The sequence below is a fragment of the Rhinatrema bivittatum genome, chromosome 1 (assembly GCF_901001135.1).
Source record: "Rhinatrema bivittatum chromosome 1, aRhiBiv1.1, whole genome shotgun sequence".
NCBI lineage: Eukaryota > Metazoa > Chordata > Amphibia > Gymnophiona > Rhinatrematidae > Rhinatrema > Rhinatrema bivittatum.
Window position 1 is genome coordinate 148,813,424 of NC_042615.1, and position 72,089 is coordinate 148,885,512.

Sequence of the window (72,089 nt, forward strand, 5' to 3'; positions counted from 1 at the left end):
GGGTCTCTGTATGTAGTTGTGGTAGGAGTTGGTTCAGCCCAGAGACAGCAGGTGAGAGATGGTACAATCTAACTCTGGACTGGGTAATGTCCTGGAAACTCGGGCACCAATGGAACAAAGGCAGACAGGGGGCGCTCAAGCAAAAGCAGGACGAAGCCTGAGAAATCAGATCCAGGGAGTAAGCTGAAGAGGTGTCCAATGGTAGGCTTGAGTCAAGGCTGGCAGCAATCCAAAGGCAGTGGCAAGCAAGGCAGAGTTCTGATCATGGAGATGGTCAAAGCATAGTCAAGCAAAGCGGAGTTCTGAGTCTGGAGATAAGCAATGCATAGTCGGACAAAGCAGAGGTCTGGGTCTGGAGATAGACAGTAGTGTAGTCGGGCAAAGCAGAAGTCTGGGACTGGTGATAGGCAGTAGCATAGTCAGGTGAAGCAGAGGTCTGAGTCTGGAGATAGACAGTAGTGTAGTCGGACAAAGCAGAGGTCTGGGTCTGGAGATAGACAGTGGAGAAGTCAGGCAAAGCAAAGTCAAAGTCCGTGTAGTCAATCCAAAGCATGAAGCAGGGTAGGAATGAAGAGACAGGCACCAGGAACAATGAGGAACAGGAACGCAGGGATGAGACAAATCTCTAGGAAGCAGCGAGTACTTGACCATCGAGGAGACCTTTGCAAAGGCAACACTAGGGAGTGGAGCCTGAGCTTAAATACTGTAGTTAGGTTGACGTCATCATCCAGGGCCGCGGCTAGGTTCCCGCCACGGTCCGTATTTAAGGATCAGTGGTGCGCGCGTGTGCGCCTAGGGAGGGGAGCAGCGTGAGTAGCAGAGACTCTCTGCGGGCCACTCAGAGAAACCCGACGAGAAGTAGTAGCAGGACCAGGAATGCCGGGGACTGTGGCAGAGCAGGAGGCACCGGGGGAGGCCTGATGATGGAGCTGATGGCCTACTGCCACCAGCGAGGAGGAACCAGAGGCTGGAGTCACCGTAGAAAGGTGAGGGAGCTGTGCTGCGGATCTGCCACGGATGGCACGTGTAACACTTTTTAGGTATTTAAAAATCTGTATTATATCATCCCTGTCTCTTCTCTCCTCCAGGGTTTATGTATTTATGTATTTAGAATAAATATAAATTTCAAGAAGTAATTGTAAATAAAGTTCTACAAAATTTAAATTGCAAATTAAAAAAAAAACTTTTAATGATTGCAACCAAATTAACTTCCAAAGAAAACATCCTATTGAGATACCAATTATCAAATACCACTCTCAATTTAAATGACTTTTGTATTATAAGGTAAGGCCTAGCAAAAGTGGTAATTAAAGATGCTTTACCATTTATATTTTAAGGCAATCTAAGCACAATTTTTCATAGATTGGGATATGATATACAACTTGTGTGAAAAAAGGAGGAAGCATAAGTAGACCATGGTGTATTTTTCGATGCTCAGTTCATTAAAATTGAAAGAGTTTTGTTCATGTACTTCTCTGAAATGCAAATGACAGTTCGTCTCAATCTCCCATATGTTGACTTTTCTACTGCATGACATCTGTTTGCTGAAACCTTTTCAGCAGAATAATTATGATATGCAATTACAGGGAGAAAATGAAAAAAATATATATATACTTGCTGTAAAGAATCTCACACCTCTAGTTGTGAATTGATCCAGATATTACTTATTGGAAGAATTTAGTGGTATATGTTTGTTTATTTCTGGAATTCTTGATTGTATCATTATTTGTAAATGTTATAATTGAATAAATGATAAATAAAAAAATATATATACTTGCTAGCCACTTCTATATTAATAAAATTCACATCTCTTACTATAAGTAAACATTCATTAAATCAGTTTCTTCTTCTTCTTTCTTTGTTTCTTTCTGTATTAACTGTGTCTGTGTCTGTGTCTGTGCTGACTCTGTTGCTAATTAGACTAGCAATCAAGTTAGTTTGATCAGAAGGGCTGCTGGTAAGTAGAGTTTCGTAAAAATATCCCTTTTCAGAATGTTCCTGCCTTCTGACTGCTGGCTCTTAAACAGATAGGAAGCTTGGTACATTAATTTTTTCTGTTTGGTGAAAAAGCTGTACATTAAAAATGGTGCTGAAACGCGGCCAAAACCGGTTGAAGAAACACATCAGCGGAAAACGGGGAGAAATATGCTGAAACATAGATTAACTGTTAGTATCCTGTTGGTGCAGATTGGTGAGAATTTGAAGTTTTTAATATTGTTTATATGACTGGCCTATGTGACTATACTTCTGCATGAAACGGACTTGGCCCCCCACGAATACGTATCACGAATGCAACGAAAACTTTTTGGCTGCACATCCCTAATAACTGCTGCTGCATGCTGGTTACTCCCAAAGTCTTATGTTAAGAATAGTAATATTTACATAAATTTAAGTAACTAACAAACCCATAACAAAATTACTGCTTGCTAGGGATGTGACGATTTAAATATCGTCCGATATATTTTAAATCGTCAAAAATCGTTAGAGGCGATATTTAATAGGAATTCCCCCCGATTTATCATCAAAAATCGTAAATCGGGGGAAGGGGGAGGGGAAGGGGGAGGGCGGGAAAACCGGCGCCGGCCATATTGCCATACAGCAAAATGGCGCCGGCCGTACGGCAACACGATTTGAGTTCAGGAGGTCGTTCCCAGACCCCCGCTGGACTTTTGGCAAGTCTTGTGGGGGTCAGGAGGACCCCCCAAGCTGGCCAAAAGTCCCTGGGGGTCCAGCGGGGGTCCGGCAGCGATCTCCTACGCTCGTGACGTCAGGGAACAGGAACCAAAATGGCACCGGCGCTACCTTTGCCCTGTCATATGACAGGGCAAAGGTAGCGCCGGCGCCATTTTCTATCACGCGCTCGACGCCCGAGAGTGGAAGATCACAACGGGACCCCCCCACTGGACCCCAGGTAATTTAAGACATTTGGGGGGGGTTCGGGAGGGTGGGGGATTTATTTTAAAGGGGTCGGGGGTGGTTTTAGGGATGTTTAGTGTGCCGGTTTTCCCGCCCTCCCCCAATTTACGATTTACACGATATTTAAAAACCACAAAACCACGACGATTCGATTCCCTCCCCCCCCCCCAGCCGAAATCGTTAAGACGATCGATCACACGATACACATCTCTACTGCTTGCAGCATTTTTACAGGGTAAGATGCCTTCTGGATAATTCAGACAATGCTGCTTGAATGTGCTTTGCTTTTGGACTTGGCCATAGAAGCAGTCCTGTGCTTTTTCCCCTAATGTCAGTGTATCAGTACCCTAGACCGTAAAAGTCAGAGCCCAGCATTGGCTGACATCTGATTCCAATTCCCTTTTTTTTCCCCCTCACCATCAAAAGTGGAGAGCAATGTTAAGGTTATATCAAAAGCAAGTGAATTAAGTTTAATAATCCTCATGCCTTATGTGAAGGATAGTAACTGCTGATCTGTGCAGGTTACCCCCATGTACCCTTTTTCTCATTTCCAACCATTAGCCTTTAGAGATCCACAGTGTTTATCCATGCCCGTTTGAATTCCTTTGCTGTTTTTGTCCTCACCACCTTTCCTGGAAGGGCATTCCAGGCATCCATCAACCTCTTTGTGAATAAATATTTCCTGATGGACCTGGTGTAGCCACTAAACTATATGGCATGTACAAACCAATATATTTACGTACACATTACAAGGTATCTTATAGAAAGTGCTCACCTTGTTGCTGATCTGGTTAGGAGTTGTCCAAGTCCACTCTTGCTGCCATATGCTGACTGGGATATTGGTGAGCAGGAATTGCTTCAAAAAAACAGTTTTAAAGGAGAAAACTGACTCAATTCCATGGATCATTTTTGGGAGTCAAAAAATTGAAATTTTACAATCAAAATAAATTATTTAAACTATTGGAACATTAGAGAAGGGATAATAACCCTATTTAAATTGTACTTTGGTTAAAAAATACTATAGATTGGTACTTTGGGAGATTTAATGGGTTTTATGGATGCTTAAATCATCTCAAGGTGACATTAACACCATTGAGCGATCTTTTGTCACTGCAGGAAATAAATTGAGATTGTTTTAAATTTTCAATTGTTATAATTTTTACTAACTCCAATCCAGTGATTTTTGGTGATCTGTTTCAGGGTTTTCTTGGCTAAACCTTTAGAAAATTAGGTCCATGCAGAGCTGAGCACAACTAAAAACTTTCTGAAGCCATACCCAGTCAACGGAAGAGTTTATAGGGAGAGTCAGTTTGTGAGGAGTCTGGCAGACCACACTTAAATTGGGAAAAATACAATTTTCTTTGGGCTATTAAAAACATTTGAGAATTTTAAAAGCTATCAAAAATTCTTAAATGGTATATAAACTGGCAGCTTGGGATAAAGAAAGTTATTCTTAGAATGAATTTTCAAAAGATGCACATGAAAAAAAATAACACACGAGAGTGTAAAATGGCATGTAAACGAGTATACACAATTTAAAAACCGCAGCATACGTGCATAAATTGGCAGCAAATATGCATACTTGCATATGTAAAGAATGGGCAGCCCAGGAGCATTCTGGTGAGTGGCCAACAATTACGCACATAAGTTGCTATTTTACAAACGGCCAATGTGTAGTGGTACCCATAAGTCTTTATGTATGTATATTTATTCCTGTTCCATATCTGGTGTAAGTGACCCTAAACATCTTAAAAGTGAAAAAATGACTGGGTAGGAGATCTGGATGAAATAGGGAGACTTCAGTTTGAAGAGCCAGTATGGTTTTCATGAGCTGAAGATTGTCTAGGCAAACCGGTAGACTAATTAGTAAAACCCATTATTTCATTGCTATCTGCATGATATAAAATCCTTTGATCTACACATTTAAAAGCCGACTTATTGGGGGGGGGAGGGGGGGTTTAAATGTGTCTTTGTAATGTGAGTAAAATCTATTCACGTATCCCCATAAAATGAAAATACAAACACACGGTATATCATTTCCGCACACATATTAGGCTAAATTCTGATTTATCAGGCTAAGAAGTGCCTTTGTTGCTACTTAGACAAATTTTAACTTACCCAGATAAAAAGTGTTTTTGTTTTAGACTTCTCCAGTTATCTTACATACCCAGATAAGTTGGAAAACTGCTAATTAGACAGCCAAGTATTGCTTTTCAAACTTATCTGATTAAATGTCGCTTCTTAGCTGCATAAACCTTGGTTGAAAGAACTCACTCTGAAGGTCATCAAATCTTCACAAGAATGCACTGTTCTGTTCGTACGTCGCACACTGCATGTCAAAGTGGTCCCTAACCCCTACACTAATACCTAAACCTTATCTTGAGTAGCTAGGTGGGCCTACTATAGATGTATAAATACCTACCTAGTATGAGGGCCTTATAGCTAGTCTCTCTCACTCTCTCTCTCTCCCTAGCAACATAAAAACAATATTAAATCCATATCACACGGCTTAATGAAAAAGGTGTAGTTAAAACGTGTGATATAGCTTCGCAAAGCCAGCCCACTTGGCCAGAAATCCCACCCCAAACTCCTCCCCTTTTCCTAATTTGCATCACACCATGCGTTATGGTGTTTTTGCATGCGAAAACGCCATATAACACTTTGATAAATGACCCCCATAGTTTGTTAAAATCATATGAGCTCATAAAAAAACTGGAAAGAAATGAACATTTCTTTTATTACAAATAGTAATCTCTAGAGATGTGAATCGTGTGATCGATCGTCTTAACGATCGATTTTGGCTGGGGGGGGAGGGAATCTGATCGTCGCGGTTTTGTTTTTTTTTTTAAATCGTTTAAATCGTAAATCGGGGGAGGGCGGGAAAACCGGCACACTAAAACAACCCTAAAACCCACCCCGACCCTTTAAAATAAATCCCCCACCCTCCCGAACCCCCCCAAAATGTTTTAAATTACCTGGAATCCAGTGGGGGGGTCCCGGTGTGATCTTCTACTCTCGGGCCACGGCTGCGTTAATAGAAATGGCGCCTGGTGCTACTTTGCCCTGTGACAGGAGCGACCTCCTGCACCCGTTGCCGTATTGCAAAATGGCGCCGGCCGTATGGCCGCATTGCCGTATTGCAAAATGGCAATACGGCCATACGGCCGGCACCATTTTGCAATACAGCAATGAGTGCAGGAGGTCGCTTCCGGACCCCCGCTGGACTTTTGGCAAGTCTTGGGGGGGTCAGGAGGCTCCCCCAAGCTGGCCAAAAGTCCCTGGGGGTCCAGCGGGGGTCCGGGAGCGATCTCCTGCACGCGTGACGTCGGGAGCCAGGAACCAAAATGGCGCCGGCGCTACCTTTGCCCTGTCATATCATAAGGGCAAAGGGCCACCGGCGCCATTTCTATTAACGCAGCCGTGGCCAGAGAGCGGGAGATCGCGCCGGGACCCCCCCACTGGACCCCAGGTAATTTAAAACATTTTGGGGGGGTTTGGGAGGGTGGGGGATTTATTTTAAAGGGTCAGGGTGGGTTTTAGGGTTGTTTTGGTGTGCCGGTTTTCCCGCCCTCTCCCCTCCCCCGATTTACGATTTTTTGACGATAAATCAGGGGAATTGCTATTGTATCGCGGCTCTAATGATTTTTGACGATTTAAAATATATCTGACGATTGTTTTAAATCGTCAAAAAATGATTCACATCCCTACTTTTTAATATTATTGTTACATTGGCTACACTTCGATTTTCTGGTATCATGGCTATTTCAAATGATAGGTTCTAATTTCTAGTAACAGGTTTGAAATTTCATATTTGAGAAATTTTAGGACTCTGGGTAGCTGCCATCTGGTCCTGATGAGTTCTTATTTTTTAGTTGTCAAATGTATCAATTACATCCTTCATTATCACTGATATTTGTTTTAGTTGCTCAGAATATTCACAATCAAAGAATATTTCCAGTATATTCCCTACATCCTCTTCAGTAAAGATCAAGGCAAATAATTCAGTTTTTCTGCTATTTCTTTGTCTTTTTTGAGTACCTCTTGTATCCCTCAGTCATCTAGTGCAGTGGTCCCTAACCCTGTCCTGGGGGCCCACCAGCCAGTCAGGTTTTCAGGATATCCACAATGAATATACATGAGAGAAAATTTGCATGTTGTGGAGGCAGTGCATGCAAATTTTCTCTCATGCATATTCATTGTGGATATCCTGAAAACCCGACTGACTGATGGGCCCCCAGGACAGGGTTGGGGACCACTGATCTAGTGGACCTTTTGTCTCTGTCATAGGTTTTTTGCTTTAAATGTATTTGAAAGATTTTTTTAAATTTGTTTTTGCTTCAGTTTTAAGCTTTTTCTCAAATTCTTTCTTGGCCTATCATACTGCAGTTTTATATCTAACTTGCCATTACTTATGATCTTGCCTATTTTCTTCATTTCAATATTCTTTACATTTTTTGAAAGATGCATTGGATTCATTTTATCAAGGCTTCTAAACCCTATTTTCTAAACCCTTATCACGTGTGTTAGGGCCTTAACGCATGCGATAAGGCCATATCGTATGCGAAAAGGACCTTTTCACATGCGATATGATGCAAATTAGGGGGAGGAAAGGAGTCGGGGTGGGGAGGGGCGGAGCTGGCGGTGTTTTCGCTGCCGGCGATAATGTTTCTAACATTATGGTCGGCAGTAGCGCACCGAACAGCACATGGAGTCATTATTCTTGTTCTCCAAAGTTTTTTATTTTTTTTTTATAAGTATTTTATAGCATTTATGTTTAAGTATTTTATAGCATTTATGTTTAAGTTTTGTGGTTTGCTTTTGCTAGACAGATGCTGCAGAAGAGAAGATGCTAGATAAAAATTCTGCATGAGCTAGAAAGTTACCAAATTCAGCATAAGCTAGAAAGTGTGATTATGGAGTTATGTTTAGAATATTCCAAGGCCATGCTGACAATTCAGCCTAGCTACAAGCTCATACTGTAGATAGTATTTGCATATTGAGCAAGAATGAATTTACATATAACCACTTGGATTACTTGTTTAAACTAAATAGCCAGTCATAGATTTATTTTGACAATTTTGTAACCCAGTTATTGGTTTAGGAGTTGGGGATGCCTTATTATCAATAAAATACTATTTCATAGCACTCTGTCAATCTCTCTTCATAAGGTATACTTTATTATGTTATTTGTAGCATTTGAATAAAAAAAAAGATTTTTCTTCTCAGATGCTGGCTTTAAGTGTTTCTTGAAGCACATTGGTCCCTTTTATCAATTCTAGGACCAGCAGTTGCATGAAACAGTCATTTATGACATCTAATTGTGATAAATTGCAGGAAGACCTTATGAGACTGGAATATTGGACTTTCAAATGGCAGATGAAATTTAATGTGGACAAGTGCAAGGTGATGCACGTTAGGTTCTATCTAAGCAGCTACTACCCAGGAAAGATATCTAGGCATTATAGTGGATAATACATTGAAATTGTTGGCTCAGTGTGCTGTGGTGGTCAAAAAAGCAAACAGAATGTTAAGAATTATTAGGAAGGGATTGTAAATAAAATGGTGCATGTAATAATGCCACTGTATCACTCCCTGTTGAGACTGCACCTTGAATACTGTGTGCAATTCTAGTCGCCTTCTCAAAAATGATATAGTTGCACTGGAGAAAATGCAGAGAAGGGCGATCAAAATGATAAAGCACATGGAATGGCTGCCCTATGAGGAAAGGCTAAAGAGGTTAGGGCTGTTCAGTTTGGAGAAGAGATGACTGAGGAGGATATGATAGAGGTCTATAAAATCACGAAAGGACTTGAACAGGTCAATGTAAATCGGTTATTTACCTCTCAGATAATAGAAGGACTAGGGGGCACTCGATGAAATTAACAAGTAGCTCATTTAAAACAAATTGAAGAAAATTATTTTTCGCTCAGTGCATAGTTAAGCTCTGAAATTCATTGCCAGAGGATGTGGTTATGGCAGTTAGTGTAACTAGGTTTTAAAAAAGATTTGGATAAGTTCCTAGAGGAAAAATCCATAACCTGCTATTAATCAGTAAGGAATAGTAACTTGAGATTTATTTAATGTTTGTTTACTTGCCAGATAGTTGTGACATGGATTGGCCACTGTTGGAAACAGGATGCTGGACTTGGTGGACCCTTGGTCTCACCCAGTATGGCATATCTTATGTTCTTATGTAGAAAATTAACCTCTCTAGCATGTCCCAATTAAACATTGATGCAATCAATACTGGATTAATTGAAATCTCTTATTACTATTATGTTGTAAAATGTATTTTTCTTTTTCAAGCCTGCTAGCATTTCACAGTCTGTTTCTTCATCTGGGCCAAGTGGACAATACAGTATACATCTTCTGCTATGCTCTCACCCATCACACATGGAATTTCTATCCATAAGGATTCCACTGTACATTTTGTTTCCTGCAAGATTTGTATCTTGCTTGAATCATTATTATTCTTCACATATAGAGTTACCCCTCCACCAATTTGATCTGCCCCATCAGAAAGCAAAACTAAACAAAACAAAATGAAAAACAATCAGGTCACACCCTTATTCTATGCAGGCAACTTTAAAGTTATAAGATGATGAGAATCTTACAAATAATTATGAATCTCTCTCCTTCACTCCAGCCTTTAAAAAAATATAATTGTAGTCTAATTTGCAAGGACAAATTGTTCCCACTTGAAAAAAGACTGCAAGATAGTCAGCATAAATATGTTTCAATAAATGTCCTAATAAGTTTTCTAAATACACATCTGAGTTTTGTAGAAGGGTTGTGTTTATTTCAGTCAGTTTGCAGATCTCAGCAAGGTTTAATGAATGGAATCTCAAGAGGCTTATTCTATACTCATGTCTTTTAGGTTCTTCTGGAAACTCTATATACTAAACTATACATGGTACGGATCTGTGTTAATTCAGTGTTTTTTCCTGGATTCTGAACATTCATAAAAATGCAGAATATTACATATATTCAAATTAGGCTATATATTTCAGGAGAAAGGGTTTCATAAAAAAAAGTATAAAGCATGCTTTGAACACATGGGAGCACTCAGAAAACAGATTAATTAGCACAAGTTTGAAACTTACCAGCAAAAATGCCATCATCAAGATTGCAGCTCATTTTCTTGTTTGTTTATTTAGCACCTACATACAGCAGAGCTAAGAAAAATAGGACTTAAAGCAGTAAGAGTTTAATTTACCTAAATTAGTAAAATTACTTTTGGCCTCTGGAGGAAAAGTAGTGGAGGAGAAAAATAAATAGCTACTATAATATTTGGATATTTGAGTTAATAACTTAATACTCGTCAAAAGCCACAATTTTTGACACAACTTGAAAAAAAATATTGAGGAAAGTTTTCATATCAATTTATATGGGTAAATTTCTATTTTTTTATCCTGCTTTTATCTAAAATGGAATCTGTTAAAGTGTCTTACAGCAAGACAAATAAATACATATGCAAAAATAAATATATACAAACAAAAAGCATCAAATAATCACAATTAGCAAATTAAAAAATACAATAGCAAATATTTAAACATGGTGCTAACTTAAAAAATGGCACAAGCCATCCATTGCTCCTACCATGTGACAGGGGCCAGCCAAATGCACCAATAGCCCCTGTCACATGGTAAGGGCAAAGGGCCATTGGCGCCATTTTGATTACTGGCAGCCGACGGCCTGAGAGGGGGCGATCGCACCCGGGACCCCCGATGGACCACTAGGGACTTTAGGCAAGTTTTTTGGGGGTCAGGAGGGTGGAGGATTGTAATTAATTAAATCTGAAGGGTTGGGGTGGGTTTGGGTTTGTTTTTTTTATGTGCCCTTTCTCCCCCCCCCCCAAACCATGATGAAATAGGAAATATCGTCTATATTTCCTATTTCGTCGCAAACGAATGCACATCAATACTGTGCGCACAAATAAAAACTTTTCAAAAGAAGCAGAGCATGGATGTGGTCTGGGTGGGGCATGGGCGTTTTGGAATTTTACCATGAAATTTGCATGTATATACTTATTTGCACTGGAGCGCACTGGGGTCCCCTGTTGCGTAACTTTACTTCTGCTATAGATGACGTGAAAGCAATAAAAAAAAAAAGATCAGTAGGGCTTTAAGGGTCATGGCTAACAGGGGAAAGGAGGCTATTGAACTAGGGAGGTTCGGAAGTCCTATCCCTTAACTGGATGAACTGGGAATGAACTCAGAAAATTAGTAATGGCGTCAGTGCATGTCTCTTTTAAAATGTCCCCACTTACGTGATAGAAGTAGGATTTGCAAGCACATGTGCGCATACACTTAAAATTGAGCGCACATGTATGTGCACCAAGACTATTTTGTAATGTATGCACATATACACATATATTTTATAAAATGGCCACGTCCCTGGGCATGGGCCGATGAACATCTGCACATGTGAGCCTGCGTGCTGTAATGAAAGTTACTGTCTTTGCAAACAGTGCATGCTATTTGCTGAAGTGAATAAAAAAAAAAGCCTCCCTTCAAAACAAAATTTAGGTAGATACTTCTCCCCAGTGAACATTTTGACTTGTACATCACTACTCTAGATTACTACTCAGAGAGAGCTCAGACTATGAATAACAGATACCTTGCATGTCCTTATTCTCTACAAAAATGGAACAACATAGTTGTGGTGCAGGTTTAGTCTGCAAGTGAAAACATGTATAAAATAATGTACATGGAATGATCAGATTTTAGCAAGGAGCTTCAAAAACATGAATGAGGTATCTAAAGGAAAAATATATACATTCTGTGGAAAACACAGCTTCGATACTCTCAACATATATATAAGAGCGATACAGCAGAACTTTTGCAATTTAAACTAACTTTAAACCCTAAAAAGACTGAGATCATTTGTGTTGCGCACCCTGTTCACGCTTGGCCCATGCACGGGCCTGCTCACCTCGCTAGCTACTCTGCAGATCACGGGTCGGCCTCTCCAGCAGCAGCCGCGAGCTCCTCCAGGCCTTGGCGTCCCGTGGCGGCGGTCGCCAGGCCTTCCACTGCACACCAGGCCTCACGCCGGAGTTTGGCGTCCTCCGTGGCATCAGCCACGCCCCTACATATGCCCGTGTGGACCGCCCAGTCTCTTGTAGGGCCAGGGGCGGGTCCTAGCCTGCGGTGCATCCCGATTGAAAGTACTAATTAAGAAAGTTTCTGCCTGCACTTCCTTGCCTTGGCAATCGGGTTGACACTCTATGGGGCGGATTTTCAAGGCCCACGCACGTAAATCCTTCCAGATTTACACGCGCAGGCCCTCGCACACCGGCGCGCCTATTTTGCATAGGCCGCCGGCGCGCGTAAAGCCCCGGGACGCGAGTAAGTCCCGGGGCTTTTGTAAGGGAGCGTGTCGGGGGCATGTCGGGGGCGTGTTGGGGGTGGGGCCTACTGACGCAGCGTTTCGGGGCGGGCCGTGGTGTTTCGGGGGCGTGGCGCCGGCCTGGGGGTGTGGTCAAGGCCTCCGGACCAGCCCCCGGGACCGGAGGACGGAGCGGGGCTGCCGACCGACGCGCGCAAAGTTACGCCTGCTTCCAGCAGGCGTAACTTTGCCGACAAAGGTAAGGGGGGGGTTAGATAGGGCCGGGGGGGTGGGTTAGGTAGGGGAAGGGAGGGGAAGGTGCGGGGAGGGTGAAGGAAAGTTCCCTCCGAGGCCGCTCCAAAATTGGAGCGGCCTTGGAGGGAACGGAGGCAGGCTGCGTGGCTCGGCGCGCGCAGGCTGCCGATTTTGCGCAGCCTTGCGCACGCCGACCCCAGATTTTATAAGATACGCGCGCAGCTACACGCGTATCTTATAAAATCAGGCGTACTTTTGTTCGCGCCCGCGCAACTTTTTAAAATCTGCCCCTATGTGTACTAGTTTGCCTCAGCATTCACAGTCTTGTTCCAGTCTTGTTCGAGCCTTGTTCCAGTGTCCTTCTGTTCCAGTCTTGTTCCAGCATCCTTCCGTTCCAGCATCCTTCTGATCCAGCATCTGTCTATCCCTGTCTCCCCAGGTAGTACCTTCGGACTGACTCTCTGGTACTGATCTTTGCCTGCTTCATTGACCATTCTGATCGCTGCCTGGATTCTGACCTTTGCCTGCCTTCATGACCTCTTCTGACCTCTGGAACCTGACCCCTGCTTCGTTGACTATTCTCGGACTGATTCCTGGTATTGACTCCTGCTTTGGCTGACTTCCCTTGGACTCATTCTCGGAACTTGACCCTGGCTGCCGATGACCACGCTTCTTGATTCTGGCTCTTTCCCTTGCCTTGTCATCGCCTATGCTATATTGGCCTTCTCTGATACTCCAGGCCTATAGTCTAGTGACCAACTGTGCTCCCTTGCTACTGGTGGGCACACCCCTCTACTTCCTCTCTGGGAGACCCTGTGAGGCCCAACTAAATCCAAGCAGCCCGGGTCCCCAAGGGCTCAACCCGGGGGGACCATGGACTTCCAGTGGTGAAGCTCCTCCTAGCCTCTGTCTCCTCCTGTGCTCCGCCCCCTGGGGACAGGTGCTCCCTGGGCCCGACCAGGGAACCGTCCTGCACTGCTCCAGGACAAGGGTCCACCTCCAAGTGCAACAATTTGGCTAAGTAGAAACTCATTGATAGTCAAACTACCTGCTCTCAACTTAGAAAACATTCAAATTAAGTCATCAAATAAAGTACAGAATTTAGGTATACAATTAGATGAGAACATTACAATGAAAATGCTCATCAGTAAATTAATCAAGATAGGATACTCCAAGCTGCGTATGCTACATCAGTTGAAACTTTTATTGACTTTTGCTGACTTCCAAACTGTACTGCAAACATTAATCTTCACAAGCCTAGACTACTGTAATTGTTGCGCGCCCCAATCCATCTGCAGGTCATGGGTCGGCCTCCCCAGCGGCATCTGTGAGCTCCTCTAGGCCTTGGTGTCCCACGGCAGCAGTCACCGGGCCTTCCACTGTGCACCAGGCCTCACGCCGGAGTTCAGCATCTCCAGTGGCATTGGCCACGCCCCTACTCGCATGGGCGTGGACCGCCCAGCCTCTTGTTGGGCCAGGGGCGGGTCCTAGCTCCGTGGCACACCCTGATTGAACAAACAATATAAGGAAGTCCCTGCCTGCACTTCCTTGCCTTGGCAATCGAGTCGGCACTGCAAACGTACTAGTTTGCCTCCACGTTCATAGTCTTGTTCCAGCCTTGTTCCAGCTTTGTCCAGCTTCCTTCTGTTCCAGCGTCCTTCTCTTCCAGCATCTGTCTGTCCTGTCTCTCCAGGTAATACCTCTGGTCTGACTCTCTGGTACTGACCTCTGCCTGTTCCTTGACTATTCTCCTCACTGCCTGGATCTTGACCTCTACCTGCCTCGTGACCTCATCTGACCTCTGGAATCCTGACCCTTGCTTTGTTGAATACTCCTCGAACTGATCCTCAGATTCTGACCTTGGCTGCCATTGACCACGTCTCCTGATTCTGGCTTGCCTTGTCATCACCTACGCTGTATGGGCCTTCCTTGCTCTTCCAGACCTACAGCCTAGAGTCCAACCACACTCCTTTGCTGCTCGTGGGCATGCCTCTCTACTTCCTCTCCAGGAGACCCTGCGAGGCCCACCTAAGTCCAAGCGGCCCGGGTCCCTATGGACTCCAAAGGGGGGGGGGGGGGGGGACTGCGAACTTTCAGTGGTGAAACTCATTCTAGCCTCAGTCTCTTCCTGTACTCCGCCCCCTGGGGGCAAGTGCTTCCTGGTCCCTACCAGGGAGCCATTCTCCACTGCTCCAGGACAAGGGTCCACCTCCAAGTACAATTGTAACTCCTTACATAAGAACATTAAAGTATGCCATACTGGGTCAAAACAAGGGTCCATCAGGCCCAGTATCCTGTTTCCAACAGTGGCCAATCCAAGTCACAAGTACCTGGCAAGTACACAAACATTTGATAGATCACAAGCTACTATTGCTTATTAATTACCATCATAGCAGTTTATGGATTTATCCTCTAGGAACTTATCTAATTCTTTTTTAAACCCAGTTACACTAACTGCTGTAACCACATCCCCTGGCAATGAATTCAAGAGCTTACCTATGTGCTGAATGAAAAATAATTTTCTTCAATTTGTTTTAAATGAGCTACTTACTAACTTCATGGAGTGCCCCCTGGTCCTTCTATTACCTGAGAGAGTAAATAACCAATTTACATTAACTTGTTCAAGTCCTTTCATGATTTTGTAGGCTTCTATCATATCTCCCTTTAGTTGTCTCTTCTTTAGCCTTTCCTCATAGGGCAGCTATTCCATGCCCCTTATCATTTTGGTCGCCCTTCTCTGCACTTTCTCCAGATAAGGGCTCTTATTTCTAGATATACCAGCATGTCACTCAAAGCCTCTACAACTATTACAAAATGCAGCTGCGAGGCTATTACAAGGATCTAGGAAATATGATCATATTACACTCTCACTTTTGTCACTGCATTGGTTACTAGTACAAGTCAGAATATACTTTAAAGTTTTAATGATAATATTGAACATCATTCATTCCAATAACACCAGCTTGCTAGGAGTGACACTACAATCATACAATCCACAGAGATCCCAAAATAAAAGATTATTGTCTATTCTGATAAGAAGGAGCACCCATCTGTTTCAAGTACAAGATCATGTGTTCTCCATAGTGGGTCCAAAGCTCTGGAATTCTATGCCTGAGACGCTACATATTTGACCAGATAGAAAGAAATTTAAATGTGAACTAAAAACATGGCTATTCAAAAACGCTTATGAACTAACCTAAAAACTGCAGAATGTGCTGAACCACGATAATAATCAAATCAAATAATCCAAATGAGAGAATAAAAGATTCTCAAACAACACTCTGACTATAATGCAAACACTAACATTTGATTTAACTTAACATACTCTTTACCTTAAATAGTAGATATTTTATTAAACACTCTAAATTATTTCTTTTGTTAATATTAATGCATGGCTATGTATACCAAAGCAGTAACCAACCATTGTTTGTCTGTTAAGTAATAACTATGAATATCACTTTGTAAACTGTTGTGATCTATACATGGAATGATGGTATATAAAATGTCTAAATAAATAAAAATAAATAAATTTCAGGACTTCCAGCTTAGAATTCCTTTATTAATTATGTAGATAGCTGTTATAAGGTTTAAGACTGCATTGTTTAGCTAGGCAATACAGCAGAAACTGCTTAAGCTAGACATGTGACAAAGTAGGCTAAAGAGCAAGAAAACATACACCAGTAATCAAGAGGGATTCTCTGGTTAAAATCTCACCTGTGTTGGTGCATTGTGGCTGACAAGGCCCTGGATATTCAATTAGAAGAAGAAACTTCCTCATTTACTCACATAAGACAAAAAAAAACCCCAAAGATAACAAAGCTTGTGCCTGCTAGGAAAGATAGTTACTCTTTAAAAGCTTAAGTTTACCATATATAATAATAAATAAGGTTGTTTACTGCAAATAGGATTGTTAGATTACATAGGCAACATGTGAGTTTATGCATAGGTATTAGTTACAGGAATTTAATGAATATTGAAATAGAGTATTGGATATTGACTACTGATTTGTTAATTGCTTATTATCACTATCTAGAGATCATATATATATATATATATACATATATATATACATATATATATATATATATATATATATATATATATGTGTGTGTGTGTGTGTGTGTGTGTGTGTGTGTGTGTGTGTGTGAATTAAAAGCTGCAACACAGTTTATTTAGGTTCCTGGTTTTGATGGTAATCTGTTTCATCAGTTTGCACACAATCTGATAAATAAAAGAGGAAGTGTCTAATTGCTTCTGCCTGTCACTGTTTCTTAAAAATTTTAACTTTTGCATAGAGTTTAACAGAAATCTACAAAGCTAGTGTGGAGCCTTCTGGGGAATCCCAAATGTTTTTTCCATAGGGATTTTCCTCAATTTTGAGGGATATAGAATTGGAAAACCATGGGAGAGAAGCAAGCAAACAAGCCACAGGTTATTAGAAAATTGTGAAACAGACATGAATTGGATATCATTGTGCTCATAAGTACAAATGACCTGACTACTGATTAGTTAGTAAAGTTTCTAAAAATATTTAAGGAAATAAGGAGGGGTCTTGGAGAAATACTAGCTCTATGTTCTTTTCAGAAGTGCCACCTACCAACAAGGAATAAGAATTGTCCTCACAAATATCTTCAAATCACGATTGAAATATTGGTGCAATAAAAGTGGTTTTCAGTGAGATACATGGGGGATAGTAAAGATCAATACAAAAGGGATAGTGTTCATGTTTATATTTTTCCAGAAAAGGTACTGCAGTCTTAACATGCTCCAAATCCTACTTGCTCCTAGCTCTGGCTCTGATGATAAAAATAGCAGTGACTGACTGATGCATTCCTATGTCCCACTGTTACAATCTGGTACGGTTGTGAACCCTGGATCGTAGTGAGAGCTATCTCCACCCACAGGTAGGAGGTCTGTGGGGACTCAACACGATAGGTGTGGCCTCAGCAGAGATGGACACAGATAGTAACGAGAGTTTATTAGATTGGAACATAGGTGAAGTACCCACCGAGTGGAAAAGAAGACACAGTCCAGAATAGAAGGGTAGCTCAGTGATGATATCCCTGGTAGTGGCCCACAGAGTGGGATACTCCGAGGAAATCCTCCTTCAAGGATACACTTCTCAGGGTAGATACGGTAATGGCCCGCAGCATGGGGTACGCTGCAAATCAGTACAGTAGATGGTAAGAGAAATATAGGAGGACAGCAGAGCTAGGTAGATGAAGGTATTCACTCTGAAGTGTAGAAGATGGTTGCTGAGGTGAGCAAAGTAGTGGCCCGAGACACGGGTTACACCGGAGGTTCCATCAGCAAGATGGGATCAAACGTGAAGTGTACTCACAAGGCTGAACGAGGCTGAGTCCCAAACTAGAGTAGATTCTCCAGGCAGGAAGGCCCTTTGAGGAGCGGATAGCCAGAATGCGACAAGGCCCCCGAGGAGCAGGTACCTATAGCGTCCGTCCCGGAGTTCAGGAACAGTTCAGAATAGCGAACAGTTCAGAATAGCAAATAGTGGAGTGGAATTCAGCAGGAAGGAAGTCCTTGCTAATTCGTAGAAAGCAAAGTCCGAATAGCTTAAATACACTAGCAGGGGATGTCATGCGGAGGGATGCCCCTGAGGTTCCCACCATGAAGTGTTTAAGAGAGGGCCTGGCACACGCGCACTTGCCCCTGGTAATCCCCGATTCAAGATGGCAGACAGGATGACCCAAGCCGTCCAGGGGAAGCCGTGGAAGGTGGCGTTTGCAGGCAGAGACTGCCATCCTTCCAAGAATCGCTGGTACAGGGAAAAGAGAGGTGAGCAACAGAGGTCGCAGCCATCTGCGACCAATGGGTGCAGCAGTACCCCCCTTCTTAGGGCCCCTCCCAGGGGGTTTCAGCTTCCTTGGATAAGTTAGGTGAAATTGTCGAAGTAAATCCTTGTCAAGAATGTTATTAGCAGGCTCCCAACTATTTTCTTCTGGCCCATATCCTTCCCAGGATATGAGGTACTCCCATTGCTTTCCATATTTATGTACATCAAGAATGCCATCGACTTGGTGCGTGATGTCCTCTTCGGCAGTAAGAGGTTATGGATCTGGAGTCTTTTTTAAAATCTCAGAGAGGATGGGTGGCTTCAAGAGAGATACGTGGAAGGTATTGTGTATCTTCAATGAAGTGGGTAGTCGCAGGCTGTAAGTTACTGGTCCCAGGCAGCGGAGTATGGGAAAAGGCCCAATGTAGCATGGAGCAAATCGAACAGAAGGCAGCTTGAGATGGATGTACTTGGTACTGAGCCATACTTTGTCTCCTGGTTGCAATTGAGGTGCTGCTCTGTGATGAGCGTCATAACATTTCTTGGCCTGTTGTCCTACCTTTTGTAAAAGGCCTTTGGTTTGTTCCCAAAGCTGATGGAGTTCTTCAGCCGAAGCCTGGGCTGCAGGAAATGAAACTGACAAGGGTATTGGTAATGGAGGTAATGGCTGACAGCCATACACTATTTGGAAAGGTATTGATCCAGTAGCGGCTGATGAGTGTGAATTCAGGGTGAATCCAGCCCAGGGGAGCAACTCTGCCCAGTCACTTTGTCTACTGTGATGTAGGAGCGGAGGAAATGTTTAAGTGTACGGTTCGTTCTTTCGATTTGACTATTTGATTGTGGATCATTAGATCTAAAGAAATATCAAATTTCTTACAAAGGGCTCTCCAGAACTTAGCTGTGAACTGTACACCTCTATCTGAGAGGATATGCTTCAGCATGCCGTGCAAGCGAAATATATGCCGTATAAACAGCTTTGCCAATTCTAGGGCAGATGTTAACCCGGGTAATGCCACAAAGTGCACCATTTTCGAGAAGCGGTCTACTATGACCCATATGGAGTTGTTTCCGCTGGATGCTGGGAGGTCAATGACAAAATCCATCGCGATGTACGTCCAAGGTTCCTCTGGAGCTGGTAAGGACTAGAGAAGGCCCCAAGGGTGACCAGCCGGAGGCTTCTGTCTTGCACAGGTGGCGCAAGATTCAACATATGCCTGTACGTCCTCCTTTATCAAAGGCCACCAATAATATCTCTGTAAGATGGATAGCATACAGAATTGCCCAGGGTGACCAGCTAATCAGGAATCATGAACCAATTTCAGAAGTTTATTTCTCATGGTCCGAGGTACCACCATCTTCCCAGCTGGAACGGAATGGATAGTGGCCAGAATCACCTTCTTGGAATTGATGATATGGCGAGGTGCATCTGGGACATCCTCTGAAGTGAAGGAGCGTGAGAGAGCGTCTGCAAGGGTATTCTTGTCAGCAGGTTGGTACTTGAGCAGAAAGTCAAACCGATTGAAAAAACAAAGACCATCGGGCTTGTCTATGATTCAGTTGCTGTGCATGACACAGATATTCCAAATGTTTGTGGTCTGTGTATACAGTTATCTGATGTTGTGCCCCTTCAAGCCATGGTCGCCACTCTTCGAATGCTAGCTTGATAGCCAACAGCTCTTTATCTCCTATACCATAATTTTTCTTGGCTGGAGAAAAACACCGGGAAAGAAAAGAGCAAAGGTGCAGTGTATGGGAATCACTGTGCTGGTTAAGAACGGCTCCTACTCTGACATCGGAGGCATCAACCTCGACTATAAACGGTCATCAAGGGTTCGGGTGGCGAAGGCAAGGTTTTTTTGAGAAAAGCCTCTTTGAGGGTTTTAAAGGCAGAACTGTTTCTGGAGACCACTGTGAAGGGTTGGCTCCCTTCTTTGTCATGGCAGTAAATGATGCAGTCAAGGTAGAGTAGTGGTGGATGAATGTGCGATAATAATTGGTGAAGCTGAGAAATCGGCGGAATGCTTTGAGACCAGTGGGTTGAGGCCAGTCCTGTATGCTTGTGGTCTTTTGTGGATCCATTTGGAAGCCCATGCTAGACACCACGTAGCACAAAAAGGGAACTGACTCTTGTTGGAAGGCACATTTTTCAAGCTTAGCGTAGAGAAGGTTATCCCATAGTCTCTGCAGGACTCTGACAACATGTACTTGATGACTCTGTAAATCTTGGGAGAAAATTAGTATTTCGTCTAAATACCCAACCACGCATAGGTATAGCATATCTCGCAGGATCTCATTCATCATATTTTGGAATATGGCCGGAGCGTTACACAGGCCAAAGGGCATGACCAAGTACTCAAAATGGCCATTGCGAGTATTAAAGGCCGTCTTCCACTCGTCCCCTTGACGAATGTGAACCAGATTGTATGCCCCTTTTAGGTCCAACTTCGTGATAATTTTGGCTCCCTGGAATCTGTCGAATAACTCTGAAATCAGAGGTAAAGGGTATCAGTCCTTTATGTAGTTTATACATGGGTGAAGGAATCCATCCTTCTTGCCAACGAAAAAGAATCTGGCTCCGGCAGGTAACTTGGAAGGCCGGATAAATGATTTTTGCAAATTTTCTTGAATATAGGCTGACATGGCCTCAGTCTCTGATAGAGAAAGTGGGTACACCCTTCCTCTAGGGGGCTCTGAGTCAGGCTTTAAATTAATAGCACAGTCGAAGGACCAGTGTGGTGACAATATGTCAGCTGCCTTCTTAGAAAACACGTCTTGATAGGATGAGTACTGTGGTGGCAAACCTGGGAGAGAAGTAGTGATAGACATGCAGGACATAGATGTTATTCTTTTCAGACATCTGCAGGACAAGTCGCTCCCCATTGAGATAGTTCCAGAGTGCTCCAGTCAAACTGGGGTATGTGGTCTTGCAGCCATGGGAGGCCAAGTACTACTGGATGAATAGTTTTGTCAAGGACCAAAAATGAGATGGTCTTAGTATGAAGAGAATCAATGTGCGGGCTTATTGGTTGCGTGGCGAAGGAAATCTCTCCTGGTAGTGGCTTGCCGTGTATAGAGGAGAGAAGCAGCTGAGTTGGTGTCGGCACGATAGGAATCCGTAGGTGCTCTACCAGCCTTTAAAGTATAAAATTACCACTGGCTCCGGAATCTACAAGTTCCAGAGTTTGGAATTCAAGAGTCCCGGAAATGATTGAGACTGGGAGAGTCAGTGGAGGAGATGGGGTAGTAAGACCTAGAAAGAGTCCTCCAGCAGATCCTAGGTCTGCATTTTCCCAGTCAGATGGGACAGAATCGAACTGCATGGCCAGGTTGTCCGCAGTACATACAGAGACCTAATCTCTTACGGTAGCACATCTCCTTGGCGGTAAGGTGGCTGCGGCTAATTGCATGGGTTCATCTTCTTCAGTGAAAGGTGAAGGCAGGGTCTGAGTTGCAGGTGTTGCTCATGAGCACAAACTCCCTGATAGATGTTTCTTAGGACTCTTTACCTCCTGTGAACATTCACGGCGGCGATCAATTCTCCCTGCAAGGAAAATGAGCGAGTCCAAGGTGTAAGGTAATTCATGTACTGCTAATTCATCCTTAAAGCGGGAGTTAAGGCCTTCTAGGAAAATCACACGTAGGCACCCCAGGTCCCAGTGCAGTTCTGAAGATAGGGTCTTAAATTCAATAATGTAGTCCGGAAGTGGCTTGGCTCCTTGCTGGAGATGTAAAAGAGCAGATCCAGCGACTGTCTTGCTAGCTGGATCGTCAAATATTTATTTATTTATTTATTTATTTAAAGTCTCTTCTATACCGATAGCCGTTCGCACATTGCATCGGTTTACAACAAGCAAGAACTTTTGGGCGGAGCCCTTACATATAACTGGTAGAAATACAATTAACAGGGAGAGTAGATAATACTGAAGGCAACGCAAATTACTGACTTGAAGAGAGCAGGAACACCTAGCAAGTAGCTGAGGATGGAGTCATTGCGTTCCCAGAGAGGTGAAGCCCAGGCCAGGGCTTTCCCTTCTAAAAGAGACAGGATATACCTAGTCTTGGCTACTACATTAGGGAAGTAAGTTGGTTGTAGTGAGAAGTGCATACAGCACTGGTTGAGAAAACCCCTACACAACAGGGAATCTTCTGAGAAGCGACTGGGGGCTGATAAAGGTACTGCAGCTCGTACAGAAACCACTTGCAGTGAAGCACTTGATCAGGCGTAGAATTCAAGCAGTCGGGAATTCATCTAATTAAAAGCATTAATCAATGTCTCTAAGGTCCTCTGTTGTTCAGCAATATGTTGGGCCAGGCCAGGGATGGCCTGCAGGGCTGAGACCTGTGCTGGGTCCATGGAGTTAGCAATCTGTTATAATCTGGTATGGTTGTGACCCCTGGATTGTAGTGAGAGCTGTCTCCATCCACAGGGAGGAGCCATGTGGGGACTCACCACGATAGGCGTGGCCTCAGCTGAGACGGACACAGATAGTAACAAGACTATTAGACTGGAACATAGGTGAAGTACCCACCAAGTGGGAAAGAAGACAGTCCAGAGTAGAAGGGTAGCTCAGTGATGATATCCCTGGTAGTGGCCCGCGGAGCAGCGTACGCTGGGGAACTCGTCTTTCAAAGATACACTTCTCAGGATAGATCTGGTAGTGGCCCGCAGCATGGGGTACACCGAAAATCAGCACAGCAGATGGTAAGAGAAGTGCAGGAGGACAGCAGAGCTAGGTAGCTGAAGGTATTCACTCTGAAGTGTAGAAGATGGTTGCTGAGGCGAGCATGGTAGTGGCCCAAGACACAAATCTGGCCCAGTGATTTTAATTTTCCTACATTGTTAAGAAATTGGTGATTTTGTTGTCTCTAAAAATCATGTCTATATGATGTATTTAGTATTTGCTTAATAAACGTACTATGCACTATTGATGCTTTTAAAATAAGTAATAATTAATTTTTAATATAGAGCATGTGGGTTGTTTAGTATGTTTGTGTTGAGTTCAATGGTATGATTGATTTATTAGTATGAATGAGTAGAGTAAAATGGATGCAGTGCAAAGAGTGGTTACTAGGGATGTGAATCGTTTTTTGACGATTTAAAATATCGTCCGATATATTTTAAATCGTCAAAAATCGTTAGAGGCGATATATAATAGGAATTCCCCCGATTTATCGTCAAAAATCGTAAATTTGGGGAAGGGGGAGGGGAAAGGGGAGGGAGGGGAAACCGGCACACTAAAACAACCCTAAAACCCACCCTGACCCTTTAAAATAAATTCCCCACCCTCCCGAACCCCCCCAAAATGTCTTAAATTACCTGGGGTCCAGTGGGGTGGGGGGTCCCGGTGTGATCTTCCACTCTCGGGCCACGGGTGCGTTGATAGAAATGGCGCTGGCGCTACCTTTGCCCTGTCATATGAGAGGGCAAAGGTAGCGCCGGCGCCATTTTGGTTCCTGTCCCTCGACGTCACGAGCGCAGGAGATTGCTCCAGGACCCCCGCTGGACCCCCAGGGACTTTTGGCCAGCTTGGGGTGGGGCTTCTGACCCCCACAAGACTTGCCAAAAGTCCAGCAGGGGTCCGGGAACGACCTCCTGCACTCGAATCGTGTTGCCGTATTGCAAAATGGCGCCGGCCATGCGGCCATACGGCCGGCGCCATTTTGCAATACGGAAATATGGCCATATGGCCTGCGCCATTTTGCAATACGGCCCAAGTATTGCAATATGGCCCAAGTATTGCAAAATGGCGCCAGCCGTATGGCCGTATTGCCGTATTGCCGTATTGCCGTATTGCAAAATGGCGCCGGCCATATGGCCGGCGCCATTTTGCAATACGGCAACACGATTCGTTCCCGGACCCCCGCTGGACTTTTGGCAAGTCTTGTGGGGGTCAGGAGGCCCCCCCAAGCTGGCCAAAAGTCCCTGGGGGTCCAGCGGGGGTCCGGGAGCGATCTCCTACGCTCATGACGTCGGGGGACAGGAACCAAAATGGCGCCAGCGCTACCTTTGCCCTGTCAGGGCAAAGGTAGCGCCGGCGCCATTTCTATTAACGCACCCGTGGCCCGAGAGTGGAAGATCAAACTGGGACCCCCCCCCCCCACTGGACCCCAGGTAATTTAAGACATTTTGGGGGGGTTCGGGAGGGTGGGGGATTTATTTTAACGGGTCGGGGTGGGTTTTAGGGTTGTTTTAGTGTGCCGGTTTTCCCGCCCTTCCCCGATTTACGATTTACACGATATTTAAAAAAACAAAACCACGACGATCCGATTCCCTCCCCCCCCAGCCAAAATCGATCGTTAAGACGATCGATCACACGATTCACATCTCTAGTGGTTACCACTTTTGGCTTTATTAAAACTGATATGCTTGATTATTTCACTTTTGAAGATAAGTTATAATAATAAATATTTCTTTTGGTAATTAAAATTGTTTTGTAAGATGTGGGAGTACTCGCTGTCATATATATATATATATATGTATTTGTTATTTCTCGCTCTCTCTCTCTATATATATATATTTGTAGAAAGGTAGAAATAGAAAAAGAGATAAACATATATAGATTTTATTAAATTACTTGACATTGATCATAATCAGCAGCTCAATTACTATATCCTACAGGAATGAGCACCTTTAATTAAGAGATATGTTCTTATGCCCTGGGAAAATATGTGTTCTATCTACCATATAAGAAAGTAGAAAAATAATTACCTGACAGCTAGAATCTTCGGTAGAAATAAACACATAGCAGCTAGAAATCCATTTGTTTTCATGAAAACTGACAGAATCCTCTTCTATTAGGTTAGCTCAATGGGCAAAAGTCCTTTACAAAATTAGTCCTACTAATTATTTATGGTTTTTTATCACTGGTAAAGTGACACATATTTTATGAGCAGAGCATTTGCTTTGTTAGTTAATTTGAATATGCAAAAATATAAATTAATAAACTAGTTGTACATGATTCCATTTATATAGTACTAACTTGGGGAAGGAGGGCCTAATTTTCAAGTATCCCACCTAGCCAAAATCTGTGGGAACTTTAGTTCTGTTGAACTTATGTCTAATTTTCAAAGAAAAAAATGCATGCATAATTTCTCTTTAACAACTGCCACAGGTACAAAGTACCTGGGACATTCTGCACCTGCTTCTTTAGGGGGTTTAAAATGTCTCTGGAAATTAACATAGATATGAAAATAAAATCTACATGAGTTATTTTCTGATGCTGCCCAAAAGCCATGCCTCTAGAAATGCTTCTGCTATAGATAAAGTATACACACTATGAAACAGCATACATAGGAGATAATTTTCAAAAAAGGATTTACATGTTTAAAACTTTATTTAGATTTCTATTCTTCATTTCAGCCACTTCAAAGCAGATTACAGTTGGATATTGGAGATATTTTTCTGTCCCCAGAGGGCTCACAATCTAACATCTAGATTCATCAAAATTCTATAATTACAGCAGAAATAGTGCCCATGATTTAAAAAATGGGCGTTGTTAGGCAAATTTCCTAACTTCTGCATCACATAGGCTATTTCTGCGAAGCGCAATACCTTTGCACGTCGCGTGATGCATCAGCACATCATCATAATTAGCCGCATCTCGCGTCATTAGCCGTGTCGCACGCAGATCTGTGCATGGTGTGCTATTATTTTTGGTTTATATATACTGGCTTCCTGCAGCTGCCTCTTTGAGGGTGTGTTGGGAGTTGGAGACAGGGGAGGTAGATTTTGTTGGTTAGTGGATAATTGGAGGTTAGGAGGTTCTTGTGATTACTGAGTGAGTTGTCCTGTTTGATGTTCTCATCTGTTTCCCTTTTCTTTGGTTTCTTTTGGCTTTTTCTGTGTGTGAAAGCTTTTGTTAGTTTGTCACATTTGTCTGTCTTTTAGTGTGGAGGAATGAGGAGGAATGGAAGGGTAAAGAGGAGTGGAGGAGTGAGGAAGAGTGGTGGTTGTGGTGAAGAGAAGTTGTAGTTGTGGTGAGAAGGAGTGAGAAGAGAGGAGAAAAGAGGCTCAAGGAGAGGAGGGGGAGAAGGGGGAGGAAGGAGAAGACGAGGACAGGAGTACTAGGAGGATAAATAGGAGTGGGGACAGGCACAGAGCCAGGAGTAGAGATAGGCAAGAAGGAAGGGATAGAAGGAGGTGGGAGGGGGAAGTGGATAGGCAAGGGAGGATGGAGGGAGGACAGCAGGCTGGGGATAGAGAGAGAGGACAAGGGGAGGAAGGGAGGGGAGATGGGAATGGGAATGAGAGTGAGAGCAAGTAAAGGTAAGACACCTCTCTGGAAGCAGAAGTGGAACCTCCTTCTGGCAGCCAGGCAGAAGGATGCACTTTCATCTGAAGGCTCTAAAGTTTAGTACTGAGGACAATGAGATGCTCATTGTTGGCTCCTCGAGCATTATCCAATGCTTTTTGGGAACTGTGCAGCCAGGACTTCAAACACATCCAAGGGCCAGATCTGGTACACTATTGCCCAGGCGATATCAAGGCAGAGAGGTGTGCAACCAGTGCAGGGCAGGTGGCCCATATATACCAGGACATCAAGGCACAATTAAAGATGAAGATCTGCAGCCTCAACAAATACTTATGGTAGACCGGTGAAGGAGCCCCTTGCCCAATTATGTTCACGCCCATGGAGGAGTGCCTCATACAGCTGGGACCAGATGTGTTTGAGGGCATAGCTGAGCAGCTAGACACCATCTGAGCTAGAGCTGATAAGTTCACCTCACCTGGAAATGGCAAGGCTGCTACAGATGTGCACATTATTTGACATAAGAACATAAGAAATTGCCATACTGGGTCAGACCAAGGGTCCATCAAGCCAAGCATCCTGTCTCCAACAGAGGCCAGACCAGGCCACAAGAACCTGGCAAGTACCCAAACACCAAGAAGATCCCATGCTACTGATGCAATTAATAGCAGTGGCTGTTCCCTAAGTAAACGATTAATAGCAGTTAATTGACTTCTCCTCCAAGAATTTATCCAATCCTTTTTTGAACTCAGCTACACTAACTGCACTAACTGCACCCCCTGGCCACAAATTCCAGAGCCTAATTTGCACTGAGTGAAAAATAATTTTTTCCGATTAGTCTTAAATGCGCTACTTGCTAACTTCATGGAATGCCCCCTGGTCCTTTTATTATCCAAAAGTGTAAATAACCAATTCACATCTACTCATTCAAGACCTCTCATGATTTTAAAGACCTCTATCATACCCCCCTCAGCCGTCTCTTCTCCAAGCTGAACAGCCCTCACCTCTTCAGCCTCTCCTCATAGGGGAGCTGTTCCATTCCCTTTATCATTTTGGTTGCCCTTCTCACATTGGCTCACATTGATAGAGATGCAAAGTGCACATGCCATGCCCAGTGTTCCATGTGTGTATATCTTAGCTTTGGTAATTATATCTTCTTTTTTGTTTCCACAGTTCTTGCCCAGCATCTTTGCCAGTCCCAGCCGTCAAGCCCCAGAGACCTGCAATGAAGCCCCAGAGACCAGCAGTGAAGCCCTAGGGAGCAGTACACACAGCTGGACTTTGCTATGCCCCCTTGCTTATGAACACAAGACACAGTTCAGTGAGGAAGAGGAGCAGCAGCAACAGCACAGCCTGCTCCTGGAAGCCCTGGACTCAGTAAGCTTACTGAATATGAGTTTGAATATTTCGGCCTTAATGGATGAACCCAGCTTGCAGTGGGACACTGTTTAGCCACTGCAACCTCTCTCCAGCCCACCAGCACCCTCATGCCCTTCTGGAGCCCAAAATCTCATCTCGCCACATGACTAGCACAGCACCAGCACCGCCACCAGCACCATCACCGACACAGGCCTCTATGTACGAGCAGCTGGACCGGCTGGAAAGGAGACACCATGTCTACCTACACCACATATGGGCAGAGCTACTGCACCTGAGAAGGGCAGTCAGCAGGCACACCTAGGCCCTGCATGCCTAGATGGCAGTGCGGGCACAGATTCTCACAACAGTAGAAACTTCAATTACCTCATCAATGTGATGACACAGATTCTACAAAGAATGTCGGAGCCTGCATCTGTGCCTTCCCCAGCATCACAGGATTTAACGCCATGCACCAGTCCCTGGCCTGAGAGACAACCTAGGGGTAGGCTCCCAAGGACATGCTGCCCCCAAGTGGCAAGCCATGGCATGGCAAAGGCCCCTGAAGGATACTAACAACTGGCCTGTAATGGCTAAGAGCAAGACAAGTTGGAGAAGCCTGGCCAGAGCTCTATACAGAGTTGCTGTGCCGACTAGATGGAAGAGACCTGTTGGGCTCATCCTGACTACAGATTTCCTGTGCTGGCTAAATGGAAAAAGCCTGCTGGACCCATCCGGACTACAGAGTTCCTGTGCCGGCAAGATGAAAGAAGCCTCTTGGGCCTGTCCTGACTACCATGTTTCTGTGCTTGCTTGATGATGGGGATGGTCTACTGTTTGCCACTGTTATCCTGCAGTCTACTTCCAATGCCCTCTTCGATGCTCTGCCCATACTCCAGCCTCTTTTAGGCTATCTCCAGTCATGATCCAGCTGCTGTCTCTTCTCATCTCCTGATGCTGGTGTCTCATCACATCTCATCCTGCTGTGGCCTCCATGCTGGCACTTGATGTTGTTGGCCTTCTTCTTCTTCTTGTTGGCTGCGGCGAGCCTCCTCAAGCATGCAGTATGCCCTCACAAGTACATTTGCCATAAACATTATGGGGCAGATTTTCAAAGGGTTACACGCGTAACCCCCCGAAAAGCTGCCCCTTCCACCCCCTGTGCGCACAAGCCCCGGGACATGTGTAAGTCCCGGGGCTTTCCTGGGGGCGTGTCGGGGGCGTGTTGGGGGGGAGTGTTGGGGGCGTGTCGCGGCTGGCACATCATCAGGGGTGTTTTGGGGGCAGGGACGTGGGCGTGGTTCCGGCTCAGGGGTGTTCCAGGGGTGTGGCCGTGGCCTCCGGACCAGTCCCTGGACCGGAACATGGCGCACTGGCAGCCGGCCAGCATGAACAATTTACGCTTGCCTTGGGCAGGCGTAACTTGTAAAATAAAGGTAGGGGGGGAATTAGTTAGGGCTGCGGGTTGGGTTAGATAGGGGAAGGGAGGGGACGGAGGATGGCTGCGTGGCTCGGCGCTCGCAGGCTGCTGATTTTGCGCAGCCTTGCGTGCGCCTACCCTGTATTTTATATTATGCGCGTGGCAGCACGCACATGTTATAAAATCTGGAGTAGATTTGTTCGTGCCAGGTTGAGCATACAAATCTACTCCAATGGGTCTGGGAAGGCAGGCTGAGGAAGAACAGGTGTTTTTATTGCACCAAGATTCCATGGTAGCTGTGGTTGCTATAAGGCCTCATGTTATCACGTGTGATAATAGCCACAATCAGCACTAATGACAATGTACGTGTGATAAATAATTTTTCCCCGTAACACCAAAAAAATAGGTTTAGTTGTTTCTGTCGTTAAATCTTGTGTTATTGTGTGTTAACTCCTCCCACTTGCTTACCAGATTTCAAATTTTCATGCTAAGGTGTATTGTGCTGTTTATCGCACATGTTACAGCTGATTAACGCACCTTCAACGATAAATGAACCTGTACATTTTTGCACCTGAGATAATAGAAGGTGAAGTGACATGCCCAAAGTCACAAAAAGCAGCAATGGGATTTAAATCCTATCTTTCCTAGATTGGGGCCTGCTGCTCTAACCACTAGGTTATTCCTACAATACATACTAGTGAGCCATCAATAGGATTTATGCATGTAAATAGGCTTTGAAAATTGCTGCAATAGTGTACTACATTTTCATCTGTAACTCCTTTCAAAATTACCTCCATGACCTTTAGCTTAGGGGAGGAAATTTTCAGATAATCAGTTTACCTAGGTAAATCACTATTTAACTGCCTAATTAGCTATGAAAATTGTCTTTGCCATGGATGTGTTACTACCTTTCAAACCCTAATCTCTCTTCATTAGTTCAATGAGGAATGAGCTAAGCATGGTGGCACCTGAGCATGCCAGTAAACCACAGGTTGTATTACAAGGGCAGTGTTTGTTTTCTTTTTTTTTTTTTAATTCGTCTTTATTAGGTCATTGAGCACAAGATCAGATACAATAGTAAAAATAAAGAAACAATCCATGAGAATCCATCAAGAAAACAGTGCAAACAATATGACCCAACTTTTCAACATTATCCCCAGTCCATCCAAGCAGACTCTCTCTGCAATCACCCTCACTCACGCCTTCATATAGACCACACAGCCAAAAGACCATACAATTAAACTCCTACTGAGTACAATAAAAATGAATATATCGCATCATAAGAGGAGAGATCCCCCAGCTCAGATCTACTTCTCCCTCAAGTAGACACAGATATTCAAATGTAAAGAAAGAGTTGTACTCAGATGGAAGTCCTTCTAAATGATCTCATTCACACACAAACATATACCCCATCCAAGTCCCCAACAGATTTCCCATCCCACTCTCCTAAATCCCCAGCCCCAGTGTGCACCTTCCAAACACCAGCAAGGGAGTGGATTCTTTCTTTCTCACTAGCAAGAGGGCCCCACTCTGCAGCCAAGGCCTCCCAGAGCCAGAGAGGTCCCCCAGCCACATGTCCAGGAATGACCTAGGAACTCAGCCTCACAAACAGTGCTGCAAATGGCACAGAAGACCTAAAAAAGATGAGACAGTACATGTCCCTCCCTATTATTATTATTTTTTTTTTTTTATTATACCGAGTTTCATGATAGGAATCACATCAACCCGGTTTACAATTAACAATGTGAGTAAAGGCCCTAGTGCAGAGAAGTCTGAGAAAACCAAAACAAATGCAGGAGCATAAATGTACACAAATCCAGAAGTTCCCTGCAACGAGCAGGTAATGGCAGCAGCCAGAGACTCTCACTTTGCCACCATACAGGCCAAAAAATGGCAAGTGACCTCAAATGCCGCTAATAAGGGTGCAGAAAGAATAAAAAGGCATTCCTTAGGAGCCATGTCATTCTTTTGGAAGTTGATCCATGAATGCTTTCGCCTCCTGGGCAGAAGTAATCAGCGTAGGTGCTGCACTCAAAAAAACTCTCAGCCTGGCAGGGTACTGCAAGGAGAATTTAATCACACATTGATATAATTGTGTGCAGTACGGGGTGACCTCTTTGCACGCAGCCTGGACTTTACTGGAAAAGTCAGAGAAGAGCAGCAATTTGGCATCCTGGAAGATCAGTTCCTTTTTGCTGCAATATGCTTGCAAATTTTGGTTTATCGGTGTAGTTCAAATAGCACACAATCACCTGCTGCGGCTGCTTCTGATCTGGCTCTTCAGCCTCCAGCTGGTGAGCTCATTCAACTGGGACCAGTCAGTTTGACTGAGCCGGTTGCAGCTGTCCGGGGATCTAGGTCTCGCAAATCCGCAGCAATTCTTCCCCATGCACCACTTCAGGGACCCCCACAATGCATAAATTATTCCTGCGGCTACAATTTTCTAGGTCCTCCAGTTTTTCTTCCAGGGACCTGTGCCACCTCTCAATTGCAGATGCTCCCAATTCCAGTGCCACCATGCGGTCCTCGTGCTCTGTTAGTTTAGTGTGCACTCCATTTACTGCTGATGCATATTCTTCCATTTTATCTTGGAGCTTGTCGATGGAGAATTGAATGTGCCGCAGCTTGTCTGCAAGAGCAGCAGACACAACTTGAGTGAGGTCCTTGATTACCACTTCTGAGAGGCCTTCCATGAGTGGGCCCTCCGCCACCATATTGTCCTCTGACTCGATCGGTTTCTTTCTCCAGCCTAGTATGCTTAGGGCAACTCGACATCGCGATCCAGAGGGTCAAAAGTGTTGCTGGGCGGCTCAGGGTTTCCTCTTCTCTTGAAAAAAAAACATAAGAACATAAAAAATTGCCATGCTGTGTCAGACCAAGGGTACATCAAGCCCAGCATCCTGTTTCCAACAGAGGCCAAAACCAGGCCACAAGAACCTGGCAATTACCCAAACACTAAGAAGATCCCATGCTACTGATGCAATTAATAGCAGTGGCTATTCCCTAAGTAAAATTGATTAATAGCCATTAATGGACTTCTCCTCCAAGAACTTATCCAAACCTTTTTTGAACCCAGCTACACTAACTGCACTAACCACATCCTCTGGCAACAAATTCCAGAGCTTTATTGTGCGTTGAGTGAAAAACAATTTTCTACAATTAGTCTTAAATGTGTTACTTGCTAACTTCATTGAATGCCCCCTAGTCCTTCTATTATTCGAAAGTGTAAATAACTGAGTCACATCTACTCGTTCAAGACCTCTCATGATCTTAAAGACCTCTATCATATCGCCCCTCAGCCGTCTCTTCTCCAAGCTGAACAGCCCTAACCTCTTCAGCCTTTCCTCATAGGGGAGCTGATCCATCCCCTTTATCATTTTGGTTGCCCTTCTCTGTACCTTTTCCATCGCAACTATATCTTTTTTGAAATGCGGCGACCAGAATTGTACACAGTATTCAAGGTGCGGTCTCACCATGGAGCGATACAGAGGCATTATGACATTTTCCGTTCTATTAACCATTCCCTTCCTAATAATTCTTAACATTCTATTTGCTTTTTTGACTGCTGCAGCACACTGAGCAGACAATTTTAAAGTATTATCCACTATGATGCCTAGATCTTTTTCCTGGGTGGTAGCTCCTAATATGGAACCTAACATTGTGTAACTACAGCAAGGGTTATTTTTCCCCTATATGCAACACCTTGCACTTGTCCACATTAAATTTCATCTGCCATTTGGATGCCCAATCTTCCAGTCTTGCAAGGTCCTCCTGTAATGTATCACAGTCTGCTTGTGATTTAACTACTCTGAATAATTTTGTATCATCCTCAAATTTGATAACCTCACTCGTCGTATTCCTTTCCAGATCATTTATATATATATTGAAAAGCACCGGTCCAAATACAGATCCTTGAGGCACTCCACTGTTTACCCTTTTCCACTGAGAAAATTGACCATTTAATCCTACTCTCTGTTTCCTGTCTTTTAACCACTTTGTAATCCACGAAAGGACATCACCTCCTATCCCATGTCTTTTTAGTTTTCATAGAAGCCTCTCATGAGGGAATTTGTCAAACGCCTTCTGAAAATCCAAATATACTACATCTACCGGTTCACCTTTATCCACATGTATATTAACCCCTTCAAAAAAATGAAGCAGATTTGTTAGGTGTTACATAAGGGACGGTTTAGTGTGCCCTTGGGGCTAAGCCCGGGCCTAGTCCTTCAGGGCTGAGCCAAGGGTTGATGGTGGCTCCGCATGGCTGAACACGGTCTTACCCTCTGCCAGGCCTGCAAGCTCCCAGAGCCAACAACATGTGATGTTGGTAGGGGAACAGTCCTCCGACTGTTCTGAGCCCTTTCGGACCTGCTGCTTGATCGGCATTGGAGCAGCAGGCCTGGCCCAAGGTTGAGGGCATAAGGAGGCCTTGACACGTAGACAGGACTATGGCTGATGCAGACGGCATCACTGACGAAGACACTTGGGCTGATGCAGATGGCATCATTGACATGACGAGGAACTTGACATCCAACCAGGCAAAACACAAGGCAGGGGAACATTGGCACTGTTTCTCAGGGCGCCCTACACAGCCCACCTTCACGGGCGGACCCAATGGGCTGGTCGCGGACCACCCTGTCCCACTGCGCGCCCTTCACAGGCCTTGGAGGCTGGTCACGGACCACAAGGAGAACGGGACAGCGCAGGAAAGGTCCAGGCAAAGAGGAACTCCAATGACTTAGCCGGTGTCATCCAAAGCTTCCCCCATGGATGGCGGGAACAGAGGCTCAGGAGCACAGGACACACAGTCCACCTGTAGGCTGGTCCACTCGGGCACAACCTCATCCGAGGGACCCCCGGCCTTACAGGTACCGGAAGGCTCAAGAGCACTGCAGACGAAGACACAGGGAAGAACATCCTGGCAGGCAGACACATCAGGATAAGGAAGAGCATAGCGGAACATCAGGACATGGTCAGGGACCTCAGGCAAGACATCAAAACACGAAGATGTAGTATAAAAGCAGACGAGACAAGGAGCTCCACGAAGAACAAACAACCTTACAAGGCTCTGGCAGGCAGGAGCCTCCAGAGGGAAGTCACCACGATGCAAGGCCAAGACAGACTGAAGTTGAGTCCTTTTATAGGGCTGCAGACCGGCGACTCCCTGGGAGGAGTTTGGCATGCCCACACCTAGCTGGCCCTATAACTACGGAGAAGTGCTGTGGGTCAGCCCCTAGGGAAGGACGTGGCTCAAACCAGGAAGTCCATGCAAACACAAGCAGCCTCAGGCAGGCCCCATGGACATTGAGGCCTCCCAGGCCCTGGAGCAAATCCTGGAGAGTTCACAGGCGAGGCCCTGGCTTGGAGCGGCCTCCAGGAAGAGGTAAGGAGCCTCCTGTAGCCCAGCTACAGGAGGGTTCATAACATTAGGCAAGACTTCCCTTGGGTAAATCCATGTTGACTATGTCCCATTAAATCATGTCTTTCTATATGATCTACGATTTTGATCTTGAGAATAGTTTCCACTATTTTTCCCGGCACTGAAGTCAGGCTCACTGGTCTATAGTTACCCAGATCGCCCCTGGAGCCTTTTTTAAATATTGGGGTTACATTGGCCACCCTCCAGTCTTCAGGTACAATGGATGGGTTGTAGCGGGTTGAGAGCAGGTTTTTTTTAGAGGAACCCCGCCAGCTCCTAGGGAGTGAGAGCGGAGAGCATAGAATCAGGCCAGTAGCATAGACACGTCCCAGGGCAGTGTTTGTTTTCTAAGCTGTTAAAAGTTGTAAAGTAAAAGGATTCAGGGAGGGGAGAGTGATGCGTTTGCAGAGGGGTGAGGGGGAGACAAGCAGAAACATTTACAGTTACAGGATAACTGTGATAAAAGGTGGGCTTCTATTACACCTAGATCCAACTTCATTTAACCATCATGGTGTTAGATCACTGAAAAGCTACTAAAATAACATATGTTAGACATTTAGAAAAAATTCCTCAAAAGGTCCTGCTCTTAATGTGTTATGTCTTTCCTTCCCCTCCCCCTCCTTATATGTAGACTTATTCACAGCAGTTTAAATTAGACTTTGTACAAAAATGTTGTTGCATAGTGAAAAGAACTTGGCAAGTGTAGGTGGTGGTATCTTACTCGTGCTTTGTTTTTCTACCAGTGCAGCAGAAATAGATGGGTTTCCATAGCAAAATCTAAATTTGCTTTCTTTCTAAAACGGTTTCTGAATAATTGGTTTGCATGCAATGCCATTCTGCAGCACAGCAGCAGCGTTCAGTAATTTGCTGGACTCTATATGTATCATACCTTGTCGTATGATGCTTTCTGTTCATAGTAAAATAAATCCTGTTAACATAAGTCTGCATTAGCATAGGAGAAAAGTGAAGAAAATACTGTAATGCTGAGAGATAGTACTCAAAGGGCAATTTTCAAAGATATGTACCTAGGTTAAAAAGGCCTGACTGAAAATTACCCCCCTCCAGGGCGTCTAAAGAAAGCACTGCTTCCTTAGTTTTCCTTAGTTTACGTATTTTTAGCCTCTTTAAAAGGAGTCATTCCTTAAGATAAAAGAGTAAACTAGCATGCATACGTAGGATTTCTATAAGTATGTGCACTGTTTTACCCAAGCTCAACCAACCACACAAATACTGTAGCATCAGCAAAGGTCATGGACTCTTTTAATGCACTTACTTTGCACCTGCTTATTATCAAAGGGAAACAACACAGATTGTTTTTTCTTTGAGAATCGGTACAGTCTACGTGGGTGTACTTTGCACACAGTGAGAACTATTGAAAATAGTCCTCTATATTGTATAATATATCATTGTGCTTTTATATTAAAGTACTTAGGTATTCCTTTTCAGGTCTAAAAGATAATGAGCAAGATGACAATATTCAAAGGGTTTGTCTGAGTAACTTTGGAAATTACTCAGACAAAACCTGAGATTTGAATATTTTCCTCTGCTCTCCAGCTAAATTTTGTCTGGTCAACTCATTATCCTCATAAAATTTAGCCAGATAAAATGAGTGGAGCTGGAAGTATTCCCCGGGCTATTTGGATACTCAGGTCAGAGCCAGTCTAAAATTATCTGGATAATCAAGGCAGACTTTGATCCCCCTCCTTCCTTCACTCCAAGATAAACAAGAGTAATAAGGAGGTCGATATAAATGCTATTTAGCCAGATAAGTAAGATTTATCAGGCTAAGTGATGGCTGCTGAATATCCAGCTTTGTTCAATGGTCAACACTTAGCCGGATAAGTCACATATCCGGCTAAGTAGCTAGCTGGATAGCTAGTGGGTGGGCAGTGGGCATAACTGAGCAGCTCTAGTTATCCGGATAATTTAACTGAATAAATAGTGATATTCAGACTTATCCGGTTAAGTTAACCAAACTCACCGCATCATCCTTTAAAATGTGTTATGATCTTAATGCATGCGATATGAACTATAATGCATTGTGCGATACAAATTTTATAAAGGGGAGGGATTAGGGAGGAGTTGGGGATGGGATTTCCACAAAAGTGGGCTGGCATTGCAAAGTGCAAAGCCATAATACATGATATTGCACAAATTTAATGCTGAAAATAGCTACACCTTTTTCAATAGTATTAAGCTGTGTGATAGTATGTGTTATGCCCATAAGGCAATTTGTGATTTTTTGCACATTGGGGTACATTTTAAAAGACAGCGCGCGCGCGTACTTTTGTTCGCACATCAGGCGCAAACAAAAGTACACTGGATTTTATAATCAGAGCGGCCTCGGAGGGAACTTACCTTCCACCCCCCTGCACCTTTCCCTCCCTACCCCCCCCCCCCCCCCGGCCCTATCTAGACCCCCCCCCCCCCAACACCTTTATCCGAAAAGTTACTACTGCCTCCAGGCTGTAGTAACTTACGCGCGCCGGCACGGCAGGCCCCAACACAGGCCCCCGGACCACCCACACGCCCACAAACATCCCCCCGATCCTACACCATGCCCCCTGGCCATGCCCCCGACTGCCCCTTTTTGCAAGCCCCGGGACTTACGCGTGTCCCGGGGCTTGCGCACGCCGCCGAGCCTATGCAAAAGAGGCTCGGCATGCGCAGGGGGGTTTTAAAAGGGTTATGTGCGTACCTAATGCGTGTAACCCTTTTTAAATCTGGCCCATTCTGTTTGGGGCATTTTTAGGCTGGGGAAGAGGCTGTGAGGTGGGTGAAGAGTGAAGGGGGAGAAGAGTGGAAGAGCCTCTGTGGGTGGCACTCTAGTAAGTAGCTATTTATGCTACTATAGGAGGACCACCTAGTAACTCGAGGTGAGTTTTAGGTAGTAGTGTAGAGGTTAGGGGCCACTTTTAGATGCAGAGTGAGACGTACGAACAGAACAGTACACTCTTGTGAAGATTTGATGTCCTTCGGAGTGAGGAAACTCACACAACGATGAGATTTGTATAATGTTCTCTCAACCTAGCTTGATGGACTCTCTACTACTAGGTTGAGAGAACATTGTACAAATCTCATCGTTGTGTGAGTTTCTTCACTCCAAAGGACTTCAAATCTTCTCAAGAGTGTACTGTTCTGTTCATACATCTCACTCTGCATGTAAAAATGGCCCCTAACCCTTACGCTACTACCTGAACCTCATCTCGAGTAACTAGGTGGGCCTCCTATAGAGATATAAATAACTACTACACAGGCCTTGAATATAGTCTCTCTCTTTCTCTCTCCCCCCTCTCTTTTTTACAGTGCAATAATACTGATGTAAAGTGGTAAGTTATTGCATGGTAACTCCTTAATTGTACCCCTTTTTCTTAGCTTGGGCATTATCACTGTGTTATTGATGAAGCTAGGGATCAGCTTGCAATCTGTCTCTCTTTGCATAAATGGCATATTTGACTGTGTTTGCAAAGTCTCAAACATGTATTTGCAATGGCCCAAATAAAGCTGTTTGGAGAAAGCATGGGGCCTATGTAGCTTGTTGAATCAATGAAATATGTTAGAATGATTCCTCTATTTTTGGCTGGGATCAAAATATACTTAAAAAAATAAGTTATGTGCCAGAATTCTTATTGAACATATAAAAAAATAAAATTAACTCAACAGCTGGAAATAAATCTCAGGATGCAAATAAATCTCAGGATACCAGTAATTCCATAAATGTTTTAAAGTCAAATTCTAATTTCAAGTTCTCTCCCTAAATGTTAATGGCATGAATAATCCTGTTAAAAAAAAAAAGAAAAAATATAAATTTTGCAAATAAAAGACAAGTCAAATATAATATTCTTAAAAGAAAAAAAACCTCTTATCATAGAAATAATCTTTATAGTTAGCTGAAATCTGGTAGAGGATTGTGCTTTTCTTCTTCAATTAGAAAATATGGAGTTATCGCTGTAAATTTGCAATTCCCTGGGTTATCATCTAATTTACCATCTTTCAGATAGAGAGGATAGATAGGTTAGATTGTTGTTGTCTACTGGAAAAGAAAAATTACACTTGTCGATGTGTTTGCTCCAGCAATAGAATTGCCTGACTTCTTTCTGTAACAGGTCAATTCATTGGAGATTGCCTGTAAAAATCTTGATACAGAGGGAGGGAATTTTAAGCAACCACTAGAGCTGATTTTAGCTTGAACTTCCAAGTACACAGGCTAAGTTACTACAGTTCTTCATGCTTTCAAATCAATAATGAAGTTAGGCAGTCTTGTTGACCCTTGGAGAATATTGAATCTGATTGGGAAAAGATTACACCTTCTATTCTTCTCCCCATTAAACATATACATCTATTGATTATTTTTTTTATTTCAAAGATATTGTTGTAAAATGACTATAAAAACAGAAATTCAAAATATTGTGGCATCTGATCATACCAGTATTATATTAGAAATAAAGAAAGGAAGTTCTGAACCACACTCAATCAAAGTGATAATTAAATACGGCACTGTTAAATGACCAGAAGTTTAGGTATCTGATATCTATAGCAATTAAGATATTTTTCAGAATGAATGACTCAACTGAGATATCCTCATCAGTTTTATGGGATGCATTTAAGACTATAATCAGAGGTGAAATGATAAAGTAGTGAAAAAAGCAAATTTAGGCAGAGTAAACTTGTAAATTTGGTTACTCAGAATAATCTCATGAAAAGGTGCTAGAGGAAAACTTTGGAGAAGGTGAGGGGATAATAACACATTTTGGGGGGAGTCTGCTTGGAGAAGATTGGGGAGGGGACAGGATAGTGAAAGAAAGGCAGGTGGGGGTTTGGACAGGCTTGGATGAGTTTGCAGGAGACTGCATTTGGGGAAAAGGGTGTGGGGAAGAGGAGTTGTAGAAGGAGTATGTTGGGGAAAATGTGTACAGGGAGTTGGGTTGAGGAGGGGAAGAGAGAGTATAGGGGAGAATGACTGAGGAAGCAAATGAAAATATGGAGGAATAGACCATTTTAGTTGCACAAGTCATTTTGAATGCACCTGAGCAGCTGGTCTGGCCATGCTATTGAAAGCCGCCCCACTTATCCCAGGGTACTGGTCACTTTTTCCAATAAGGATCTCACATTAGGGATGTGAATCGTTTTCCATATCGTCTTAACGATAGAAATCGTGTGGCAGGGCAAGAAAATCGTCTTAGGCACGATTTTTTAGTTAAAAAATCGTTAAAAATCGTTTTTTCCGATTAGTGCGCACTAACTCGAGTTAGTGCGCACTAACGGGAGTTAGTGCGCACTAACGGGAGTTAGTGCGCACTAACGGAGAGTTAGTGCGCACTAACTGAAAATGATACAATTTGACACTTTTCAGGTCAGTTAAGGTCAGTTTAGGAATGAATATGTATTCCTATTGGCTGCCCTCTTATTTATTCATGTTACCAAGTTTCCTACTGACAGTATATGGGGGATGGGAAATGGAAACAGTTGGTAGCTTGACAAAACAAGTAATGTGATCAGTCAATGTGACTAGAACTTGTGCCCTAACCCTGATACCAGGGGTATTGTGATCTTCCTGCACACAGTGCCCTATCCCTATTAATACCAGGAGTGTTGTGATCTTCCTGCACACAGTGCCCTATCCCTAATACCAGGGGTGTTGTGATCTTCCTGCACACAGTGCCCTATTCCTGATACTGGGGGTGTTGTGATCTTCCTGCACACAGTGCCCTATTCCTGATACCGGGGGTGTTGTGATCTTCTTGCACACATCCCGATATCAGGGATAGGGCACTGCATGCAGGAAGATCACAACACTCCTGGTATTAATAGGGATAGGGCACTGCATGCAGGAAGATCACAACACTCCTGGTATTAATAGGGATAGGGCACTGCATGCAGGAAGATCACAACACCCCTGGTATCAGGGATAGGGCACTGTGTGCAGGAAGATCACAATACCCCAGAGGAGGGAGGGTCAGGCAGCTCCCCCCTGTCTGTGAAGCCAGCCTCTCACTAGTAATGCAGGGAGGGAGCTGTCTCAGACTTCACCATCCTCCCCCCCCCCCCTCACCCACACACCATTCACTAGCTGGGACATGGGGGAAGTCAGGAGTGAGGGTCAGGCAGCTCCCCCCTGTCTGTGAAGCCAGCCTCTCACTAGTAATGCAGGGAGGGAGCTGTCTCAGACTGGTATCAGGGGTAGGGCACTGTGTGCAGGAAGATCACAACACTCCTGGTATTAATAGGGATAGGGCACTGTAAGAGATGACTGTAGTAGATTGAATAAAGATCTGATGTTTCTGCTCTCCTCACACCAAACAAAAACAACACACAAGCAGAGAAGCCCTTCTTACAAAGCTGAGCTAGTGAGTTAAGTAGGAGGAAAAGTAAACATACTGGTGCCAGTGTGGCTACTTAAAAAATACACTTACCAACAATCAATTACATATATTTGAACTGTGTACAGTTCCAGCCAGGACCACCTTTCTAAAATGCACAGTGATTGGCAAATTCAACATGCACTAGCATTTCAGGTGCCTGCTAACAAAAATAATAAACAAACAAGTTCTAGTCACGTGAGTGCTGATCATTACATTACTTTTTTTGTCAAGCTTCCAACTGTTTCCATTTCACATCCCCCCAACCATATTGGTAACATCAATAGATAAGAGCACAGCCAGCCAATAGGAATACATACATACATATTCATTCCTAAGTGACCTTTACTGACCTGGGAAGTGTGAACACTTTGTTTCATTTTCTGTTGGTGTTCGTTAGTTTCCAGTTCCATTTCCCATCCCCCCAACCATCACCTCAGTGGTAACCTTGGTAATATCAATAGATAAGAGGGCAGCCAGCCAATAGGAACACATATTCATTCCTAACTGACCTTCAGTGACCTGGAAAGTGTTTATTTGTATCATTTTCAGTTAGTGCGCACTAAATCGAGTTAGTGCGCACTAACGGGGAGTTAGTGCGCACTAACTCGAGTTAGTGCGCACTAACACGATTTAACGATTTTTAACGATAAATCGTTAGAATTTCTATTGTATCGTGATCTATAACGATTTAAGACGATATAAACATTATCGGACGATAATTTTAATCGTTGAAAAACGATTCACATCCCTATCTCACATTGAAAATTATTTGCCAAAGTAGCCCCTGCTTGAAAGATAGCAAAGATCACTGATATAAAGAAAAGAGATTTAGTCTCACTATCTTAGTTTTCAGTAAGGCATTGGTTAAATCATAATAGATTACATTTCTAAAACTGAAATCCCTCCTATCCAAGTCCTACGACATTCATTTCCATGGTCACTGCCTACCAATTGTACAAAAAGCCAAAAACTTAGGTGTTATCCTTGATTCAAAGCTCTCAATGAAAAATCATATTTCCATTGTTGATAAATCCTCTTTCCATAAAACCGATATTTTGAAACAATTGAAACAATTTTTAGAACCTTTTGACTTCTGCATAGACTTGCAATCTTTAGTCCTAAATCAGCTAGATTATTACATTCCCTATACCTTGGCCTCCCTGTGAATGTGATTTGTCCACTGCAGACTGTACGAGATGCCACAGTCATTATTTTGATTGGAACGAGACTCAATTATCACATCTCCCCAGTTCTCTCATTCCTTCATTGGCTCCTGTTACATGGTGCATATAATATAAGGTGTTATCTCTATTATTTAATTTACTCAGGAACAATAAATCTACAGCTTGGTTTAGTACTCCTCTCAGAGTGTATAGACCAAAGAGACATAGCTCCACTTCTAAAAAGTTACTGGAAGTTCCTAATCCAAAATTGGCAGGTTAGACATAACCAGAAACCGAGCCTTTTCCATTGCAGGTCCAAACCTATGGATCTCTATTCTGGACCACATACAAAATGCCTCATGTGATAAGTCCTATAAAAAGACATTGAAAATGCTTTTGTTTACTCTGGCCTTTAAAGCCACCTGTCATGATTTAGTAATATGAATTATTGTTTCCCTTTGCAAGCTTACCTCTATTATTGTTAGATTGTATTTTATTTTATTTTTTTTAGCTATATATGTTATTTTGCAAACCGCCTTATTCTCACAGTACAGAGAGGCTTTTAAATCTTTTAAATATACATATAAAAATATTTCCAAAAGTACTTTTCATGTATAATAACTGATACATAGAGAAATGTATTTGTTGAATGAATCTATGTTCCTGATGATATTACTCCCATTTTCTTTAAATTAAACTGGTTACCTATCTGTTGGTGAGTCAAGTTTAAGATCATATTGTTGATTTGTAAGGCTATTTATGTCCTAGCACCCATTTGTTTTAATTGTGCTGAAGATCTATCAGCTGGTTTGTGTTCTGAGGTTTTCTTGTCAAAATGTATTGGTTGCACCATCTGCCAGGTGCACCTTGCAGATTTGAGGGAGAGGTTGTTTAATAAGGCTGGACCTTGCCAATGGAAAGGTTTACCCAATACGCTTAGGGCCCAATACGCTTAGGGCCAGATTTTCAAATCTACGCCCGATTTTATAATGTGCGTGCGCAGCCGCACGCATGTTATAAAATCCGGGGTCGGCGCGCACAAGGGGGTGCACACTTGTGCACCTTGCGCGCGCTGAGCCCTAGGGGAGCCTCGATGGCTTTCCCTGTTCCCTCCTCGGAGGGAACTTTCCTTTTGCCCTCCCACCTTCCCCTCCCTTCTCCTATCTAACCCGCCCATCAGCCCTACCTAAACCCCCCCCCCCCTACCTTTATTATTTAAGTTGCGCCTGCCTCTGGGCAGGCATAGGTTGCGCATGCCAGCCGAGTGCCGGCGCATGATCCCCTGGCCTAGCAGGCTTTCGGAGGCCTCTGGCCACGCCTCTGCCCTGGACTGCCCACGCTCCACCCCTTTTTTCTAGCCCCGGGACATATGCGCATCTCGGGGCTTGCGCACGTCGCTGAACCTATGCAAAAAAAGTTGCCATACTGGCTCAGATTGAGGGTTCATCAAGCCTAGCATCCTGTTTCCAACAGTGGCCAATTCAGGATACTAGTACCTAGCAAGTACTCAAACATTAAATAGGTCCCATGCTAATATTGCTGGTAATAAGCAGTGGCTATTCCCTAAGTCAATTTGACTAATAGCAGTTTATGGACTTCAGCAGGAACTTATCCAAACCTTTATTAAACCCAGCTAAGCTAACTGCCCTAACCATATCCTCTGGCAATGAATTCCAGAGCTTAGTTGTGAGTTGAGTAAGAAAGAGTTTTCTCTGATTTATTTTAAATGTGCTACTTGCTAACTTCATGGAGTACCCGTTAGTCCTTGTATTATCTGAAAGAGTAAACAACCGATTCACATTTACCTGTTCCTTAGTATCCTAAAGTGCATCCCATTCAGCCTCATGGCTTTGTCCACTTTCAGTTTTGCTAGATGCACACAGTACTGTCCTTGGCCTCCCTTCTTTCACTGACATACCTGAAGAAAGTCCTCTTTTCTCTCTTTACCTCTTTTGCTATATTTTCTTCTGCTCATTTTTAGCCATCCTGACAACTGTTTCTACTTCTTTCAGCTGTGCCACATATTCTTTTCTGTATTGTTCTTTTTGTGATCCTTTAGAGTGTTTGAATGTTAATCATTTTCCCCTTACTTTTTCAGCTATCTCTTTGGAAAAATATACTGCTTTTCTTTTCTGCTTACTTTTATCAACTTTTCCAATATAAAGATGTGTTGTCCTTGCTCTAGCTCCTTTTAATTTGGCCCATTGTTCTTCCACTTCACCCACTTCCCCCCACCTTGCCAGTGCCTCGCTTAGGTACTTCCCCATTGTACCAACGTCGGTATTTTTGAAATCCAGGACTGTCATATTTGTACAACTCCTTTCTACCTTGGTTGTGAAATCAAAACATACAATCCGATGGTTATTAATGCTCAGGTAGGCACCTAGCCAGACTTTAGAGACAATCCATCAATTTGTAAGTCCCAGGTTCAGTATTGCCCCTTCCCTCATAGGCTCCATTGCCATTTGTCTGAAGATAGCTCCTTGAAGGGAGTCCAGAATCCCTCTATTTCTAACCTAATCCACCAAAGGAATACTCCCAGTTCCTATATGGCAGGTGAAAATCTTTAACCAAAATCAGTTTTTCCTTCTTTCCCATATTTTGGATGTCTTCAGCCAGATCTCTGCCCTGCTCCTCCACTTGAGTCAGAGATTTGCAGATCACTCCAGGGTAATGGAAACACCATTATCCCTTTTCATTACGGTCTACAGTGTCTGCCACCTTCCCCAAATTCCAAAAATTTCAGTCTCTTTTATATACATTTTTTGGCATAAACAGCTAATTCATGACTTTTCTTTCAACACTGTCCGTGCTTGCAGATCAGGAATTTTATTGCTTAGACAATGAGCACTTCTGCTCGTGGCCTTCCATTTATTTCTCCTTGACTTGTTTGTATTCTGCATAGCCTCATACTTGCTTCCCTCACTTTCCCTGTTGCTCAAGAGTAGATTAGTGAGTTTTTCATGGTTGTGATTTTCCCCACAATCTACATTTGTTTGGCCGGTGTGTCAGCCCAAAACCATCAGCTTCTCCCCTTTGCAGATTAAAGTCCTGTCATCATATGATCTGAATTTTTTTTTCTTATAATCTTTTTTCCTTCAACAGAAAGATGGAAGACCATCATAACAGTAAAGACTATTATTGTTCTATATAAGGCCCTAGACCCCAATAGATCTAAAGCAAAATGATAAAGGGAATGTAATAGCTTCCTTATGAAGAAGGGCTAAATAGGTTTATTTATTTATTTATTTATTTATTTATTTATTTATTTATTACATTTATAAACCAACCAACTTCAAAGGCTCTAGGCAATGTACAATTTCATAAAATAGTTTAGAAAAGAGATGACAGCAAGAGGATATGATGGTAGTTTACAAAATCATGAGTGAAGTAGAACTGGGAAATAGGTCATGGTTGTTTACTCTTTCAAATAATACTAAATCATGGGGTTCACGGTTGTGTCCTATAATCATGTCATCTCTTTATAGGCAGATGATGTGCTCATTTTTCTAATTAACCCCAGGTCATCAGAACTTGCTTTTCTTTGGGTTTTTGGAAATTATGGCAAGATATCTGGCTATAAAGTTAACTTTAGCAAGTCAGAAATATTCCCTATAGAGATAGCTCAACTTCAAGACATACCTGCCTTTCTTTCTAGATTTAAAAATGCTGAAGATGGTATTCATTGCCTAGGCATTAGGGTCCCTAAAGACCTGGCTGATTTCTATAGAACTAATGTGGCTCCAGTTATGGGCAGAACAGAAAGGGACCTAGAGGACTTGAATGATCATTTTGTGTCCAAGGCAGGCAGGATTGCTATTTTTAAATTTTATCTTGACTTATGTACGTGTTTCAGCACGATCCCTGTTACTTGCCTGAGTTTTTTTGCTACTGTTAATATAATGCTTTCCTAATTTATTTGCCACCATAAACCATTGCATATCAAGATGAGAACTCTGTGACGATAGAAGGAAACAGGAGGGATGGCATTTCCTAACTTGCAAGCTTACTCCTGGGTAGCAAAGTTAGAGGGGTCTGTGAATTAGTTGCATAGAGCTACCCAAGTTCCATGGTACACGTTAAAGATGTAATTAGTGGAGGGAATTGATCTGGCATATGTATTGCTCTATCTATCCACCCACTTCCATGACAGTACACCGAATCAGTCAGTCTGCCCCCATGATCTCACACATGTTAAAGGTGAGTAGGGCATTTTTTTAGCATCTCAATATCTCTGTGGGAGCTGTGTCCTCACTGCCCCGTAGTAGGTAACACTTCAATCTCTATACATACTTTTTGCACAGATGCTTCAGAGTAGTGGAAGATGGGTCTTAAATTTGTTGGGCAACTTTGACAGGAGGAGAGTATTACTTATAAGTTCTTATTGGACCTTAAAGATGACTACCAGATTAAAGAGGGTTTGCTGGCAATTTAAACAAAGATACTTGAGGTTCTAGAATGGCATAGGTGGATGGGTGAGATCCCAGACTTCCCTCTGGATTGAGAGGTTCTTTATCCAGGAAGATGTCCCAAGGCAGGTTATTTCTTCACAATACAACACCATCTTGGAGGGCATATTTGAAGGGGAGCCCTCGCTAGCCATACTCAAAGCTTGTAATTGGGATCTACAAGCAACACTAACTGAGAGGGATGGGATAGGGGTCTAGAAGGCGGCCCACAAAATTTCAATCTATAAGCAAAGAATGGAGTTAATGGTTAAATTGCTTCATTGCACCTACTGATACCCTCTATTCTTTTTCATTTTCTCCGCTGGTTCTTCCCAGCTGTGCTGGAGAAGTTGTGAACTAGTTAGCGCTTACCTGCATATGTGATGGGAATGCCCATTCTTTAATTCCTTTTAGAAAAATGTGCAAGCACTGATAAAAAAATATTGTGGGATTGAATTTAATGTTCACATTAAAGATATGCTTATTTGATCACTGGGAACCCCCCTTCTTGCCTAAGTCGAAGAGGCTTCTAGTTGACTAGCTTCATGCTGGCAGATTCTCCATTGCTTTATTGTGGAAGTCCATATCCTCGCTTGAGGTCTGGCATAAGCAAATTTTTGATATTTGCAATGATAGAGAAATTAACATACAAGCTGAAACACAAATTGGATTTGTATGAAAAAATATGGGGTCCATTTTGGGCATATTGGGACAGCAGGAGTTAATTATTTTTTGAATAACCAATACATTGTATAAGAAATAAGTCAATGGTTATGACGGGGATTGCTATATGTATTCCACAACTAAGGGGGTCATTTTCCAAAGGTATCGCATGCGAAAAGGGACTTTTTGCGTGCGATACCTAGATCGGGGCGGGTTCTGGGTGGCACCTGCACCAGAAGGGGAGGAGTCGGAGTGGCCCCGGGGCAGACGCCGCAAAGACATCGCTGATGGTGAAAAGGTAAGGAACCTTATCGCCATCAGTAATGCGGCCAATAGCACCTAGGGATGTGCATTCGTTTGCAACGTATTGGCAATCCGCAACGTATACGTCCCTATCCGTAGTATTTGTGGGTTTGAGAAATGGATCGCGATCCCCCACGAATACAAACATATCATTAGTTTCATTATTTTGACTCGCAGTGATTTCTTAGTGGCCATTTGAAATAGGAGATAGCAAAAACCAGCCCTTTCCTGTGAGTCATAAGTGACCTCACAGAACTGTCATAGAGTGGGTCAGACAGGTTGGTAAGGAGACCAGAATGCAACCTATCAGAGCTAATCACAAAATATTAGATTCAGCTATGCAAAAAGGAACTCAAATGGTTTGTTGTAGGTATCTTACGACCGTCATATATTGCCTCAAGATGCTTTTTGGCTTATATATGAAGCCCGTGACGCACTGGGCTTAACTAATCATAGGTCGCAAGAATGCCTAATATTTTCCATGCAGAGCTATAGCACAAGATAAGGCACTGTATGTGTATCAACTGATACGTGCACTTAACTTGAATCCACTGTTAGCATATGCAGTCCTGAAGTCTGTCCTCCGACACGGCAATGTTTCGGAGTGTATTACTCCTTCTTCAGGGAGCTTCAGGAGACAAGAACCAGGGGCGGATTGACCTATCGTGGGATCTGGCATCCCCCGGTGGGTCGGTCTACCTGGTCACGTGGTCTCGACCGCGTGGCTCTTCTTCAGCCCAGACTCAGCGCCTTTCAGCCAGCCCTTGCCGGAGGACAAGCCGGCAGGAGCCAAAGAAATACAAATTGAGGCCGGCGGGGGCCGAAGAAAAGAAGATCAGCCAGCGCGGCCCGAAGAAATGAAGATGGGAACCTCTCAGCCAGGCCCCCGCTGGAGAAATTAAAATCAAGGCCGGCGGCGGCTGCCGAAGAAAAGAAGATGGGCGCCTCCCAGCCAGCCTCAAGCGGGGGCTGACTGGGCGGCGCCCATCTTCTTTTCTTCGGCCTCCGTTGGCTTTGATTTTAATTTATTTGGCCTCCGCCGGAGACAGCCAGCCCCCGAAGGTCAGCGGGGGCCGAATAAATTAAAATCGAAGCTGGTGGCGGCGGCGGAGGCCGAAGCAAAGAAGATGGGTGCCTCCCAGCCAGCCTCAAGCGGGGGCTGGCTGGGCAGCGCCTATCTTCTTTTCTTCGGCTCCCGCCGACCTCGATTTTAATTTCTTCGGCCCCCACCGACCTTCTTCGGGGGCCGGCTGTCTCCGCCGGAGACCAGCTGTTCAACCTTGGATCAGAAGGGTGCTTCTGTGTATATGTGAGAAAGGAACGGTGTGTGTGTGTATGTGAGAAAGTAATGGAGCTTCTGAGTGTGTGTATACAGTTTGTATGTGAGAGAGGAATCTGCCAGTTTAAAAAAAAATCTTTTGTGCTGGTAGTGCAACTTTTGAAAAGTTGGATGAAAGATTAAAGTTACAAAATGTATATTTTTAAATGACTAAGACTGGAATCTTCCCATTTAAAAGGGTAGTTGACTCAGGATGTCTTTCGGTTCCATATCTCCCACATGAATAATCATACAACTGATAGTTTGAAGAAAGACACTTGCTTTATTGCCTGGAAGTGTAAAACAAGAGAAGCTGTACTGTGTGGGTGGCTGTCCCTTGGGAGCACAGGACCTGAAGGAAGGGGGTCATTTCACCTTCTGATAGGAATGTGGTTTTCTTATTTAATGGTTGGGATCATCACTTTCACTTTTAGTAAAAGTGAAAAATGCTGCAAGTCTGAAAGCAAGGTGCTTCTGTGAGTGTAATGTGTATGTGTGTGTGCAAGAGAGATGGAGCATGTTTTTGGCTGGCTTGTGGCTGTGAGATAGAACATGTGTGTAATTGAGAGCTTGTGTGTAAGTGAAATAGAGAGAGCATGTGTGTGATTGAAAGCCTTTTTGTAAGTAAGAGAGAACGAGAGCATTGTGAGATTGAGAGAGACTGTCCAGAGAGGTGCCATGTGTATGTGTGAGACTGATCAGGGAGATGACTGGTTTGTGTGTGTGTGTGAGTGAGAGAGACTGGTTGGGGAGATAATTGGTGTGTGAGAGACAGAAACTGGTCTTGAGGGTATGACTGGTGTGTGTGTGAGAGAGAGAGAGAGAAGAGATTGGTTGTGGTCCCTAAGGAAGAGGACCATGAGGACAGCTTCAGCAGCTACTGCTGCTTCTGGCGTTGCCTGCAAGGGAAAGGAGTAGGAGAACTGCTGGAGAGGGTAAGTAAAGGTGGCTTTTTAAGTTCATTTTTCTTGATTACCATTTTAATTATTGGGTAGTATGTGATGTGTCTGCTGTTTGAAATATTTTATTGGTGTTTGGTAAAGGTTTCAAAATTTCCTTGAGTCTTTAATTATTGGATATTCTATTCATCAGCTGTTTTGAAACTATTTTATTAGTATGGATGCATATGTGTGTGTGTGTTCATCAGCCTGTGCCAGGGACATGGCTATTTTACAATTTGTGCAAGTATATGCATGCATACTATAAAATAGCATGCAACTGCACGAAAATGCAACTTCTACCGCGAAAATCGAGGACATTTAAAAGGACCGAATGCCAAGTCTATTTCCAGTTTTACAAGTTCATCCCCAGTTTACCAAGTTAAAAGATAAGTCCTCCAAACCCCTCTAGTTTAACAGCCTTCACTTTCCCCAGTTAGCTCTGACCCTTAAAACCCCATAGATCTGTCTAATTGTCTTTATTATTTAATTTACACATAGTTTATAGTTTATTGTTTTTTATATACTGCTGATTTAGCCATTGCCTTCACAGTGGTTTACAATTTAAAAAACAAATAATGAAATATAATAAATATAATTAGTAATAAAAGATAACAGCTAAAAAATTAAAAGCACAACAATAAAGATTAGCTGTTAAAAAATAAGGATTAAAATTAAAGAATAAAACCTATCCTCAGGGTACTAAAAATCAAAAGCTAGTAACAATAAGAGATAAAAATAAGGAACAATACCTAATTAAAAACAAAAGACATAAACAATTCAATATCTGCCTGCTGCTCAAAATCCACGTACATGCTTTCAAACCTGTGTGTAAAATTTGTATGCAAGAATATAAGCCTGTATTCCATTTTCTGTGTACATGCATCTGAAAAACCATGTTTTAAGGTCAGCCTTAAATTTTTTCTTGTCTGTTGTTAATCTCAGCTCAGTTGGTAAATTGTTCCAAAGTTTGGCTCCCACTATCAACATTGCACGTTCTCTAACTTGACTCAGTCTAGCTGACCTTATCGTTGGTATTGTCAGTAGGCCCTTATTAGCAGATCCTAAGTTCTTCTGAGGTACATGTAGCTTTAAAGAAAAATTCAGCCATTCTGTTCGGTCTCCGTAGATCAGATTGTGTATTATGCATGCGGCCTTATATTGTATTCGATAACTTATTAGTAGCCAGTGAAGCGAGACCAACACTGGGGTAATATGGTCAAATTTCTTTTTTCCTGTCAATATTCTAGCTGCTGAGTTCTGTAGTACCTGAAGTGGTCTAATGGTGGAGGCAGGTAAACCAAGAAGTAGTGTTACAATAATCTAAGTTCTGTACAGTTCTGTACAGTTTTGTAAATTTGATGTTCCAGAAGTAGTTTTAGTCTCAATGTTAATAATTTAAAGTATCCGTCTCTCAATTTTATAGCGATATGTTTTCTCATATTCAGTTCTGTGTCAATAATTACACCACGATCACGGGCAAAATGTGAAGGAGTTATAGTAACATTTTTTTCATCCATAGAAGAAGTATAGATACACAGCAGGGGACCTCTGTGCATGCTGGATTGATTAAGTATTTATGTACACATCTCAGGCTCATACCCAGAAACACCCATGCCATACCCAGGCCATACCCACAAACTGCCCCTTTTTGAAACTTTTAAGATATGTGCGCTGTGAGAGATAAGCACATATCTTTATAGCTTCTAAAATACGCTCAGCATGCATGAGACCAACATATTATATATCCCTTAATTAATGTGCACTTTGGGGGCCGGATTTTAAAAGCCCTGCGCGCGTAAATCCGGCCGGATTTACGCGCGCCTATTTTGCATAGGCCGCCAGTGCGCGCACAGCCCCGGGATGCGCATAAGTCCCAGGGCTTCATAAAAGGTGCAGGGGAGGGGCGTGTCTGGGGCGTGTCCGGGGTCAGGGGGTGGTTCGGGGCGGGACCGGGGGCGTGGTGCCAGCCCAGGGGCGTGGTAGAGGCCTCCGGACCAGCCCCTGGGTCGGGTGATGGCGCGCCAGCAGCCCGCTGGCGCGCACAGATTTACGCCTGCTTTCAGCAGGCGTAAATCTGCCAACAAAGGTAGGGGGGGTTAGATAGGGCCGGGGGGGTGGGTTAGGTAAGGGAAGGGAGGGGAAGATGCGGGGGGGGGGGGGGGGGTGGAAAGAAAGTTCCCTCCGAGGCCGCTCCGATTTCACGCACAAGTTGCACAAATGTGCACCCCCTTGCGCGCGCCAAAGATACGCGTGGCTATGCGCGTATCTTATAAAATCCAGCGTACTTTTGTTCGCGCCTGGTGCGCGGACAAAAGTACGCACTCACGCAAATTTATAAAATCTACCCCAGTGCTTTTAAAATTCTCCTTTTAGAATGATATTATGTTTGATTTAATCAATTGAAAATCATTAACTCTGAATCATGCTCTCAGCTGATGATAAGAAAATGTTTGATATATTATCATCTTTCCATAAACAGGTTATCAGGTTTTAGAGCTTAATAGGCTATCTCTGATGTCCCCTATCATCTAACTAGGTAATCACCAATCTTGCAGCCATCTCCTATGAGAGTAGACGTACCATTTTGATATGGAAACTTTGTTTATTATATTATTATCTTTGACAAATTAATTCTTAGAAATTAAGAATTCATTGAATATTGAAGTAACTTTATGGTTTCGTATGTATAGCCTACCAGTATGAGCTAGTAGCAAATTAGCAATGGATAAATTCAGGAGCACAAGAACCTGAACCTGTGAATTTGTGATCCTGTGCATTTTTTTAAATCAGATTTTGCAATATGATAAGGATTTGTCAAATAATGACATGGTGTGCTAAAATTACACTATAACCAGAATATTTCTCTTTCTTTTATGGTTTTATTTTTAAAATGAAATGAAAGAAAACCAAACATTTTATTCATTTTCTTTTTATTTCATTTTGAAAATGCAGCTACCACCAGCATTAAAAAAAAAAAAAAAAAAAAGCCACCAGTTCCAGGTCTGGGTCATGTTTTCTACCTACTAAATCTGCTTAAAGAAAGGCCATCTAGTCCCCTAGACCTCTTCAAACCCCCCACCCCACAAACCTGCCTTTACCTTATCAACTGTTTTTCAGGGGCAGCAGCAATCCCCATTCACTCTTGCCCTGCAGTTCTGGATGTCTTAAATTGAAACAAGTCAGTCCAAGGCCGACACCATTTCATTTTACTGCAAATTCTGCCATACAATGTAATGGCATTGTTCTCGGGTTGACTGGTGGCCATTTTGAAAATCTGAAGCTACAGGAATCACTCTTCTCCCTGAAACACTGCCAATGGGGTAAGGACTGGATTGGATGGTGGGGGAGTTTAGAGGGGTCATTGTGTCAGAGGGGGGGGGGGGGCTTTCATTTTAGTGGATTGGTGGGCAGGAGGAGGAGAGACTTTCATGTTGTTTATTTTTTCTGGTTTTCTCTTTTGGTATTTCTTTTTTTTTTTTTTTTTGGATAAATGAAACAAAACAAAATGAACATGAAACAATATGAAAACAAAGATAAAACAAAACATTAAACAAAAGAAACTTTTTTCAAATGCATACCGCTAGTGTAGATTAGGTGGATCAGTCTATCATTTGTCATCTTTTACAATGTTACTATGCAACATCACAAAGGTAGAATTTCATAGTAATCTAGCTACCTAATCTAGTTAGGCAGCTAGACAGTTGCGACTGAAAAATTTCTGCTGGTGAGCCACTAAATATAGCCATCTTATTTCACTAGGCCACAATATTTAACTGCCCAAATTTTTGCCATTAACAGGTGTGTGGTTGGGTTGGGGAAAGAGTTAGGCCAACTAGTGCTGAAATTATTTTGCTAATCAGTTAAATTGTATGACTATTTCTATATGAAAGGATAGCTGACAAATCTAGCTAGCTACAGTATGTTTTAGCAAGTGCTTAACCTTAGGTTTTATATTTTAAAGTGTGTTAAATATGCACATTAACATGCAACTTTAATGCATGATTCACTGAAGGGTATTAAGCCTACAATGAATTGCATGTTACAAGCACTGCTAATGCTCACATTAATATTATGCATTAATGACCATATTTAACACAAACACAACTAGAGAAGCAGATAGGTTTTTGCAATAAAAGCCATATTAATGCAAAATATGTAACATTTAAATGAGTCAGTTAGTATAAGTTTGCATACTAATTAGCTCATTTAAATTAGAAAGCAAAAAAAGCTGATTTGAAAAAAATCCCAAGTTACTGCTACACTGAACATATTAAATCATGTTAATGTCACTTTTACATGCATTTAGTGCTAACACAAGAATTTAATATGTATTAAATTTACAGCTTCTTTTTAAAAAGGTCCCTTGGCCAGCTAAAATATAGCCTGCTAAATTGCTACACAGTACCTTACTGAATATCTACCCAACTATTTTTCTTTTGAAAGTTTCTATATCTTATGTATATTTTGTCATCTAATCTGCAACATTCAAGGGTCAAAATAAAAAAAAACAAACAATTGTACTGATTAAATCTCAGGACTCAAAATCTTTAAATTGACCTGAATATCTTTTCTGAGATTTGAGAAAAACCTTCTCCAGAATATTTCCAGATATCTGACTTTATTCAGTTGAGGAATTTTGCCAAATGGAAGTCGGTGCAAAAAGGAATATTAGCATAATAAATATTATATTCATTATAGTGTAAGCATCTGTCTCTCCCAAATGTATTCTTTAGGCCAAGCAGATGGACTCCAGGTTCATTTAAATAGTAATATAAAGTAGACTGTATGAATTGAATATAGATTTTCCTTACATTGCAGTTACTGTTTATTGTGAACAGTAAGCAGAAATACATACTATATCAATTGAGCTCATAGGCGCAGATTCAAATCAATCATAATGAGTGCAGGTAAGCAGGTGATTTAGACATAGACAAAGCTCCTTTGAAAATTGTTCTTTCTCATTTACCTGCACCCAAAGAAAAATGAAAGCACTGGAGCAGGACCAGGGCTGTTCCAGCAAAGTAAGGGCAGGGAGTTTATTTTTTTACACCCTGTGAGCGCCACCTAGAAGGGAGTTTACAAATGGAAACTTCGCAGATAACTTTTAACCCTATGGTTCCCACCAGGCCACAGATTTTCAAAAAGAAACTTCATTGAAAGTTTCCCTCTGAAAACGAATTCACAGACTCGGTGAGAAGGGAAGTTATCAAAGCCAATTACATGGGTAAACTGGCTATCTAAAAATTGTTCTTATTCAATCTGGTTAAAAGTGTGTGCGAGATTTCTTTTAATGTATGTAGTTTTAGCTGGATTGAGTAAAGCATTCCTGGGGGAGTGTCTAGGATGAGATTGGAAAACAACACATAGATGGGATTTTTCAGATCCTTGTATGCTGTTTTCCAGCAAAAATCTGTCTGCTGAAAAGTATGTGCAAAGTTTGCAGATCATTTGTGCCCATGGGCAATGTAGTACAAAATCTGAAAGTAGAAAGTATTCATGGATTTTGCACTTAGGCAGGTTGTTTGAAAATTGCCCCCATAAAATTCAGCAAATGCTTTACCAAGGTATAGTTAATTTTTGCAACTAAACTGTCATTTTTGCTATACTTTAATAAATATTTTTGATATAGATTACTATATGAAGTGCCTGTCATCCTGTATTCTGCTGCATTCTGGTAAATGCCTTATCTGTTACAGAGTTGGACTTTCAAGGTCACACCATGGTGACAAAATGGCATTCATAGCTGTATACTGCAGTAGTTTGCATTTGGTTTCTGTAATCTAAGGCACCCAGTCTTGTTTTGCTTTTTCAGCATTATAGAAGATCAGTATAAACTTTAAAATTTCCACAGTCTGTTTATGCAGTCGAAAAGGAATGGCAGAATATTCTCCATGTTTTTTTTTTACTGAGCAAAAGTACTCCTTAGGGATATGCAGAAGCAAAATTTTCATTTCAATGTGTTCATTCATTTCATGGATCACCTCTCTTCATTTCCCATGTGGTAGTTTACCTGAATGATATCCTAGTCTTTTCGAAGTCATTGTCGGAGCACCATCATGTCCTCCAGAGACTTAGTGAGCATCACCTTTATATCAAGTTAGAAAAGTATACCTTCAAACAGGAAGAACTTCTCTTCTTGGGATATATTATCTCTCATCAAGGCCTTAATATGGACCCAGATAAATTTAAATCCAAACTGGAGTGGCCCCAGCCCATTTGCCTTAAGGTGTTGCAGTGCTTCCTGGGGTTCACAAATTACTATAGGCAGTTTATCCATGATTACTCCTCCTATTACCCCCACTTAAAGCCCTAACTAAAAAGGACTCGGACACCAAAAACTGGACCAAGGATGTTATCCAAGATTTTGAACGTCTTAAGAACGACTTCATCCTTGATCCATGCCTACACAATCCATATCCATTCAAGCCATTCATCCTGGAGGTAGATGCTTCTACCCTCAGGGCATAACCATAATGGTACACTCGTGACCTGCTCCAACTTTTCAAAGAAATTTTCTCTTGCAGAGAAGAATTATGCCATTGGGGATCATGAGCTACTAGCAGTCAAGTTAGCCTTAGAAGAATAGCAACACCTGCTAGAAGAAGCCAAGCACCCAGTGCATAGATTGAACAATCAGTAAGAAGCCGAGTGCAAAGATTAAACAACCAGTAAGCCCACTGGTCATTATTTTTTAATTAGTTTGACTTCGAGTTGAAGTAACATCCTTCTGAGAATTACAGGTGAACTGATGCCATATTTATTTATTTATTTATTTATTTATTTAGCATTTTTTATATACCGAGGTATAGCAGAGTTGCCTTCACTCCGGTTTACATACAAAAAACAACATGATACATTGAACGATGTTTGAAATTTAAAAAATTTCAAAGGTTAACAGTAATGAGCAAAAAAACATAACAAGAGAATGAATATTACTGGATAACACAGGGTGGAAACCCTGGGTAGGTGGACAGAGATATCTGGGAACATCAAAGACAGAGGACATCTGCATCATGAAACAGGGAATTTGAATGAGGGGGATAGTGAAAGATAGCAGGCTATGTTAATATACTTTAAGTCATAGAGTGCAGTCTTTAAAAGACTGGCTGAGTAGCCAGGATTTTAGGTCTTTTTTGAAGGATTTTAAGTTTTCTTGATTGGTGAGGAAATGAGGTAATGAATTCCAGAGTTTTGGACCAACAATGGAAAGGGCTCTGCTTCTGGTGGAGGATAATTTGGCCTGTGGAAGTGAGGGAATTACTAGTTGAATTTTACTAGTAGATCTTGTTGTTCGGTGAGAGCTATGTAAATGAATGATGTCATCAAAGGCGGAGTATTCGGCTTTATATATTGCATTGTGAAGAATAGACAGAACTTTGAATTCTACTCTTTTTTCAATAGGGAGCCACTGTAATTGATTGAGGACAGGTGTAATATGATCGGTCTTTCTTTTACCTGTTAGTACTCTGGCTGCAGCGTTCTGAAGGAGCTGCAAGGGTCTCAAAGAAGATTTTGGAAGGCCAATCAAAAGGGAGTTGCAGTAGTCTAAACTGGAAAATAGGAGGGCTTGTAGGACGGTTTTGAAATCATGGGGGTGAAGCAGAGGTTTTAGATGTTTTAAAATTTGAAGTTTGTAGAATCCTTCTTTTGATTTTGTAGCGATGTGTTTCTTGAAGTTTAGGTCGATGTCTAACCAAAATCCCAGGTCTTTAACGCTCTCTTTAAGATGTACGAGGGTCTTGTCAAAGAGGAAGGGTGGAATTGTTTTATGATCAGGATTATTTTTGGAGATTAGGATACATTCAGTTTTGCTGGTATTTAGACATAGTTTAAGATGAATTAGCATGTTTCTGATTGTGTCCAGGTGTGAGGCTGCTTTAGACATAGCATCTTCTATCGAGGAGGAAATTGGTATGAGGAATTGTATATCATCGGCATACATGTAATATGTTATGTCGAGTCTTGAGAGGAGATGGCAAAGAGGGGTCAGGTAGATGTTGAATAAGATGGGTGAAAGTGCTGATCCTTGTGGCACACCTGTTTCGAGGGGGATGGGGTTCGATGAGCAATTGTTGTGAGAAACTTTGAAGTGTCTATTATTGAGGAAGGATGAAAACCAACTAAGAGTCTTGCCAGCTAGTCCTATGGATTCTAGACAGGAAATAAGAATTTTATGATCCACTGTGTCGAAGGCTGCAGAGAGGTCTAAAAGAATCAGAAGGTATCCTTTTTTGTTGTCAAGTCCTCTTAGGATGGTATTGGAGAGGTTAAGTAGGAGGGTTTCAGTGCTGTGGTTTTTTCTGAAGCCGAATTGGGAGGGAAAGAGAATTTTGTTATCGTCTAGATGTTCGTTGAGTTGTTTCAAAGCTGCTTTCTCTATCATTTTGGCGAAGAAGGGTAAGTTGGAAATTGGGCGGTAGTTGTTTAGGTCATCTGGGTTGAGGTTTTTTTTCTTTAATAAAGGTGTGATGGTGGCGATTTTTAACTTGGGAGGCAGCTCTCCTTCCTCGAGTGACTTGTTGATGATTGCTGAAATTGTTGGAGCTAAAGGATAAGCGATTTCTTTAAGTACTCGGGTGGGAATGGTGTCAAGTTTGTGTCGTGCAGGGCTGATTTTCTTCAGCATTTTTTCTGTTTCTATGATGGAGATAGGTCTGAAATCGAGCCACGGATGGATGTTGATTGTTGATGATTGAAAATTGAAGCTTGAAGTGGAGTTAAAGGTATCTGTAATTTTGGAGATTTTGTCCTTAAAGAAGAAGGCTAAATCTTGGCTTAGGTTTTTATTGGTGATGGTTGCGTTGGAGGTGGAGGTATCAGAAATGAGGTTATTTACAAAGTTGAACAAGGATTTGGGTTTGTTAGAGGAATTAATAATTTTAAAGCCGTAGTAGTTCCGTTTTGTGTTTTGGATTGATTTTTTGTAGGCCGCTAATTGTGTACGGTATTTTTGTTGTGTAGCAGGTAGCTTATTTTTTTGCCATTCTTTCTCTGTTTTCCTGAGAGCTGATTTCATGTTTTTTAAGGTGGTGTTAAACCAGGGGTTTTGAGTTTCGTTTTTGTTCTTTAGATGTTTGATCTTCTCCGGGTTAATGATGTTAGCGGTTGTTTCAGTGATTGCAGGCCAGGAATGGATAGCATTGTTTATGTTTGATAAATCTAGATTCGCTAGTTGAAGTCCTAGCTCTTGAAGGAGAAGATTAGTTTGAAACGGAGGACGGAATTTGAAGGATTTTTTTGTAGAATTATTATTTGTTGTGTTGTTGTAGTTTATTTGAGACTTGCAGCGTAAGAGATGGTGGTCAGACCATGGAACTGGATTGTGAGAAATGGAAGTGTTCGTGAAGAAGTTATTGGTGAAAATCAGGTCGAGTGTGTGACCTGCTTTGTGAGTAGGGTTGTTCACCCGAAGGATGAAGTTTAGACTTGACAGCATGTCTAGTAGGGTTTCGCATCTCGGAGAACAGGGGTTGGCATCCGTGTGTAGGTTGAAGTCTCCAAGGATGATAGAAGGTTTTTTTGTGTTGATGTTTGAAACAAGAAATTCAATGAGCGGGGAGATGTTGCTGTCTAGGAGTTTGGGTGGGCAATATACAAGGCAGATTTGTAGATATCTTGCATTCCTTTGATACTGAGGACTCTCTAGAATCCCCATGGCATATCAATGATCCAGTGGTTGATGCTACATTTACAGTTCCTCCTGGGAAGACTGTAGTTTCCTGGCACCTACAACAGAAGATTCTTCAATGAGCTCATGACTCCTGCTTGACAGGCACCCAGGTACCACCTGGACCTTGGAATTAATTATCCAACACTACTGATGGCCTTAGATGAAGACCGACGTGAAGCATTACTTAGAGTCTTGCTCCTCTTGTGCTATGAATATGTGTTTGAGCATGACCTTGGTGGTTGTTACAGCTGCTGCCAGTCCCCAAGGAACTCTGGATCCATTTGGCCACTGACATTGTCACTGACCTTCCCTGTTTGGCGGCAACACCACCATATGGGTGGTAGTGGATAGATTTTCTAAGGTGGCTCATTTCACATGCCTTCTGGGCTTCCCATCCATGCCTGAACTGGTTAAATTATTTTCCCAAAATGTCTTCCATCTGCACAGGTTCCCTTTTCACATCCTATCAGACTGGGGAGTTCAGTTCACAGCCTGCTACTGGAAAGACTTCTGCAGGAAGTTTGAAATTACGTTGGATTTCATCTCAGCTTACCACCCTTAGAGCAATGGACAAACTGAGCGGGCTTTTCTACAAGCCTACATGAATCAAAGGCAAGATAACTGGGCCTCTCTCCTCCCAAGGGCCAAATTCTTCCATAATAACCATCTAATCAATTCCAAAGGGTCATCATGCTTCTACTTCATGTTTGGTGCCAACTGTGTACACCCAGACCCATTGCCCCTGCATTCCTGGGCCTATTCTTGAAACCTCAGGTCCACCCAAATGGCCAGGGTGATCAGGTCATCTTATATGGGAGGGATGCAGCCAGATAACCCCTGGCAAAAAATGGCCATTTTTCTATCTTCTTCCCAGCAGAGTTCCGAAGTCAAGGTACAGAAATGCACTGCATATTTGCCCACAGTGTGGGTTCCCTGGCAAATTCGTAGAAGTTCTACGGCTGTGGACAAGGCAAAACCATGCTCATCCAACATCAGATGAAACTGCTGGATGAAATGTTCTAGGTTCTGGAGAAGCAGGTCATTATATTCCCATAATGGGGAGGCCCAGGCAAGAGTAGTGCCGCCCAAGGCCTCAACATCACCCAGGATGCTTAGTTTGCCTCAGAACTAAGAATCTACAATTAAAGATGCCAGCTCTGAAGTTCACACTGCAATTTGTGGGTCCATTTCCCATTGAACGACAACTGGACCCTGTGGCTTACAAGCTCAAACTACTGGCATCTGCACGAATTCATCATGTTTTCCATGTTTCACTGTTGAAACCTGCCATTCTCTCTTGGCTGGGCAGAAAGCCCCTCCAGACCATCAAAGTTGCTATGGAGGAGGCCACTCAATTCAGTGTCCAGGAGATTTTAGATTCACGAAGAGTCCAAAACTAGTTGCAGTATCTTATTTCCTGGAACAATTATGGATCCAAGGAACACTTTTGGGAACCAGCCTACAACCTGCAAGCCCCTGAACACATATATGAATTCAACAGCAGATACTCCAGGAAACCCAAGCCCAGAGACAGGGGAGGGGCTTTGGTGGCTGGGTACTGTTACATTTGGTGGCTCACAGGAGTGCCCCATGAGCCACCGCTCTCACCCCACCGCTGACTGATGCAGCTGGAGGCCTCTTGTCACGGAAGAATGTCACCGTCTCTACACGCTGCTGATTGCATCCGACACCAATTGGTCACTGCCTTCCCTTAGGTGCACGTGCACCTATGTGCTCAAAGTATAGTACCCCATGGTGGAAAAAGCAGATTGGCACCTCCCAATGGAGTCAATCCAATTGGGCTATTTAAGCAATGCCTGAGCAACAGGTCTCCTGCCTTGCAGAATGTTTTGCTTGCATGTTCCTGGTTCCTGTTCTCTTGCATTCCTGAGTCTAGCCTTACCTTGTCCAGCTTTGCTTCATCCAGGCTTGCCTTCTAGCCTTATCTCTTCCAGCCTTGCCTTCTAGTCTTGCCTAATCCAGCCTTGTCTTCCAGCCTTGTCTCGCCCAGCCAAGCCTTCCAGCCTTGCATTTGCAGCTTCCAGCCTTGCATCATCCAGCCTTCCTCACCCAGCTCACTTTGTCCAGTCTTGCCTTGCCCTGTCCATCTTGTCCAGTGACTTCTATGTGTCTTCATCCACCCTTGGCCTGACTCTCTAGATCTTGACCTGGACATCACCACTATTGCCTGCCCCTTGCTTGGATCTGACCATTCTTGCTAGCTGCCTGCCCAACCTTGGCCTATCTCTGACTCTGTTAGTCTGCTGCCTGCCCAGAGCCAGTGTGCCTTTGCACTCTAGTTCTCTTTTTCTACCCAAAGGACCCCCCAAAGTTCTGCTGGCTGCCAAAACAAGAGCTCAATCTGTGGGGGAAGCAGCTGGTATAGGAGAAGCTCCAGACCGTCCTGCTAAGAGTATATTTGCCAGCTAATGATGTAGCCGTTGTTGGTTCGCCCTCAAGGCTGTACAATTCGCCACTAGTTAACTGAATAAATACTTATCTGGCTAACCATCGGTGAATCATAGCCAGATATCTGGGTAAGTGGCAGTGGCTGCCTCTGCTTACCCAGATAATAATCTGGACTTTTTCACTCCCCCTCCCCCCCCCCCCCCCCCCCCTCAATTTTTAAGGGTTTTAAGTGCCAGCGCAGTAACGCTGGAAACTTAACTTCAGCTCTGACCCAGGAGTAAAGTTTCTAGCACTAATAAAGTTGCACTGCCCAAATGGGGAGTACTGCTTAATGCCCTCATTTGCATGGGATTTCAATGTGAGGGCGTTAAGTAGTAATCCCACTTAGGAAAGCACATTTTCTGGGGGCAGAACATCTTGCTGCATCGTCAGTGAGCTCTGTGCACAGAAAATGCACGTTCAAGTGCAGACAGAAAGGTGCATTGACTGAACTCCCCTTTCAGTATTGGCCTATCAGAGTGTGAGTGTGTGAGTATGGCTTTATGTTTTCCTGAGCAGCAGATCCTGTCAGGATGGGAGTCTGCAAGATACTGGCTTCATTTCTGCTCAAGGCAGTGGATCCTGCCGAGAGGTGCCTTCAGGACACCGGCCTTGATTCTGTTTTGAGCAGTGGGTCCTGCCAAGAAGGGAGCATGCAAGATACCAGCCCTTTGTGTCCTTGTGTTTTACCATAGCCATATAGTGAACCTGTATAGGTCCTGATTCATCAAAGTCTTTTCCCTTAGACACAAAATGGGAGAAAAGTCTCAAAAAATCAGATTCTAAGTGAAACTTAGTAGGTTTATGAAAATGAATAATAATTTTCATATCTTTCCTGCTCAATTAGGGACTTCGAAATCCTAAAGATGACTTAGCACATAAATTGTTTACTGGTGTTTCTTACTGCTGCACAGAGGTAATGGAGAACACAGCAAGGTACAAAATATTACAGAAAGTTGTTTGCTGACCACAGGTCCTGGGGTCTCAGAATTAAATGACAATATTAATTATACCCATAGTATTAATTCCCACAAAAATAATATGTCATTACGATACAGTTATTTATAGCAACATTATACTTACATTGCATATACTCTGATGAATAATGTACTATATTATAGTAAGAAACTGCTGTGGTTTTACAATAGTTTTCATGAGAATGCAGAAGTAATGTGTTCTTAAAATCTGCTAATCAAACTGAATGCTGAGAATGCTTTTCCACTAGTAACTCTAATTAACTTTAATTTGTTTAGGGAGATGTGGAAAGCAAATCATTTTTATTGGCCAATTAGCAGTTAGTACCACAATTCCAATGCTAAGATTGCACATTTATCAAGTAGAACTTAAGTGAGAAAAAAAAAACAAACCTGTTACTTCATTAAATGGGTGCCAGTGCATTCTCATTTCTTTTAAGGGACTTAAATCCAGATGGGACTTTAGAGGACACTATAGTAGATAGAAACAGGCATACCATTCATGCAATGGTGACTTTGTGCCAGATCACTAACCTGGATTTTGAGAAGGCATTTAACAAAGTCCCTCATGAGAAACTTCCAAGAAAACCCAAAAGTCATGGGGTAGGAGGCAATGTGCTTTCATGTATTGCAAACTGGTTAAAAGACAGGAAACAGAGAGTAGGATTAAATGGTCAGTTTTCGCAGTGGAAAAATCGTAAACTGTGGTGGGCCTCAGGGATCTGTACTTGGACCAGGACTTTTTAATATATTTATAAATGATCTGGAAAGGGATACGATGAGTGAGATAATCAAATTTGCAGATGCTACAAAATTATTCAGACTAATTAAATCACATGCAGATTTTGATAAATTCAGGAGGACCTTGTGAAACTGGAAGATTGGATGTCCAAATAGCAGATGAAATTAATTGTGGACAAGTGCAAGATGATGCATATAGGGAAAAAATAACCCATGCTGAATTTACAATGTTAGGTTCCATATTAAGAGCTACCACCCAGGAAAAAAATCTAGGTGTCATAATAAGTTGAAATCATCAGCTCAGTGTGCTGTGTCAGTCCAAAAAAACAAACAGGATGTTAGGAATTATTAGAAAGGGAATGGTGAATAAAATGGAAAATGTCACAATGCCTCTGTATCGCTTCATAATGAGACCACACCTTGAGTACTGTGTGCAATTCTGGTCAGCACATCTCAAAAAAGATATTGTTGTATTGGAGAAGGAACAGAGAAGGGCAACCAAAATGATAAAGGGGGTGGAATGGCTCCCCTATGAGGCTGTTCAGCTTGGAGAAGATATGGCTGAGGGAGGATATGATAAAGGCCTATAAAATTATGAAATTATGAAAGGTCTAAGACTCTTTCAGATAACAAAGGGATGAGGGGGCATTCCAAGAAGTTAGCAAGTAACACGTTTAAAACAAATCATAGACAATTCTTTTTCACACAATGCACAAAATAGCTTTGGAATTTAATTTGTTGCCAGAGGATGTGGTTAGAGTAGCTGGGTTTAAAAAAGGTTTGATTATTTCCTGGTGGAGAAGTCCATTAACTGCTATTAATCAAGCTGACTTAGGGAATAGCTACTGCTATTATTGGAATTAGTAGCATGGGATCTGCTTAATGTTTGGGTACTTGCCAGGTACTTGTAATCTGAATTGGCCACTGTTGGAAATAAGATGTTGGGCTTGACGGACCCTTGGCCAGGCCCAATATGGCAACTTCTTATGTTCTTATGAATATCCTCCCTCCTCTTCATGAAATTGGAGGAGCTCTTGCCTGGAAATAGCTGCCCTTGTTGAGGTCTTGAATAGCTCTACATTGTAGAAGCAGTATGGGAGATTTGCTGCTAAGCATTCTGTAGTGTGTGACTGCTCCCATTTCCCACCACTAATTGGCTTAATTCTGTTTTGGGAAGCAGTAGAAGCCACAGACTCACAGTGTGCTCAGAAGTGCTTCCTCTTAATCTCTCTCCTGCAGCCCAGCGACAAAGAAGAGGATAGAGCTCTACAAAAAAGTCATAGATAGTCAAAAGGGAGCCAAGACAACCACTAAATAATGAACAGAGCCAGTGCTAGCTTTTTTGCTCCCCCCCCGATTCATTCAGTACCTGTCCTGGGCCCAGCTCCATCCTGCCATCTATATTTTTTAAAACTGACATGCCCATCCACCCTAGGTACCCTAGGTTGATAAAGTGTGAAAACAATATGACTGCAGTGACTAATCTTTTGTTTTTTTGTGACGTAGACTTTAGCCCTTGAAAAAGGACTGAACATTAGTCTGAAACATTGTGCGATGTCGGGCACTGTTAGCGGTATGAGGAATGAACATATCGCTATTAACATTTCGGGCATCTGAGCTGGCGAGTTTTGATTCAAGATAACACGACAACAAGAATCTTCGCAACAGCGGCACACAGATAAGTTTATATTTAGAAGATGAAGTTTTGAACACTGGGAATTTTACACAAGCAGTGTGATCACGCATAACAAAAAAAGAGAAAAATTTCTGCGTTTAGACCTATGATTAAATATAAGGCTGAGTATTTTCGGTATAATCATACCTCACTATGATGCCTATTATGATGGTCTAATGACATCACGTCCAATAATAGCGGGGTAAATAGGAAAGAGTGTCCCTTGATGATTGTTGAAAACAGAAACATTACCATTCTTCATAAACACATGAAATAATAACATCAAGAAATATGAAACAATCATAATAGTAAAATCATATTCATAAAAAATATTTCAAACAGTCAATGAACAGAATATACAAAGTTTCCAAAACACCAAGAAAATATTTCAAAATATCTGATGAATAAAAAATCCAATAATTAAAAAATGTTCTATTCCCTCCTTAAAAATTAAATATTTCAAATTAGCAGAATTATCAAACTATACCCAATAATTAATATTAATAAGGATTCAAAAATTCTTCTGCTCTCCATTCCTGTGATCTGATTTCCAGTCACCCTGAGATTGTCGTGGATTGGGGTAGGTAGGGATGCCCACATTTTATCTTCTCTCTCACACACATGCACAATAACACTTTCATTCTCTCACATACTCCCTCTCTCTAACATACACAGGGACCTGGAGCATTAGGACCGGGAACATGATGGAACTTGGGACATCAGGACATCAAGGAACATCAGGACAGAGACCAGGAAGATAAACGAAGATTCATGGAAGAAGGTCAAGATGCCAGGAAGGAGCTAGAAACAAGAAGTCCTTGGGAAGATCAGCCCAGAAGGACTAGCTCCTTGCCAAAGTAAGGACTGAAGCATCGTGGATGCGCCCTCTACGGTGCAGGGGTAGATGGCGGCTCCCAGGCCGCGAGGGAAGAATGGGCGCAGCTCCCTGCCACAAGAGGAACCCTGATGCGGCTCCTGCCACGCCGGTACAGTGGCGTCCCTGGCCGCGGGAATCAGGCAAGGCCCCAGCTTCTATGGCCTCCAGCCACGCAAGTAAGCACCTCCCGTAGCTCCAGCCATGGGAGGAGCACAACAGTATCCCCCCCTCAAAGGGGGTCCTCTCCCCTCCTTGGGAGGTCTAAGAAGGACAACTGGAAGTGAGGTGTTGCAGGCGACTCCTGCAGGTCGTATGGAAGAAAAATGTGGAAGAGGCCATAGGATCAGGGAACACACAATGGGAAGAAGAAAACATGGAACAAGAAAATCATGGAACAAGAAAAACATGGAATAAGAAAACTGCGGAGCAAAGAACAAGCAAAACAGCGGAGCAAAGAATAAGCAAAACAGTGGAGCACAGGAACAGGACAAGAAACAGCGAAGCAAGAAGAACAAGACAAGAAACGGCAAAAAACAGGAACAAGAAACAGCAGAGCAAGAAGAAACAAGGAACAGTGGAGCAAGAGGAAACAAGGAACAGCGGAGCAGAGAACAACAAGAACACAACAATGAGGTGGAGAACAACAAGAACACAACAATGGAGCGGAAAACAAGAACAAGGAACAAATGGGGACAACAAGAGCAAGAACAACAAGAGCAAGGAACAAAGAACAAGAGCAAGGAACAAGGAACAAGACCAGGAACAAGGAACAAGATCAGGAACAAGACAAGGAAGACACGGGTGGGAATCCAAAGTGGGATCAGACTATGACAGCAAACATCAGGTGGGGCGCAGGCACCTCCTGTGGGTCGTGGAACCCTATCCTGGAATTATCAAGGAACTGGAAGTCTGGATGCAGGCGCCTCCTGCAGGTCATGGGAATCAGACAGCTGGTGCCTTCAGCAGGTCGTGGAATCAGGAAAGCTGGCACCTCCAGCAGGTCATGGAGAAAGTCCAAAAATTTTTTTTTCTGGATTCCAGAACAGGACCCGGGACAAGGATAGACCCACCGGACACATGGCTTCAGCAATTCTGTTGGAGCTTGCATCGGCCTCGAGCTCAGGATGCTCAAGGCTTGGCAATACTGTTGCGCTGACAATGGGACGGAGCGCAACTGAGGGCTCTCCAGCATGGAACAAGGAGAATGTGTGCCCTTGTGGTGAAGACAGTCCAAGTCTTGGAATCAGGAACCTCGAATCCTCCGCCAACCTGCATGCCCATGAGACCACCAATACAATGGTGGTTTCTGAATGGTTCTCCGACCGTTCCAAGCCCTTTCGGACCTGCCACAGGGTGTAGCAGAGGCTGCAGGCTGGATAGAGGTCACGGTGGAAGGAGGCCATAGGCACTGGAGCTTGGAATGAAGACTGGAATTTGGAGTGAAGACTGGAACTTGGAGTGAAGACTGGAGCTTGGGACGAAGACAGGAAACAAGAGGGATGAGCAAGACCCTCAGGTGCCCTACACAGCATGTGGGGCTGGTCACGGACCACACTGTCCCCTTCGTGCCCTACACAGCCAGATGGCTGGTCGCGGACCACGAGGAGATCGGGTCAGGCTCAGGAAGTCTCATAGTGCAGGTTAGTAGAAACCCCTCGGATCCTCCGGAGTCGGGAAATGAGATAAAACCTTGGAGCTTGGAAACTCAGAGTAAAAGCAGGGAATTTCCAGAGGCACAGGTGGGGACCTGGAGCATTAGGACCAGGAACCTGACGGAACTTGGGACATCAGGACATCGAGGAACATCAGGAAATCAAGGAACATTAGGACAGAGACCAGGAAGATAAACGAAGATCCATGGAAGAAAGTCAAGATGCCAGGAAGGAGCTGGAAACAAGAAGTCCTTGGGAAGACTAGCCCAGGAGGAGTAGCTCCTTGCCAAAGCAAGGACTGTCTGTCGGAGAAGCCCTTTTCTAGGGCAGGAAGCAGGCAACTCCCTGGGAGGAGTTCAGCTGGGCCACACCTGACTGGCCCTTTAAATCCAACAAGAAACCACGGGCCCGCCCCTAAGAAGGAAGGGGCAGAACCCTGGAGAGTGGCCATGTTGCCGCTGCGAGGAGAGGAAACGTAGCAGCCCTCAGGGCTGGCCCAATGAGGAAGTAGCGTCATCCAGGCTGCAGGAAGGATCCACAGGGGTAGATGGCGGTGTCAGCAGCTCCCAGGCTGCGAGGGAAGGATGGGCACGGCTCCCTACCGCAAGAGGAACACCGATGCGGCTCGTGCCGCGCTGGCACGGTGGCAGCCCTGGCCGCGGGAACCAGGGGCTTCTATGGCCTCCAGCCGCGCAGGTAAGCGCCTCCCGTGGCTCCAGTCATGGGAGGTGCACAACAATCATATACTAACAAATCAATTTTTCTAAGAGACATTCCCTGAATTTTTTGAAAACAATCAGGGGAGATAGTTATTCCTTTTGAGTCTACACATCAACTATCGCCTGAAGATAAACACCCACATTGACACATTGTTTTGTTTGTTGTATAAATTTAAATGGCCATACATCAAAATTGCTCCATTCACTCCAGAGGAAGGTGCTACAGTGATATCGCTCTGACATGTTCTCCAAGCTGATGGCATCATGTTTTGAAAATCATAGATGGAAGAAAACATTGGAAGGCCTAGTCTTAGGGCTCTGGGCCAGACCCAATATTGGGCCTAGACTTAGGCCTAGGTTTCAACAGGACCAGACCTCCAAGTTGAGCCTTATCATCAGGCTTAGGCCTGGGCCTAAGCCTTGGAGCTGGGACCTGGTTCCAAAGGAGGTGCATTTTGCTTTTTCATTTAATGTGATAAATACGAAAATACCTGAATATTTTCGAGTATTTTCATAGGAAGTATTTTCAGTTTGTTTCATTCAGAATAAACCAAAAATGACCTAATTCTTTGCATTTTGCACATTTGTTATAAACAAATGTACATACCTAGCCCATTGTATAATGTGTATATTTATACCTGCATTGAAGAGGATATTGTTAGGGTGTGGGATGCAGTGTGCATATTTTGCAGTTTGAAAAGTACATACGTTGTTTTGCATGGGAACAGTACCTGCAGAAAAAGCAAATGCAAATTGCTGACAGTGTGTTTTCCCATGGCAACTTTCAAAGGGAAAATACACTCATGCTTTCCCTTTGAAAATGTATCCCCAAAATGTATCACCACTTGACACAAATCCAAACTGTTGTTAGCTGCAATTGTGTGATCTATAAGGAGATCAAACACAAATGGACAAATGGAGAGATCTGCAGCTGCTATTGATGCTCAAAATGTTTAAAGTCAATGGAGGAGCCTCTCATCAGTCCTTTTCCTCACCCCTCTGCAGGAATTAATTGTAGTCAGTGTATAACTTGACAAAGCATAACCCAAAGGCTTTCAGAAACAACTGGGGCACTCATGTTCTTGAACCACAAGCATGCCCTTATTATGCTTGCCTTCCTATATCTACAGCCATGGTTACTGCAATATACAATCATTTACTGATCTACAGTTCTACACTCCTTTTGTTCGTTGTTTTCACATGGACACATTCAGTGCATTGACATATATGCACTTTCAACTGTTTCAAAGATTATCTTCCCATTTGCTTTCCTGTGACCTCATTTCTTAATATTCTTTTTTTCAGAAAACATATCTTTTCATAGCTGTCTCAAGAATAATAGAGGGCTTAGAAGACAAGTGTGTGATCAAGGAAAGGAAGAGAAAACATTTACTGACAGTCTGACTGATCTTTACTCACTCACCTTTTACATAAATTAAAAGGATAGAAAATGCAATCCCTCCCCCCACACGTTTGAAGTTTTCAATGCTCAAGGTTTTTATTATTTCACTAGCTCTTATTGTTTCTTTGATGTTTATTATTTCCACCAATCAAAGCTAAGCCTCTTTTCTCTGTATCTGTGGCCACTTACCAAATTAGAAGGGAGGACGTTTCTTATTTCTGGCAGGGCATGGAAAGCAGACTGTGCGTTTGGGGCACCAGTTGATGAGCAGTCTCTTGTCATGTGTGCATGATCAGGCATCTACATTGGTATTTGGAGTGGACCATTTGGAACTTGAAAAGTGCAGTCCACAGCTCAGCAGTGCATCACTTCTTGCACCCACCTTTCCACCAATGATGTCAAAGAGTGCCAGAAGAGAGATGCGTCCGAATTATGAGTGGCTTGAAAATATTGACAAACCTTGTGGGCAGGTCCATTGTTCAGCCATTTCAATGGGTCACTCAGACATTGATAAACAGTTGGCAACTCTGGTGAGTGTGCCATCCAAAGGGAATGTGAACATACAGGTGAATGTGTTACCAAAAGGCAAGAAGCATGTCAGCAGGAGAGTGATTAGCATCTATGGGTGGGGAAGAAGCCAGTAGACCTGTGATGTAATTGAAGAGCCTATAAGCAGAGGAAGTTCATGAGTAGAGAAGTGCATGGATACTGATCTTCTGAGCTCATGAGCAAGGAAATGAATGGAGTGTGAATAGTAGGTGGCAAGTTTTCATTCTATCTTCTTCATAATATCGTTTGAACCCCCTACCTAATTCTTGTAATTCTCCTTTCTTCTTTACCCTGTCCCATGTACTCTCTATTATCTCGTCTGATAAAAACAAGGCTGTAACTGTATGAAATTTGGTAATACATCTATGCCCACAGTTGCTCTTTGTCTTTCTATAAGGTCCATCGCATGATACAATTAACTATACCACATTAGCTGATTAATTGTATCTAGATATTCTACCCAAATCCATGCAGGCTGAGCATAGGGTCTAAGTCTAAGTTGCCCAGGTAACTTTAGGACAGCGTCTTATCTAGTCAGTTACTTAGGCAACTGTGTCTGGTCAGTGCTGAATATCAGCATTGCACAGATGGAGTAAAGCCAAGTCATAGAATCATAGTGTATCTGGATTTCCAGAAAGCATTTGACAAAGACCCTCATGAGAGACTTCTTAAGAAATAAAAAGTAATGAGATGGGGACAATTTATTATTTGGATTGGGAACTGGTTAAAACAGGTGTAGGCACATTTTTTTTTAAGAGGGTTGCAGTACTGGCGCTTATACGAGCTGAGGGAGAGAGTCCCCCTTAGAACTTTTTGAGCGGGGGGGTCCCTTTTAGAACTCCGACAGCAGCAACCATACCAATAAAAAGAATAATTCAACGCAATTAACAAATAGAATAATATCAAATATTTAGAAATTCATATAAAAATATTCCAAATATCCATAAAATATTTCAAAACAGACACATCCAATAATACTCAATAATTAAAATTAGTAAGGATTTAAAAAAATGTCCTACTTGTCATACTTGGGAACTTTTGATTTCCAGATGCCACAAGATTGTTATGGATTAGCAGGCAAAGAGGAAGGGGGGTTGTTGCACACACATGCACTCTCTTTCTCTTACCCACACACATACAAACATGCTCTCTCATCCACCCATATATACAATGTGCTCTCACTCATCCGCCCATATACACACAAACATGCACTCACTCTTACTGGCTCTCTCACCTCCCCCCCCTCCCCCCAGGCAAGTTCCCATTCATTCCCACACATATACACTCAGACTTCCAGGTAGGCTCCCATTCATTCTCTCTCACACACATACAGACCTCCCAGGCAAGCTCACATTAATTCCTACACACACAGACCCAAGGCAGACCCTCTTTCTTTCTCTCTCTCCTCTCTCTCTCCTCTCTCTCTCTCTCACACACACACA